Raw genomic sequence first — 60,948 nt, 5'->3', positions numbered from 1 at the left:
AAATTCCACCTAAACATTAGGAAGAACTTCCTGACAGTAAGAGCTGTTCGGCAGTGGAATTTGCTGCCAAGGAGTGTGGTGGAGTCTCCTTCTTTGGAGGTCTTTAAGCAGAGGCTTGACAGCCATCTGTCAGGAATGCTTTGATGGTGTTTCCTGCTTGGCAGGGGGTTGGACTGGATGGCCTTGTGGTCTCTTCCAACTCTATGATTCTATGATTCTATGATTCTATGTGCACTACATGTGGGCGAAGTGGTGCTGGAGTCAGCACGGGACAAGGTTTCCAGGGGCTTACTTTTGCAGGACATTCAGTTGTCTGATGCTGAGCTGGTGCTTAGTATTCACAATTCGAAAATGGACCAGCTGGGCAGAGGTGCCTTGATGAGGCTGCTTGCCACTAACAAACCTGGCCCTTGTCCGGTCAAAGATGTCAGGAGATATATCTCTCTTTGCCCGCCTGGGGATGGTCCCTTCCTGGTTCACGAGGATGGGTCATTGCTCAAGAGGCATCAGTTTGTTGCAGTAATGCGTAAAGCAATCGCAGCATGCGGCTATCGGCCGGTGAGTTTGCATCTCATTCATTTCACGGGAGGCAGTGCAAGGCAGGAGTGCCTGGCGTGCTATGGTCCATGGGGTCACGAAGAGTCGGACACGACTAAACGACTAAACAACAACAACAACATTTCGCATTGGGGCAGCCACTACTGCTGCACACCTAGGCCTGTCCGTTGACAGGATTAAGGATCTGGACCATTGGAAATTCGAAGCATACAGGGGTTATGTTTGGAAACGGCGCTGAGGTGCAGTTGCTAACATTATTTTGTTCATTCCTAGGTCCGCCTCCCATGCACATCTGGATAGTGGGACAAAGCATTGTCCACTGAGCCAGCAAGAGGGCGGCGGAGTCTGGATTTGGACGGAGGCTCAGGCTTCCCGGCCATGTGTGGCTGTCCTGGATATCCAGACAAGGAATGCTTTGGGAGGAGCTTCTTCCAACGGTGCGGGCAAAGATGTCTGCGGAAGGCACGCCTGCGGTAATGGTGCTCCAGCTGGGCGAGAATGAACTGCCGGAAGCTCCTGGCTTGTGCCTGCAGACCCACATGCAGGAGGACTTGGAAGAGTTGAAGGCAGCTCTTCCGGAACTCAAAATATTCTGGTCGCAACTTCTGCCGCAACGCGAATGGAGAGGGAGTCATTGCCCAGCTGCCACTGAGAGAGCCAGGAGGCGCGTCCAGAGCGCAGTGGCTAAGAAGGTTTTGGCTTTGGGGGGAGCGGTTATCCGTCACCCGGGCATCACCTCACGCAATGCGTCCCTTTACAGGCATGATGGGGTTCATCTGTCTGTGACTGGGAATGATTTGTGGCTGACCTCCGTGTCAGCGGGGTTAAGGGATTGGTTATAAGGGTGAGTGGTTGGCGGAGAGCGCTTGCACTCATGTGGCGGATAGGCTCTGGTTCAGGTGATAGGGGTGGCAGAACATTCTCGCCATCCCTATGCAATGGGTATTTTGCTAAAGGAATCCACGGACCCCTGTGAGGGGTTGTGCCCTGAGCTTGAGTCTAGGGGACATCTGGGTGGAGGACTAGCAGGGTTCCTGCTTTCCACTGTCCCAGGTGTTCACCCAAGGCTGACCTATGGTTGGCGCCCAGGGTCAGCGCTACCTGCAAGGGTGCAGGGAGCTAGTTGAACCAGAGTCTATGCAACCACTCACTTGACTGTAATCAATAAAGTTGTGGCCTAAATTCTGCCAAAAACCAAACCAAAATTTTGAGTCTTGTCTGAATTTATTTGGGGAAGGTTAAAGGGTTAAAGCGCTGTGGTTAACAGGTGGCGCTGTGGTTAAACCACTGAGCCTAGGGCTTGCTGATCAGAAGGTCAGCGGTTCGAATCCCTGTGACGGGGTGAGCTCCCGTTGCTTGGTCCCAGCTCCTGCCAACCTAGCAGTTCGAAAGCACGTCAAAATGCAAGTAGATAAATAGGAACCACTACAGCGGGAAGGTAAACGGCGTTTCCATGTGCTGCTCTGGTTTGCCAGAAGCGGCTTTGTCATGCTGGCCACATGACCTGGAAGCTATACGCCGGCTCCCTCGGCCAATAATGCGAGATGAGCGCGCAACCCCAGAGTCGGTCACGACTGGACCTAATGGTCAGGGGTCCCTTTACCTTTAAAGGGTCTACACATGCAAATACACAACACCATCTTCAGTTCCAATTAAATCACAGAGCTGCAATTTGTAGTGCTGTATTTCTTCAACATGCCATTCCTTTGACTCACAAATAGCAATAAAGCAGATGTGTTGGAATACTTCTCCAGTATACCTGAAGAAGTGTCTCCACCCACATCGTTCTGCCCGGACACTGAGGTCCAGGACCGAGGGCCTTCTGGTGGTTCCCTCATTGCAAGAAGCCAAGTTGCAGGGAACTAGACAGAGGGCCTTCTCGGTAGTGGCGCCCGCCCTGTGGAACGCCCTCCCATCAGATGTCAAAGAGAAAAACAGCTACCAGATTTTTAGAAGACATCTGAAGGCAGTACTGTTTAGGGATGCTTTTAATGTTTAATTGATTATTTTATTTTTCTGTTGGAAGCCGACCAGTGTGGCTGGGGAAACCCAGCCAGATGGGCGGGGTATAAATAATAAATTGTTGTTTTTGTTGTTATTCTCCCTTTAGTGTTTGGATGAGTTCATATCTGTACTGTATCCCATACATGCAATTCACATGCGCCATCAGCCCATACATGTTCTGTGTGGAATCGGCCTGGCCAAGTTGTGCTTTTGACACAAGCTGCTTTGGTAAAAAATAGAACTAATTTTCTAGCCATTTGGGTAAAACAATGTTAATCCAAAACTGGCAGCACATGTAGCTGCCATGTGGGAATGCTTATATTTGACTTCCATACAATCAAAACACACACACATTTCTGTATTGACCTTTCCAAAACATCAATAATTTTAAAGTCCAAATTACTTACCGGACCAGTTCAGAAGTGACGTTGTGTGCTAAGAGTGTCTATCAGGGACCAGTTCTCCACATCTGACACATTTTTTAATAAAAAGGAAGAACAACATCTGAGGGTACAGGAGAACACTGTATTTCAGAAGAGTATTTTTGCATTTGTGCTGAAGGAGGCACAATTTTTGCATGCTTCCATTTCTCTGAAATGCTTGCATTCCCAGGAGACATCTTATCAGGTGAGCATTGTTCTGCCCTCCCAGAACATGACAGATTACTATTAGATAAAGAAGAAGGTTAATAAAATAGAAATCAGGTTACAAGCAGTGTTTTAGTCTGAGGCATTCTACAAGTTCCTGGAATGGAAATAACAGAGTCAGCTGTAGGTAGTCACCGATAGCGGCACCATTTCTTGATGGCTACATTTTGAGGTTCTCCTACAGGCATGTGGGGGGAGAATTGTGCTGCTCCCCCCCCCGCTCCCCAAGACCCAGGAGGAGAAGAAGCAGCTTTGCACACCGTCCAACTGTGGGGTCTTCACATGACTGCTGCGTTAGAGCAAAGTGAAGTGTTTTTTTGGTACTCTGCCTCCCCCCCCCCGCTGTTCACATCAGCATGGCTTCCTTATTGTCAGTCAAGGGGCATTGGGGGAGGGCAGTGGCAGGGAGCCCTTTACCCTGTGCAGAATTAAGAAAAAAGCCAAGAGACTTCATAAATCAGGCTAAAAGCCAAAATGGCTTGATTTAATATTTTAAATCCAAGCAGCACATTCTCAGTATAGAAAACCATGGAGCATTGTAACTGTGTTATCCCCAGCGGCAGACAGGAATAAGTTTCACTGAGGCTCCCTCAATATGGAATAAAGTAATTAGAAATATGTGGAAGACTTTGTTGCTGTATCCATTTTTATGTGTTTCTAGGTTGCCATCGTTGAAGGAATTCCTTAATTCCCAAACACATTGTGCTTCATAAACCCTTTTGGCACCTTGGGAATTTGTGTTCTCTGGCTTTCTCCTCCTTCCTTTTTGGAACAGAACTGCAGCCAGCCTGGCCTCACTATGCAGGGCTCCCAGGGGGGAAGCGGACGAAAAGAGAGGAGAGAAAATGGCCTCCTTCTGCCTTCCATCCTTTCCCTCCCTGCTGAAACTTTCTCCACTGTGTTAAACAGCACTAATAAACGGCTCTGCTTCAGGGAAAATTAAATTGAAGGACAAAGAGCCTAGATATCCTAGGTAACATCTCTGGATGAACTAGTATCTATTTACTAAAAAGGCTTGGTAGGAATGACCCCACTCTGTAAATATGCACTCTCTCACCCTAGAAAAGGGATAAAGGAAGCTGTTATCACTTGGTGTCTGTAGAGGGTGAACCCTCAAGATCTATAAGTATGTATGAAATCTTTTTTCCCCAGGTGGTTTTATTGATGAGAAAAATGCAGCCATCTAAAAGAAACAAAAATACGGAGAGGAACAAAATAGTGAAGATCTGTTTCTTTAGGAGCATCTAAGCCAGGGGTATGCAACCTAAGGCCCGTGGGCCGGATGCGGCCCAATTGCCTTCTCAATCCGGCCCGCGCACGGTCCAGGAATTGGCATGTTTTTACACGAGTAGAATGTGCCCTTTTATTTAAAATGCACCTCTGGGTTATTTGTGGGGCCTGCCTGGTGTTTTTACATGAGTAGAATGTGTCCTTTTATCTAAAATGAACCTCTGGGTTATTTGTGGGGCATAGGAATTCGTTCATCCCCCACCCCCAAAAAAATATAGTCCGGCCCACCACATGGTCTGAGGGATGGTGGAATGGCCCATGGCTGAAAAAGGTTGCTGACCCCTGATCTAAGCGGATATCTGGGTTTGAGGCCCAAACTGTATGTTTCCCTCATTTTCAGAAGCTGCTCAATCACATGTTCATGACCATATTAAGCACCTGAAATTAAAAGATTGTCAGACTAGGCATGCAATAGAAAGTCATTCAGTTTGTGTTTTAATGTGAACTGATTCAGTTCATACTTCACAGACCAATAAGTGAACAGAAATACAGCTATTCTTCAAAATGTGCACTTCTCTGAATTTTGTGTTGCGGTTCTCCAACTAAAAGGTGGACAAAGATGCTATATTGAGAGCTTAGGTGAGAGAAGGAGGAAGAAAAGCAATGTGGGCCAGAAGTTGAGCACAGGGAGTTCTGTCACCGGGAAACGTCTGTGGAGGACGCAAGACCCATGGAGGACTGAAATGCTGGGAGCCCCTCCATCGTGGGCTCCTATGTGCCAATAAACTATATACCCTTAAAAGACCGTGGTCTCCGCCACACCTCATTTCCAAAAGGAAACATGGACTCTGGGTGAGAGCCTGGAACCCCTGGCCTCTCAGAGATTGGGGTGTCAGGCAACAATACTATGGGCACTATTGCAGCTACAACAAAGTACTTTTTGAATCACACGCGTTCTCACAGATTTCAATGGGATACATTTAAGCACATCTTTATCTCTCTCGCTGAATTCAGTGAGACTTTAAAGTTATCTTTATGGCTGAATTGCACCTTGAGTTTCTGCCATGGAAATGAAGTATTTAAATTACTGCCTGGGACTGCTTAAGGTCAATGGTGTAAATCCCCAAATCTTTGCTGCAAAACAATCTGTTACTATGCTCTTGCATGCTGTCCAGAGAGTTTCATGTAGTGTGCTTGTTTACAAATTAAGTGCTCTTAAAAAAACACCAAAAAACTTTTATTTTAAAAAACAAAGCTTTTTTATTAGGAATTGTAGGTACCAGATCCCAAAGGAGCAGGAAAGACTTTTTATGTCTGCAACAACAGCTGCATGGATCTTACTAGCCCAGAGATGGAAAGAATGACCGCTCCCCACATCAAATACCTTTTGCGTGGTCGCGCGCAGCCCCCCGGATCCTAGTGCGGCTCCCAGTAGTTCGGGCTGGCTTCACCCCCCCCCCCCAAGGCTGGATACCTGGAGGTCTCAGCCTACCTCAGCCAATCTCCCAATCCCACCTGGGGAGGCGTTGCCAGGGGTTCGGCCAGGTAAGAGGAGGGACTGCCTTGCTCACACAACAGAAGGTGAATCTTACCTGCAAAGCATCAGTTGGCTCTAGAGATATAAAATATGGATTACTGAATAATATGCAGTTGAAAAGGTTGACAATGGGACCCATGGAGGAGAAAGTGGAAAGTCCAGAGATTCAGAGAAATCTCTAAATATGGATATGTATTTTGTATTGTTATAATTCTATGCATGTAAAATCAAATAAAGATTATTTATTAAAAAAAGGATTCTCAAGAGTTATTGACACCTCTGAGATGACACCTGCAAATTCCTTTAATATTGTGGAATGCAACACTTCTGACCTACAAGACTTGAATTTATGTGGCCTAGATAGGCATTTGTGTATGGATACCTTTCTTGGCTGTAACTCCTTCCCTTCGCCATTGATCTCGTAGGCATACACACTGCATGGGCAAAGAATTCAAAATTCTTTGAATGGAGAAACTTGTTTGAGCAGGGGCGTAGCCAGGATCAAAACTAGGGGGGGGGCAAGCCATGGTCGTTCAGGGGCGGGGCCAAGGCACGGAAGGGGCCATGAAGTGGGAATGTGGGCGGGGCTACAGGGCCAGCGGGCCTGAGGACATTGTGGCAGCGGCGGCAGCGGCCACATTGCGCTTCTGGGGCTGGCAGCGTTGGCGGCTACCCTGCTTGGCTGGAGAGGACAGGAGGGTCAGGCAGGCGAGAGGGGGTGGCAGGGCGGGCGAGGGCGAGGCAAGGCACGGCCGCAGCCACGACGGCTCCGAGGCGTTGCTGCATATCAGCATAATATTTCAACCATGGTTCAAGCCCCACCTTAGGAAAAAATTCCTGCATTGCAGGGGGTTGGACTAGATGACCCTTGTGGTCCCTTCCGACTACAATTCTATGATTCTATTGATATATTACCATAGCATATGCATCATTCTGCTTTCTTGAATTGTCCTACTCCTAGGCATAGCAGCCAACTCCTAGAGGCCTAGGTGCCTCTCCCCCCCCCAATTACTGGTAAATACCATATTTGAAAGAATCACACCCCCATGTTGATGGGCTTTCTATGTGAGGCTTATCTGCCCCCCCCCCTGTATTTTATTAAGGATGGAAGAGGGAGGGAAGGAAGGAAGAAATAGAGAGAGGGATAACTCATATTTGTGGGTGCCTCTGGGTGACGCTGTGATGCTGGAACTCTGCATGTACAGGAGCCTTGTAAGCAGCTTTCTCTCTGCTTGATTTACAGCAGGCACGTCCAACAGGTAGATTGTGATCTACCAGTAGATCACTGGATGTCTGTGGTAGATCACTGGTAGGTCACTGGCACCCCTAAAAAAAGCTCACCCAAATTTTTCCTCCTCCCTAAAAAAAGTTGAACTCTGACCTGAAGTCCTAAACAAAAAATGGGCCTCCCTCCCTCCTAAAAGAAGCTCAACAAGTTTGACCTAAACCCTCAAAACAGGGCTTCCCTTCCTTAAAAAAACTCAACAGCTTTGACCTGAACCCCCCAAAAGGGGGTAGATCACTCCCAGTTTTTAACTCTGTGAGTAGATCAGAGTCTCTTGGGAGGTGGCCACCCCTGATTTACAGTATACAGATGCAGGAGGAGGGGCAGACTCTGGAACACCACTGCTTTTTATAAACATCACTGTGTCTGTCAAAGCTACAGCCCCCCCTTTCTTATTCACTTCTTTTTAGCCTTGCAGAGCCACCTTAGTCAAATTGAATCCTCTGAGTCTGCACCCTCATTAAATCGCCAATAGAACTCTTAATGCTCCTGAATGCTCATTAACAACTCCCACTTAAGAACAATAGGGTGAAATGGTCAGCTATCAAATCTTGCCTGGGGATATATGCTCCATTGTCTTAACTGCTTAACTACTGGTAGCCACTTTGCTTTATTTATTTGATGTTGTTTTGTTACAGCTGTGTGTGTCCCCCCCCCCAGCAAGCGGAGACTTAGCTGCTCTTGCTAAAGCAAAGCCCTTTCCACTTCAGTTTTTGGAGGGGAAAAGTGCTGGTTATGGTCTGTAAAATACATTAATTTTTTGCTTCTAGGGGGGGGGCAGCTGCCCCCTCCTGCCCCCCTGCCTACGCCCATGTGTTTGAAAGGTCTAGTGTGTTACACAATCTTAACCATTCAATCTGTTTTCTGCTAAGTCAAGCAGTTTCCCTTGTGGTAAAAGACAGAGGCAAAGAAGAGGTTGAATGGTTCTGTCATCTGCTTACATTTCTCCATCTTCTCCAGGTGTCCAGGAAAGAGCTTACTGACAATATGGAGTAATCTGTTCACCTCCTGTCATTCACTCCCATTTCCCGTCAATCTAAGGTTTAGCGATATTCAAAGCATGAGAATACATGACACTGAAGACCTTATCTTTTCAGAGTCGGATAGACTTTTCTGTATTCATAAATTGTTTCCAATTTATTCATAAAAGAATTTCCAAGGGGCTTAGAACTCTCTAATAACAACACAGCCGTGGCAAAGTTTTAATTACTGACAAAGTCTAGGCATAAACCAGCCAAGGTAAAATATTATTTAGTCCTCTTGAATTCAGCTGGAAATTTATCCTTTATCATTCTTTAAAAAAAATTACTGCTTGTGTTTATATCAGTCCTGTTAACTGTTTACAATTTGTTTTCATATGTTCTATAAATTTTCCCCATTCTGTCACGAAAGAGATCTGTCCTCTTGATCTCTTATTCTTTTGGTAAGTTTTGCCATCTCTGCATATTTCATCAGTTTTTATTGCCAGTCACCTCTTTTTGGAGCCAATTCCTCTTTCCAGTTTTGGACATATATCATTCAGGCAGCTGTGGTTGCAAACATAAATAGTTTTTTCTGGTCTTTTGGCACCTATTCTCTGAGTATAGCTAAAAGAAAAGCTTCTGGTGTTTAAACAAAATTTATTTTCAACATTTTTTCAATTCATTAAGAATCATTTCCAAGAAAGCTTTTGCAATCTCACACGAGCACCAAATATGAAAAAGGGACCTTCTTTCTCTTTACATTTCCAACAAATATTGGATTCAGACTTCTACATTTTAGCTAGCTTACTAGGCGACAAGTACCATCTGTACATCATCTTTATATAATTTTCTTTAAATGCATAGCAAGCTGTGAATTTTAAATCTCAATTCCAGAGTCTTTCTCATAGAATCATAGAGTTGGAAGAGACCACAAGGGCCATCCAGTCCAACCCCCTGCCAAGAAGGAAACACCATCAAAGCATTCTTGACAGATGGCTGTCAAGCCTCTGCTTAAAGACCTCCAAAGAAGGAGACTCCACCACACTCCTTGGCAGCAAATTCCACTGTCGAACAGCTCTTACTGTCAGGAAGTTCTTCCTAATGTTTAGGTGGAATCTTCTTTCTTGTAGTTTGAATCCATTGCTCCGTGTCCGCTTCTCTGGAGCAGCAGAAAACAATCTTTCTCCCTCCTCTATATGACATCCTTTTATATATTTGAACATGGCTATCATATCACCCCTTAACCTTCTCTTCTCCAGGCTAAACATGCCCAGCTCCCTAAGCTGTTCCTCATAAGGCATTGTTTCCAGGCCTTTGACCATTTTGGTTGCCCTCTTCTGGACACATTCCAGCTTGTCAGTATCCTTCTTGAACTGTGGTGCCCAGAACTGGACACAGTACTCCAGGTGAGGTCTGACCAGAGCAGAATACAGTGGTACTATTACTTCCCTAGATCTAGACGCTATACTCCTATTGATGCAGCCCAGAATCGCATTGGCTTTTTTAGCTGCTGCATCACACTGTTGACTCATGTCAAGTTTGTGGTCTACCAAGACTCCTAGATCCTTTTCACATGTACTGCTCTCAAGCCAGGTGTCACCCATCCTGTATTTATGCCTTTCATTTTTTTTTTTGCCCAAGTGTAGTACGTGACATTTCTCCCTGTTAAAATTCATCTTGTTTCTCATGCTGTCATGTCAATATTATGACGTACTGTATATGACGTACTGTATATCCATGTATCCTTTATGATCTAACCATGTTTTATTACTTCTGTTCTCAGTCAAATTGTTGTATTGGGCACACTTGCCTCTTGGCATCTCTGGTGGCAGTGAAAATAAAGAGGGTTAAGAAGCTGTGCCTCTTAACGTGGGAGAAGGCGGATGTGAGGGTGGTCCCAGACAACAGACCCAAACTGCTTCTCCCTCTTCAACCACCACTTTCCCTCCCACAGGCAGGATTCATGTTCTTTTTGGGGTGTGTGTGGCGTGACAAGGTCCCAGTACTGAAACTTGGAAAACTCCCCTTTCTGTGGCTCTGTCTGTCTGGAGCCCTGTCCATTTCTTCACGCTCTTTGCTTCCTGTTATGGAATGGATCCTGGCCCCAAAGGACTATGCTCTGCCTCCAGGGTCAGAAGCAGCCTGATTCTGAATGCCCCTTGGTGGGAAACTCAGGAGGGCACTGCGCTCAGGTCTTGAGGGCTTCCCATAAGGAGCATCTGGAGGAGAACAGGAGGCCGGATCCAGTACCAAATCCAACAGGCTCTTCTAACCTTCCATTCTCTGTACAGCCCCCCCCACTTCAGTCGGCCACCCCGCGATACCACAGTCAGTCAGGAAAGGGATGGCAACCGCCACATCTTCATATAAACTCACCATGTGGAAACATTTGGCACATAGGCTCCAGGGTCACCCGATAAAATGGATTCAGTAAAGCTGAGATGAAGTACTTCTTGACACACAGCATAATTGATTTATGGAATTCACTGCCACAAGGCAGAGTGGTTTCAGCAGACTTTGATAGCTTTAAAAAGGATTAGATGAATTCAGGAAGCTATTTATTGGTGGATCTTAGCTATGATATAAAGTTATATGCAACCTCTGTGTTCAAAGGCAGCGCACCTCCAAATACCAGAGACTGGGGACAACGAGGCTTTTGATTTGACGCCTCGCTTGTGGACTTGGAGGCACCTCAGGCGTCACTGTGAGAAACAGAACGCAGAACTGGATGGTCCATTGCATAGAGCTGGAAGGGACCACGAGGATCTAGTCTAACTCCCTGCAATGCAAGAATCTTTTTGCCCAATGTAGTGCTCGAACCCACAACCCTGACATTAGAAGTCTCAAGCTCTACCAACTGAGCAATCCCTTAGTTTGATCCACCCAGGCTCTTACATTCCCCACTGCAATGGCTTAACCAGCAGGTGGTCACAATTTCAACTGTGACAACAATACCTGGCTGGAAGTTGGCATATTACAGTAATGCTAGAAACCTGATGAATGGTGATCTACAGTTTATGTATGCAGATCTGAAGTTCTTAAATATTTTGACATTTATCAGAAAATGCCTTAGCCAACTGCGTGTGTGGCGTCATCAGTGTAAATGCAAAAATTAAGAGGGGGTTATAAGGACACAGATTTCCATCACTTTTTGCAGAGCTTGTGAAGAGCAACTGGGAGAAGTCAGTACTCCAAATTTCTGGCATTTGCCATCTATACTGTGTACACGTGTGTGAGTGTACCGATTTGTGAATATTGCATGTGTCAGATTTACATGTGTTGTGTGCTTCCGCAAACATACCACATTGTTCATTCATTTTACTAAAACACATTTATTTGGGCTGAAATTGGGGTGGGGAAAGCGCAAACACTAAAAAGCAAAGCCTTTGGAAGACGCCCCCTTTCTGGAGGGCCCTTATAATGTGGAGGAATTGTGGTTGGGTTCAGTCCACAGCCTCAGGGAATGGGTGGGAAAGGCCTCCAAGCCCAGCAGATCCTGGGAAGGAGACGGAAGCCACAGTGCGGCTTGCACCTCGCCTCCGTGCAGGCTTGGGATCCAACCCGCAAGCAGCTGCACCCACCTTGGCTGAGCGCGGCCGGGACCCGCTCAAGGGCAGCCCCAGGCGGCGCGCGCGGCAGCAGTCCAGCCGGAGCAAAGCGCGCCTTGGCATGGCTCGGAAGGCCCTGTCCAGCTTCCGACAGGCGGCCGCCCCACCGGCTTATCTCGGCGGCTCCCTCCGGGGCAGGTAGGCGGGGGTGCTGCGTGCTGGGGGCGAGAGGGGTCCCGGCCGGGCCAGCCCCCCATCCCCAGGCGAGGGAACCTCCCACTCCACCGCCCTCCGCGGATGCGCCTTGCGATGGCTGGGGGGGGGGCTGCTGCAGCCCCGCCCGTGAGGACGCTGGTGGGGGATCCGCGCAAGCTGGCGGGTGGGCGGGCGGGGAGCCGAGGGAAGCCCTGCCCTCTCTTTCTCTCTCTCCGTCCCTCCCTCCCTCCCTCGCTCCCCCCCCCCCTGACGAGCGCTTCTCCTCCGCGGTGCTGCAACTTGCTGCAGTGTTTGAACGGCGCGGGCGCGGGCGGGCGGGCGGGGGGCGCTGGGTCGGGGGCGCGCGCTTCGGGCGTGCACGCGGCAGGCGGATCCGGCGCGGAGCCCCGCGGAAGGTGCGCTGCGCTTGCCCGCTCGGCGGCCGGCAGCCTGGCTAGCGCGGGCTGGGGCGGAGGAGGATGCTGCGGCAGGCGATCCACAGAGGGCTCCGCTCGTCGTGCCACCAGCTGGGCTTGTTCGTCAGCCGCCACCCGGTCTTCTTCCTGACGGTGCCCGCAGTGCTGACGCTCATCTTCGGCTTCAGCGTCCTGCACCGCTTCCAGCCCGAGACGGACCTGGAGCGCCTGGTGGCGCCGAGCCACAGCCTGGCCAAGATCGAGCGCAGCCTGGCCAACAGCCTCTTCCCGCTGGACCGCTCCAAAAGCCAGCTCTACTCGGACTTGCACACCCCGGGGAGGTATGGCCGCCTGATCGCCCTCACCAAGCCCGGAGGCAATATTCTGCATCAGGCAGAAGGACTGCTGCGCATCCACCGAGCCGTGCTGGAAATGAAGGTGAACCACAAAGGCTATAATTATACTTTTTCCCATCTGTGTGTGTTGAGAAATCAGGATAAGAAATGCGTGCTGGATGATATAATTTCAGTGCTAGAGGATCTGAGGCAGGCTGCCCTCTCCAATAAGACAACAGCCAGGGTGCAAGTGAGCTATCCCAGCACTAAACTGAAGGTATGCTCTCAACTGCATGCTTTTGCCCATTCCAGAGGCAGCACTTCCTTCCTTGTCCTCAACAGCCAAGAGAAGCGCCTTGGTGGTCGTTTCTGGGGTAGTTTTCCAAAGACGGCACCCAATGACATCCTTCTATGAGGGAATTGGGGGAGGGGGGTAGATGTGGGGGTGGGTGGGAATGGTGTAGAATGGGAAATTGTCCCGTCTGTAAATAAACTGAGCATGTATATGGGAAATGTCACATTTTTTGCCCTCGTCATGAACTCCGCTTGGTATGGGAACAGACCTTTGATACGGTCCAGAAAAGGCTTCCCTCGGGTGTATTTTAGGAAACCTGTACTGTAGTGTGATGGTGGCAGAAGTATTGCAGTAGGCTAGTGATTCTAGGAATTGTGTTAATCAGCTGCATGCCTCGGGTGGCAAGTCCGATGGGCAACGTCCGCACGGCCAGCCTTGGCACTGGTTATGATCTGGCATATAGGATTGCACCATCAATGCAATGCATGAGTAAAGGCAAAATGGTGGGATGTGGAAAGTTTCTGCCCAGTTAACCCTAATATTTCATATCCCAAGGCAAACAAAGGTTCCCTACCTGAATCGAAAAAATGCGACCAGGGATACGAATGCTTGGCTCAACAATTTCTCCACTGGTAGAAATTTTATTCTAGGATTCTTCTTGCTGTGTTGCATGGCAGACAGAATTTCAGGTATAACCTGCAACCTTTTGTTATCACTGGGTGTGCAATTTAAGCCTTGCCACGTAGTTCAGACACCATATCTTATTGTTACCCCTGACACCCACCTTTAGCCCAAACATGCATTTGGAAACCCACAACAACTTCTTCTTTTTCTTCAGGGGAAAAAAGAAACAATCATTTTTATGGTTGTGACCTACATTAGTTCAGGCTGCAGCCCTAAGACTGGGTTCTCCTGATCTACTTGGAAGTTATGAATATGAGCAGAATGCAGCAAAACTTGGTCACAGCTAAGCACTATTGAGATTAAGAGGGCTTGTTTAGCACAATTAAGGTTGCAATCCTTGGCACACTTTCCTAGTACAGTACTGTAGTTAAGACCTATTGAAAGCGGGATACTTACTTCCAAGTAACCATGCTCAGTGCTGTGCTGCATGTCCCATCCCATTGTTGCCAGAAGAACTTTGCCAGCACTAACTTTTGCTGAATTATACCTTACATGTTTCTTTCAGCTATTTCTCTCTCTCTCTGTGAATGATAATGTCCTACATGGGAAAATAACCATACTGGGAAATGTGCATAAAGTCTACCATAAGCCTTAAGTGAAGTAAGAAAAACACACTACTGTAGTAGTGCATTTTCTTTCACTGAAATTATTTATTTTGTGTAGGAAATATATGACAGATGAAGTACATAACAACAGCAACAACAGCAGCAACAACAACAACAACATATTCAGATGCCATAATTTATTATTTATATGCCACCCATCTGACTGGGATTTTTTTCTGATTTCTATAACTGAGGAGCATTTTATGTTGTTTTTTCTGATTCATATACATGACTTTTCTTTGTTGGGCAGGAAAACGGCTTTGAGAACTAACAGTCAATGAATTAAACTTTGTTCCATGCCCTTAGTGAATCTTTCTCCGTGTTCAAAAATACCTAATAGATGTGCTGTAACTTTTTGCATTCTGAGAAGCCCCTCAATCTAGAACTGTGAGTCTGCCCCATTATGTGGAACTGCGGGAGTTTGCCATTGCCATCACACCACATCCTGGGGAGGTTTGGGCCTGCAGCTGCTGCTGTCCACCATAGGAAGAAGAGGTTGATTATTAAAATGGTCCCACCCTAAGGTTGATGGGATCTAAGGTGTTCCTTTCGACTCTCAGGGAAATTCTGGCTGACATGGTTGGTGCTCCTATGGAAGTCCATGTTGCTCTGTGGAATATGAAACTGCGCATTAACACCATAATTTATTTCCATGTCTCTGTGCTCAGCTATTAGGGAATGAAATCTTTAGGTTTAAAGGTTCTCTTCCATAGGCCCAAGATCAGTTAACATGGCCAAATACTGGTTAGCTGTTCTTTTCACTTGCTTTGTGTAGTTGTAAAGAACCTTGAGACTTAAGAGATGCAGCTATTTCTAGACATGTTAGAATGTTGTGTGTTATCTATTTCTAGAAGTGTTTGTTTTACCTTGTCTAGATGTTTCACTGTTCTAATTTTCTAACCAGAAAACCTATTGAGTTCAGTTTTAAAAAAGAGAGTTACATTGTGTTTATTCCTAAGCTTTAAAATATGTATGTTTCTGCATGTTGGCAGTTGCTTCTAACATTTTAACTTGTACCTTCAGTACTTTTTATTTCCTTGGTTGCACTTTGGCCTGCAGCTTCTTTCAGGGAGAGTGAGTTGACCCAAGGCTGGCCCTGGATTCCTCACCTATGAAACCTTGCCAGCTCTCTGCCCTTGTGTCCCGTGGACAGGCCAACCAAACAGAGCAGAGTCCGTGTTTTGGTGATGAAGGGGGAGATAGTGGTAGAGCCAGGGTAGCACCTTCCTTGGTTGAGTTCACTTTTGACCAACCACTGGGGAAGAGGCCAATTCTACCACATATATGACACCCACAAGCCAAGCAGGCCAAACAGAAAACATCCAAGTGCAAAAAAAGACTTCAATCAAGATTTCAACACCAGTTGCAAGATTTATTACCACCATTGCAGATTTGATGGATTAAAAAAATCTTGTGTTTAAAAAGGAATGTTATAACTTGTAACAATGACATGTATGCTAGTTTTTCTGTCTGTCTTTTCACTGCCCTGCCTACCGGCCCGGCGCCCTGACACCCCGCGCCACCGGGACTCTACCTAGAGCCGGCCCTGAGCAGAACGCTTTGGTTCTTCTCACAGCAGCCTGCCACATGTAGTTCTTTGTTGTCTATGGATCCCTTCTAAGTGCCCAAAGAGCAGACTGGGCAAGGCCCCTTTGTCAAGACTGCCACACATAACATCTGTGCATGATATACAGATACTTTTACCATAGAAATTTGTCTATAAAAAGCATATAATGTTTCTAATTTTGATTGCTCCTGCATATTTTAAAATTCCCCTCATACCACTAATTGAAAATACATAAGGAAATTGTAAGAAAATCCAAAAAAAGTTGCTAACCTGAAAAGAACAAAACAAAAACAAAACAAAAGCTGTTTTGGACTGTCGAGGAGGGCCTCTCCTTTATTTGGTAACCCATTTTGTGGGGGAGATGGTCCCAGAAGAGGAGCAGAACCAGGGCAGTCTCGAGCAGGTCGCGCGCCCTGGCACTGAGGGGCGGAGATCGCTCTGGCGCCCCCGCCCTCGCAGGGTGCAGCATGGCTTCTGTGCGGCTTCGCCGTGCAGCGCCCAGCCTACGGCCCGGCGCCCTGGCGCCCCATGCCACCGGGACTCTACCTAGAGCCGGCCCTGAGCAGAACGCTTTGGTTCTTCTCACACCAGCCTGCCACATGTAGTTCTTTGTTGTCTATGTATCCCTTCTAAGTGCCCAAAGAGCAGACTGGGCAAGGCCCATTTGTCATGCCTTTGGTGTGATCCGGCAGGGCTTAGCTTAAGGCACATGAGGCCACTGTGACCTTGCTGAAACTCCTGTGTCTGGTCAGTACCTGGATCCCACATATATACCAATCTGGGTTCCACGGAAAAAGAAAAATGAGATCGAAATTTAATATATAGACACACACAGATACGCTGATAGACATGGTTGTCATTCCCTTTTAACACTTTCAAAGTTGATGGCCATCGCTACATCTTGTGGTAGCAAATTACATCGTTTAGCTTTGCTTTGTCTGTGCCTCTTCCAACATTCAGCTTCCCCTGCAGGCCCTGGGTTCTGGTGTTACTTTTCCTACACCACACATAGCTTTCTACAGCACTATCACAGCCTCCCCCCTTACTTGTCTTTCCCCCCTAAACTAAAGAGCCCCCAATGTGGTAAGTAGCCCACAGAGGAGCTGCTCCAGCCCCTTCAACATGTTGGCCACCCCTTTCTGCCCCCTTTCCAGCTCTAGAATATCCTTTTTGGGGGGTGCACATGGGGTGTTAGGGGAGGGGCTCCAAGAAGCTGTCTGCATGCCCTGGGAACAGCTTTGACTGGCCAGTGAGTGTAGCTGATGGGTCTCAAACTCTCTGTGAGTTAGGGCTTCCCTGCATTCAAAGACAGGCTCTGGTGGATTGAGCAGATGAGACCAAGAGTGGGTCCAGCGGTCAAGGTTTCTGCACATGCTGTAGAGGGAAGTGAGATGGGGCTTGTCCCATCTAGCTCATCTAGGAAAAGGAAATCTCTGATCCTAAACCTCTGCTGCCTTGTGGGATATCTTTAGAAGAAGAAAAGGCTCAGGAGTAAACCCTTCACAAATCCAGAGTGGAGTCCCTAAGGTGGTTGGATGGCAGAGAGGGGGATTTTATCATCTGGGCAGCCCAGGTGACTTTGGTGCTGCTAATGCAGCGGTTTTGCTTCACCCCTGGAGATGCACTCCATTGTCTCTCAAGACAGATGGTGGCCAAGACCTCGCCAAGGCCAAGGCCAAACCAAACCCAAGACCCCCATGGCCAAAGTGGCCAATCCCAAGAAGAAGAGGCTCCCTGGACCCACTGCTTGCCCTCGGCACACGACCCCAAAGACTCTTTTAAGAGCCACCAGAAAAAGAAAGACAAATGCCAACAGTGGCCTTATTGAGTTGTGGTTACCAGAAATGTACACAATATTCTACACACAGCCACATTTATAAGCATTTTGATTTATGATATGAAGGCATTGTGATACAGTTTTATTTTCTATCCCTCCCGTTAAATTCACCTTTTTCATAACAGTTGCACACTAATTCAACTTTTTCATCAAGCTGTGACCCCTATATCTCTTTCTTGGTCAGTAACCACCAGAAACGTACGGTAGTGTAGTTGCCCCAATGTGTAACACTTTGCCCTTGCTTACATTGAACCACAACTTGTTGCAACCCCTTTTGTCTTTTACCAACCTGAATAATTTGGTGTCATCTGCAAACCTGACCACTTCACTGCTCAACACTAACTCCAGGTCATTCCTTCATCAACAAATTAAAAAGCATTAGTTCCAGCTGATCCAACTTTTTGCATCACCATGTGCTTAATGACACACTAAAAGAACTCTTAAAAAATTATTTAGACAGGTCTTACCTTTTCAGAAGCTGTGCTGACTTTTCCTGTGCTTGGTAATTTTCTCTTAATCATGTTTTCCCAGAACAGATACAAAGCCAACTAACGTATAATTTCTTGGACCCTTTTAAAAAATAAGCTGCATATGTTTATTATTATGATGTGAACCACCCTGAGATCTATGGATGAAGGATAGTATACTACTACTACTAATTTCTTAGAGGACCAGAAATTTCACATTTGAGTTCTTTAAGAACTTTTGGATAGATGCCACCTGATTTTTAATTTGGAAGGGGGCGTCTTCTGCAGCTGTTGCCAAAAACTCCACTCCCACATACCAGTTAGATTTTTAAAGAAACTTCATATTGGGTCTAAGTCTGTTTCTTTCCTACATACTGCAGAAAATTTGTCATAGGAGCAGTTGAATTAGATAAAAAAAATTCTCTCTTTTTTTCTGGTAGAGGAATGGCATAGACTTTTAAGGAGCATAGCTGGCAAGTTACAAATCAGTCTGGAAACTGATTTGCAGAAAGCCTTGGTTCTCTACTATAGAAACCAACACATTGGCAAGCTGAACTTCAAAATGTTAGGTAGGGCAGAAACAAGAGTCAGACTTGATTGCAACATGTTGCCCAGTCAGGAAGCAAGGTAAGAAATTCAAGATAGGCTGGATCGCCATCAGGCAGAAATGCTGTAGTTGCATCCTGCACAGAGCGGCGGTTTGGACTAGGTGACATCCAAGGTCCATTCCAGTTCTATGATTCTACTCTCTGGGACACTGGGGCAGGAGTATAACAAAATAACACATTCACACGCTTGTGCACATTTTACACAAATTTACACATTTGTGCACAATTTAATCCCTGACTCCTCAATGTCCATGACTGTGGTCAACATGTGTTATGGATTATTAACTATGGAGAAATGTTGTGAATGCTCCCTTGTTTTAGGCTTAGGCTAATGTTCTGGATGTTAATGCCCTAAGATGCTATTAGTGTTTAGTGCAGTGGACTTTACCATCAAAAACCAGTATTTTTGACATTCTGTGGTTATTGAGAACTTTAAAATGTACAAAGGTGAAAAAGACAGGAGATGCCATAGCTCTGCAGCGTTTTCTTTGTGATGAAGCTGCCACATGCACTTATTTTATACAGTACAGTATCCAACTCTCACATGTCGTTCCAAGTGCCATTCAAATGTCCTTCATGGTGGGCCTAACACACTACAGCTCTGAACTCGCTTCACCATTGCAGGGACAGGAATCCCGCAGCATGCATTTATGCTAGATGATTTCTTCCGCAGCTGCCCTGGGACCACTCTATGAAATCTAACTTCCATATTTATGGGAAGAGGGAATTATCCCCCACAGAAGGAAGAGAAATTAAAAGTCAGGTTACTGCAAAACATATTGCCTGACTTTGGCAGCTTGTAAAATCGGGGCTGCTGTGACATTACGGAGTGAATCTCATGGGAATCAATGCACATTCCAGCATTTACTGAGTGCCATTAGCCAAGCATGTATATAGACTTCATCGGGTGCTTCTAAAATGACCTTTAATAGCTTACAACAAGGCCAGATGTCCTGCCAAACTCATATTCCCCAGAAATAGAACAAAATCAAACAAATGAACTGAAGATTAATACAGATAAGACTGTGACACTGTTTGTGGGTGGCTCCCTAGACTGGATAGGTGGAGCGCCACCTACTGTGGATGGGATGAAACTCCCTCTTGAGGAGCAGCTACGTAGCTTGCAGGTATTTCTGGATGCCTTGCTGTTGCTTGAGGATCAGGTGGCCTCCGTGGTGCAGCAGCCCTGCTATGCCCCAGTCTGGACAGGGATAGCTCCCCTTCTGTTGTCTGTGCTCTGGTCACCTCTGGGTTAGATGGCTGCATTTGGAAACTGCAGCTGACCAGGGCTGCTGCTTCTTCTTCTTCTTCTTCTTCTTCTTCTTCTTCTTCTTCTTCTTCTTCTTCTTCTTCTTCTTCTTCTTATCACTCGTATCCAAGTAAGATTGTCTTCCATAACACGGTTTTAACAATGGGTCTGTAAGTGACTGTGGAGGCCAATTCTGGATCCACATGTCCTTCCACAGTGGGGACATTGGTTTCCAGGCGGGAGTTGATCACGGTGTGGATTTGCCAAGCGTGCCTTCCTCTTAGCATGTTTCTCCCTCGCGTCCTGAGCGAGTTTCTTCAAAGCCCATGACATCTTTGGTAAAGGCTGTTCTCCAACTGGAGCACTCGCAGGTCAGTGTTTCCCAGGTGTTGGTGTTTATACTACATTTTTAAAGATTTGCCTTGAGACAGTCTTTAAACCTCTTTTGTTGAACACCAGCATTATGCTTTCCATTTTTAAGTTCGGAATAGAGTAGTTGCTTTGGAAGATGATCATCAGGCATCCGCACAACATGACCAGACCAACGAAGTTGATGTTGAAGAATCATTGCTTCAACACTGGTGATCTTTGCCTCTTCCAGTACACTGGTATTAGTTCACCTGTCTTCCCAAGTGATGTGTAAAAATTTTCAGAGACATCGTTGATGGAATCTTTCAAGGAGTTGGAGATGGCGTTTATAAGTGGTCCATGTTTCACAAGCATATAGTAAGGTTGGTAGTACAATAGCTTTGTAAACAAGCATTTTGGTTTCCCTGCGAATGTCCCAGTCCTCAAACACTCTGCACTTCAATCGAGAGAAAGCCGCACTTGCAGAGCTCAGGCGATGCTGGATTTCGGCATCAATGTTGGCCCTTGTGGAAAGGTAACTGCCTAGGTAGGAGAAGTGATCAACATTTTCCAACATTACACCACTGAGTTGGATTTGTGGCGCTGCAGAGGGGTTATTTTGTACTTGTTGGTGCAGCACTTTGGTTTTTGGGATGTTGAGTGATAGGCCAAGCTTTTCATAAGCTTCTGCAAAGATATCTAGAACGATCTTTGCTGACCAGGGCAGGACAGTCTGAACATTTAGCACCTATCCTGGCTCGACTGCACTGGCTATCACTTAGTCTGCAGTGCTGGTTTTGACCTACAACCCATGATACAGCCTTGATATATAAAGTCTCAGGACTCCAATGCCTCCAGGGCTGCCTCTGCCCAACCTGGACACTGCACCCGCCATCAGAGGTCCTCCTTCATGTGCCCTCTCTGAAGGAAGTGTTAAAGATGGTGGCATGCGAATGGGACTTTTCGGTGGTGGCTCCCCCCTGCGAAAGGCTCTTTCCAAGGAAGCACATCTGGGACCATTGCTGCGTAAGCTTATTTATCCAAACTTAATTTGGAGGGTCACTGAAAGGGTGGGTAGGACTCGTTCCCTTTAAATATATTGTCAGATGAGTATTTTAGTTTTTATTGCTGTTTGCATCTGATTTTTATGACTTTGTCATTTTATTTTTGCTTCCCTTAATTGCAAAAATGACTAAAAATATAATATATAATAATAAATATAGAAAACCTCATATCAGTGCTCTAGTATCTTCTCTTCATCAAAACTATGTGCCCCTTACTTAGCTCCCTATCAGGATATAAAAATAAAAGCCAGCCCTTAGGTGTTTTCAGTCTGCTCTAGGTCACTTGGCTAAATGAGATTTCTCTTTAATACTTTTGCTTTTTTATGCACGACCTACTTAGCTTATAAGCAAAAATAACTGAAAATGTTAGGTTGACTGAGAACAGCACTGTTGTAGAAGTTTTTCCTCATTCACTTTTAAAATGCAACCTCCTTAACTCTGAAGTAAAAACATTTCTGGTATCGAATATAATTTGTATTTCTTATAAAATACCTCTTCGTCACACCCTAGCATGGCCAAGAAACACAATGTGGACATTCCAAGGACATAAGAGACCTTTGAACATGATGCAGTGCACATGTGTACTAATGTTCTCACTGGTGTACATTCATACAAATGCAGCGCTAAGAAAATTAGCTTCTGAGTGACAGTGAAAGGAACATGTAATTGCTATAGAGAACTACCAAATGAAAAGTATGCATGCTATCCAATTTTCTTTTATTTTGTTGGTGTAAGCTCGCATTGTTTCATATAAGAGGGCTTCACTATACCTTGTCGATAGCTCCCCTAAAATACAGGGGTGTGCCTACAAGGCAGGAAACATGAAGCAGCAGGTCCTTCAGTCAGGCAACTGTAGCAAACTCCTGCTTAGCTCAGGGTGGAGAATGGGGGAAAGCAATGAAGGTGTCCTCCGGGCAACTATAGCTCCTGTTTTAAGCACAAATGCTTGTTTTCTGGGGTGCATCCTACCAACCCTAGCTGTGCAAATTTAATCAAGGAAGCAATTTTGGATTAGCTGTCGCAAAATAAAAATGTCCAATTGTGCATGCAAGTTCTGTGATGGTTTAAAAAAAAGGTTAAGTGGTCACGACCCTTCCTAATTCAGTTCAAGACTGACAGCTCCTAAGTGGCTCTTCACTGGCTGTGTGTAAAGAAGTGAATTAGTACATCTAGTTTCTTACCTCACAGAGCAGGAATGATGAGGCGAGCACACCTGCCAAGTTTCTCCTCACTCCTAAAGACACAAGAGTCACCTCTGGGCCAGAGAGCTAAATCTCCAAATAGGAACACATTTGTCTTTCTTTGTATGCCATCGATTTAAAGGGTTCTCACCAGGTTTCCTCAGAGGTCTGTCCCCCTGGTTCCACTGGGCTGCTTCCCATCTGCTTCTCACCAAGACCCCTAGATCCTTTTCACGTGTACTGCTAGTAAGCCAGGTGTCCCCCATCCTATATCCGTGCATCTGCTTCTTCCTTCCTAAGAGAAGAACCTTACATTTGTCCCTATTGAAATTCATTTTGTTAGCTTGTGCCCAGTTCTTCAGTCTGTTAAGGTCATATTGATTCCTGATTCTGTCTTCTGCGGCATTAGCTACCCCTCCCAGTTTGGTGTCATCTGCAAATTGGATGAGCATCCCCTCAATTCCTTCATCCAAGTTGTTTATGAAGACATTGAAGAACATGACAGAACCCTGCGGCACCCCACTAGTCGCTTTTTATAGGATGATGAGGAAGTATTAGTGGTCACCCTTTCGGTTCGGTCAGTCACCCAGCTACAAATCTACCTAACAGTTACCTTGTTTAACCCACATTTTATCAGCTTTCTCACAAGAATATTGTGGGGAACTTTGTCAAAAGCCTTACTGAAATCAAGATACACTATGACCCCCCAAGCTTGTATCTACCCCATCAATTACAATGTCTGGAGCTGCTTTAAGGAGTGTGATCTGGAAGGGATCCAGCATTAAGGAAACCCTGAGGACTTTCCATAGCCTATGAGTGGAATATTTCAACACATAGGGATGGACAATAGCTCATTGGCTGAACACATGCTTTTCATGCAGAACTTCCCATGTTCCGTCCCTGGCCCCTGCAGCCAAAATGATCCAGTGGCAGGTGCCGCAAACGCTTCTCTCTTGAGAGCCTGGGAAACTACTTTCCACTAGAAAAACCACCCTAAATGGGCAATTAGTATGGCCTGGTATGTGACAGACTGGATCTTTCCACAGTCTGTTCCTTAACAGAGCCATAAAAACTGCAGTTTGTCTGGTAAAGCTTGCAAATATGGTGAGAACCCCAGAAGACAAGACAGCTTTGTAGAAAAATGGAGTCTCTTTGTAACCTGCTGCTCTAGCAAGGTTCAAGGCAATATTATATAAACCCATTTATTAAACTCAGAACTTTATTTTGATTTTTGAAACCCCTGGTTTTAGGCTCATTATTTGTTCTGGGTGCTGTTTTTACTGCTATTCTGCTCAGACATGTCAATTATATATTTTTAGAATTTTCTAGATAATTTTTAATTTTCTTCATAGGTGGGACAGAATTAAGTTCTAAAAAGTTTATTTAGATTTTTAAATAAGCTTACTCCCAGGTACTGTATCTTATTATTTTGTTATTTACTGGCAGCTGTCCAATCCTTTACTACTGTAGTTTTTGTTCTGCTTCTGAAAGTGCAAAACATTATTGTTCAGACTTTCTGTAGTTAATATCCAGTCCTGCAATAATCCCATATTCATTAGTCAATCTAACTGTCTCAGGTAGTGAGTGTTCAGACATTGAGAGGGAAAAGATTGTATTGTCTGCTAAAAGTCCACACTTAACATTGTTGACCATGAAAAGAAAAACTTTTGATTGGGTTATTACGGTATATATTATATGGGCCAAAGGTTCAGTGGAGGAGGTTTGTAGAAGAAGAGATAAGGAACAACAGTGTTTGGTACCCCACTCCAGATTGAAAAAAGTCTGATGTTGTTTACTCTAAAACTGGCTTTATTGTTTTTGAGACATTTAATGAAAGAGTAAGATAAGGAATGTTGTTGTTGTTGTTGTTGTTGTTGTTGTTGTTGTTGTTGTTGTTGTTGTTGTTGTTACATAGTACATCAGATTCAATGTTTTGCATATAGGAGCCTCAATATGCTTAATTTTGACATCCTTCCCTTCAGTATATCTGGCAGCCATTCTACGTAAGCATTCTGCCAAGAGGCTTGTAAATAACTTGGCACATCAAACTTATAGAATCAGCTGAATCAGCATCTCCTTTGGTTTTAAAATCACAATTATTTTAGGCATCTCTGAAGTTTGTCCTTCCATCATTTCCCCTAGCAACCAAGGTGCTTTTTTCCCAGGGTGGGTTTGTCTAAGATCAGGTACTCCCTAGAAGTTATTTTCTGCAACTTCTTCTACTCAGTAAATGTAAGTGTATGTTAAAGAACCCCCCTCTCCCCAAAAGCCAAATGTGAACATTTTGCAAAGAGGCTTAAGTAGGTCTCCTGCTGTGCAGCAGTTAAGGGCCAAGTGCTCACTAAAAATTCACTTGCTAAATAGTAAAACTGTGCTTGATGTGGCAACCTGGACTCTGGTTCAGAGTCAGCATTGGGGAAAATCAGGTTTTGTGCTTTAACAGCTGTATGGCAGACAGAAATAAAACAGGCACCCCCAAACTTCGGCCCTCCAGATGTTTGGGACTACAATTCCCATCATCCCTGACCACTGGTCCTCTGCGCTAGGGATCATAGGAGTTGTAGGCCAAAACATCTGGAGGGCCACAGTTTGGGGATGCCTGGGTTAAACCTTCTATAGTATGAAAATACATTATGGGGAAAGCTTCACCATGCTTTTCCTCTCTCTTACTTTGTGTTTTGCCATGCCCCTGCTTGACACCCATGTTTTTTTATGACATGCCCCCATGGCAGCCATTTTGTGACTGGCACCCGCAGCACTCTCTCAAAATTCAAAATGATTTGGCCTGAAACACTTTGGAAGCTACCTGATTTGCTTCAAGTCAAAATCTGAATCCCAATTAGAAAGTAAAAACAAAGCATTATATTCAGTGTTGATTATTGTAATGGATCTGGTCAGAGTATGAGTAGATCATACCCATTTCCTCTGCTTAGGCAGCCATGGCCAAACTTGGCCCTCCAGCTGTTTTGGGACTACAATTCCCACCATCCCTGACCGCTGGTCCTGCTAGCTAGAGATGATGGGAGTTGTAGTCCCAAAACAGCTGGAGGGCCAAATTTGGCCATGCCTGGCTTAGAGCAGGCTTCCTCAAACTCAGCCCTCCAGATGTTTTGAGACTACAATTCCCGGAAGCTGAGGAAGCCTGGCTTAGAAACTCAAAAGAGCTCTCCCTCCCCTCTCCTTTTCCCACCCTGGCATTTCTTCCTTGTTTATATGACAAGTTTGGGAGACAAATGTTTCCATTTTTGCAGACACACTTTCTGCATGGTTTTCAAATGCCCAAATCACGCAGGAACCCCTTCTTTGGTTAGGGGGGCTGGTTCAAACAGGCAACCCCCTTCAGATTGCAATTTGTCCGAATCCCCTGCTTACCCTCATTGCAGTGCTTTGCTTAGCAAACTGACACATTTGGGGAATGTTCTGAAAGAAAGAGGGCTTCTCTGAATACTCTGAAACTCATTAAAAAGTGGAAACTGTCAGATCTGAAGACTAAAGCAGTGGGAAGCTTTGAGGATGTTACTCCTTTTACAATTGTTTATAAAATGGACCCTTCGCCCAGTGTGTCTGCTGTCACTGGTGGGGAACAATTCAAGTTTCATACCATTTTGATGGAATGTGCTGTAATGAATGCAAGAATGAAAAACAAATGGAAAAGGAAACTAAAAATTTCAGGTATGGATTGCTGTATTCAGAGTGATGGGGAAAATACAATTGATTAGAAAATGAAAATCATTTCATTCAGCAATGGCTAAATTTCATGGTGTTAAGTTTTTACAGGCAACATCTGGGAGAAAATATTCATGAAAAATAAATATCCACATTCTATTTTAGGTCTTAAACATTTGAATTTTGAATAAATACTCTTTAAGTCTGTTAACTGAATCACAGAATTGCAAACTGTACACTTAATTATTTCAACTTCAATTTATTAAAATAAAATGCAGTGGGGAATAGCAGCTCTGTCGGCAGCCAGTTGTAGCAATGGCAAAGAGTAATTCACATGCAAGAAGAAAATGAAAGAGACCTCATTCCTAAACTTTATTCCCTGTCCTGGGTCAACAGGGTTTTCTAGTGAGCTCCTCCCTTCCTGCTTTAAAAGCCTGACCCATTTCTGCTACATTGAGCCACCAAGGCTGCAATCCGCTATGCACTTACCTTGTAGTAAGCCCAGTTGAACTCAGTGGGATTTATTTTTAAATATCCATGTATAGGATTACACTGCAAAAGGATGATAAGGAGAAGGACACATTGTGCAAATGTATCAGATCAGCACAAAGATGTCAGAGCCAGGGAAAGTTCCATCCCAGGAAAGTTTCTTTAAATGATTGATAGCATATAGACACAAGTGTTTCTTGGTGAGTTTTGCGGACCTCCTTGGAGGCTGGCTCCCTATGGTTGTGGCTGCACTACAGACTTCAAGCTTTAATCAAATTGTCTACATGTTTCGGGAAACTAGAAAGGTTGTAAGACCCAACACATTTACAACTGTTGGGCTTTTCTAAAGTGGGGAGTTTTAAGGTTTGGGTTAATGGGAGGAAAGTGCAGAATTCTAACCAACTTCTAGTGATGCTTCTGAAACTTGACATTGAGCACTTTGTAAGTCAAATCTAGTACTATATGCTTACAGTTCTTGAAAGTATGGCAAGCTCTTATTTTAATCCAATAATCCAAGCAATAATTCAGATTATGTGTTAATTGATATGTTATGTGTCTGCATTGTTTGCATGTGTGAGAGTCGGTGGTGGGGCTTCTCAATAAACTTGCAATAATACAAAGTGGCCCAAGGGCTCTTCCGCCATTTTCTTCTTTCTTTTTGCCTCTCTGCCTTGTGCACAAGTGGCAGCAGCTTCACTTCCTGTCCTCTCTGAGAGGCTTTTACCTCTAAGGAAGAAAATGGTTTAACAGCCCCCCGACAACCTCATATTATTAAAACAGAAGATACTTTGAACTCTCACAACAATGGGACTTTTAACATAATTCATGGCATGAGTAAAATGCAAATTACTGTTGGGTTGGTTCCCTTACCACTTCTTTTGCTTTTTAAAATACTTTCTTTTTCAGGACGGAAGAAGCAGTTTCATCGGCCATCAGCTTGGTGGGGTCATGGAATTGCCAGGCAGCAAGGACCAAAGGGTGAAGTCGGCCAGAGCCATCCAAATCACTTACTACCTCCAAACCTACCATTCTGCAGTACAGGACCACATTGGTGAAAAATGGGAGAATGAATTTTGCAAACTGATACCCAAACTGCAGCTGCACCACGAGGATCTGCAGCTGTATGCTCTGGCCTCCTTCAGCCTGTGGAGGGACTTTCACAAGACCAGCATCCTGGCCAGAGGCAAGATTTTGGTGAGCTTAATGCTGATTCTGCTGGCTGCCATCCTCTCAAGTTCCATGAAAGACTGCCTGCGCAGCAAGCCCTTCCTTGGCCTCTTGGGAGCGCTCACGATCTGTATCTCCAGTGTCACTGCGGCAGGGATATTTTTCATTACTGATGGAAAATATAATTCAACTCTGTTGGGAATTCCTTTCTTCGCAATGGGTAATTATTTATCTTCATAATAATAGGATTAGCATGGCTTAATGACAGGATTGTAGAATGTGTCCGGAGCTACAAAGATGCAGTGTTTAATTTATTTATTCACCTTCAACTTTTTTAGCCTGTTAAATTGTTCCATCCACTTACAAAGGGGAGGGGGGATCTCCAAACAAAGGAAAAGGGTAAAATGACTGCGTTTGTAACCTTGGCCAATATGAGAGATGTGTTTTATTGATCCAGGTTACAAAACGAAGGAGAAATTGTTATTGAAAACTAGTCAAGTCAGCAGAGAAAATGAAGAGTTGCTGAAAAGACTTTGATGCAGGACTGGGGAGAAGGACCAAAAAAGCGAAACAGAAAGACTTGGAAGGGGGCTTTTTTTTAAAGGGGAAATGTACCCAGCATCCTGTCTGGCATTCCTGTCCCCCCCCCCCCAATTTACATAGAGGGAGAATAATGTAATTTGGAGAAGAAATCAACTTTCTGTTCCTGTAAAGGTAGATGTGGAAGATAGTTGTTCCGAGTTCGGTAGGATTTACTCCTTGACAGTATTATCATGTTCATGTTTACACAGAAGCAAATTCCCCAACACTCCAAGGTGAAGTTACAGGTAGGTGTTGGTCTGGTTTAGTTGAAAGAAAATAAAAAAAAAATTTACTTCTTCCAGTAGCACCTTAGAGACCATCTAAGTTTGTCATTGGTATGAGCTTTTGTGTGCATGCACATTCAGTGTATCTGAAGAAGTGTGCATGCACACGAAAGCTCATACCAATGACAAACGTAGTTGGTCTCTAAGGTGCTACTGGAAGAATTTTATTTTATTTTTTGCACCAAAGTGAGTGTGGGCAGGATTGAGACCAAAGCCAGCAGTCCTAATGACCCCTACCTAAGCTAAGACCATTAGCTCTGCTCTGAAGAGAACTTGCTTGACTGCCACCCACTGAAATGAGTGACGCTTCCTTTGGAGTGAATGGGCCATAAATGCCAAATGTTTGCAAGAATGTAAACAAAGGGACGTTACAAACCCTGCCCTAATATTTGCAAGAGACTGCAGTGTGGTGCCATTCATTCCACCTAAATAGCAAGCATGATCTTTTTGATAAAGTGAAATTGATTTGGGTGAGTTTTCTTTTGTATTATTTAAACTAATTGATCACAAGAAGTAACTAAAGAAAATGTTGATTCTAATCAGAAGAGTGGGTTTTCTAGATCCTTATCCTTATTTTCAGATGTGAATGAGGTACGTTTGTATCCCAGAGGCAAAACATGTACACTGGGCTTCAGAAGAGGAAGGTTTAGGCTAAACTTAAGCTGTCATGTGTCCCATAAATGCAATCCAATCTTCCTCCTATGAAAGTTACTCAACCCCCTTAATTAGTTTGGTTGTCCTTTTGTGAACCTTTTCCAATATCTACAATATCCTTGTAGGGAGGTGGCCAGAATTTTGCACCGTACTTCAAGTGTGGTCTCCTCATAGGCAGTGTTAGAAACTGAGAATGCTAGGAGCTAAATGGCACTTTAAACCAAGGTTATGGGCACAACAACGGAATGTCTAGGCACACTTTTTATAACAAGAATACAATGAATGAACTGCAGCTAAAATACTATGTTCATTTTTCGCATGGACTAGTCCTTCCCCTGCCCACCCCCCTGATATTCTTAAGAGGGTCTCTTCTCCAGTCTCCAGAGAGTAGCTGGAAGTGAGGAGGCAGAAAAAGGTCCTTTCTTTCCACTCTGCAGTTTTAATTTGAAATCTTGGACGCACTAGTGTACCCAGAGCTCAAAAACTGCTCACACTGAAGAAATTCCCTGTCGCAAAATGTGCCTACCGGTAGAACAATGGGAGTTTCGAAGTCTGCCCAGAGGTTTCTATTAACAAGCCTTCAGTTAGCATTTGTATTTCCCTAATGATCCCAAGAATGGAACTTGGCCTTTTCTCAGCTGCCACCTGCTGGGTCAGCATTTCCACTGTGCTTTCCACTGTGGCCACAAGGTGTCATTTCTGGCCATGTCAGACTCTGTGGACGTATTCATGAAATTGAGATATTTTTTGCCCTGACATGCATCACTTTATTCTTGTTTGTAATGAATTGCAGTTACCATTTTACTGCCTCTTCATTCCGTTTGAAAAGATCTCTTTAGAGTTCTTCACAATCTCTTTTTGTTTTAACCACCCTGATCAACTGGGTATCATCAGCAACCCGACACTTGAAATATTTTATGAGCAAGTTAAAATGGCCCTCTTTCCTTGCAGCTACTATATTCACACATGAGAAAATGGAATACTGGTGCCTTTGTGTAGTATTGTGGGAACACAGGATGCAGGCAGTTGCTGATAGGAATAGGATTATCTAGACTGGAAATACATAGCCTTGGAAATACACTGGGATATTTTTTTTGTAGCATTATTTTGTACATAGCAGTTTGCAAGCACACTCAATTTCACACAACAATATAATCTAAAACACAAGTGGACATGCTTTCAGATTAGTGCACAACGTGTTATTCATTCCCCTCCCCTCACATACTGTCTCATCAGACCTTTTAAAGAAACAGAAAACATTTTTTGCAGCCTTGTGGTTGCTTTTTGCTTGTGCCTCTCTCTCTCTAGTGCTGCTCTGTGTTTAAACCAAATCTAGGAGCCTACCTGATTTCAAAGATTCCCAAAAGAAAGTTAGAGGGTTCCTGGTGACAGAAATTAGAATGAACTGTATTTGTTGTGTTCAGATATACTCAAAGTCTGGTCTTATTTTTGCACTTTCAGAAATGGTGTGTATTCCAGCATCATCAATGACATTACATTGATAGAGTGCTGTGAGCAGAGCTTGATCCTGTCTCAGATAGTCCTCTAAAAGTGGGATCCGCTAACAACATGAATGGAGGCAGAATGCTTTTTACTTTATTTATTTTAGCGATTTGTATCAACAACTTTCTCATGGCAGTCATGCAACTAATCAAATAAGTATAGAGACCAAACATTTCTGATTTTGGCATTCCTTGTGTGCTCAATTTGTACAGCGGTCAAAACACTATATTGCATTGTGTTTTGAGAGGTAGATGTACTTTGCTCTGCACACACATCTCACTGTTACTTGGGATGTTCAGAGTTATGAGAATAGGATGTTGTCCTTGCTTTTCTCTAACCTAGGCTAAGGAATCTTGCTTGATCTGTTTTCTTTAAGTAGCTGTCCCAGATCAGCCACTACTCTGGGATTGGTTTAATTTATGAAAATTGTCACCCTTGTATTTAAAATGTAGCAGTGCATATCATATTAAGCACAAATTTATTTAGGCTGAAAGGAGCATGCTTCACAAGAAGGATGATATACTGGTAGTAAGTATTGTATGCACAGCATCCTTTGTAGGAGACTGCCAGAGTTTAGCCACGAACTCTGCCAAAAGCTAGCAATTCTGCAGCAGATCTTCAGGACACCAGAAGGGCCTTGCTGCATCGGCCAGAGTCATTCCACTCTCACCATGGCCAACCAAGATACCTATGGGAAGCCGATAAGCTTTCTTACGGTGGCAAAAACAGTTGCAATAAGAGGATGAAGAGAAGCCTCTGCTGTTCATTACAAATGAAGTCCTCCTACACTGAAATTGGAAATGTTTTGCCAGCCCACAAAAAACAGTGGCTGCCACCATCTGCTTTCTGTTCCCTTCCTCTACATCAGGGGTCAGCAAACTTTTTCCAGCAGGAGTTCGGTCCACTGTCCCTCGGACCTTGTGGGAGGCCCGTCTAGACATTATTATTTTTTGCGGGGGGGGGGGGATGAACTGATTCCTATGCCCCACAAATAACGCAGAGATGCACTTTAAATAAAAGGGCACATTGACAGTTCTGCAAATGGAGAGAAATAGAAAGTGAATCCTCCCAAAGAACAGTATTGGGTGACTTAGCTGGTCTAGCCGGGAAACTGCTTCTTGCTGTTCTGCTGCCTGGTCCTGCTGGAGCCGCTTGTAGTGGCCATCACATACTTTTCTCTCGCAGGAGCCAGGCTGAAAGAAGAGGGCTGAGAAAATGCCTCTTTAGCCTGAGCCAGTCCAGCTGTTCAGGAGGTGAATAAAGGCTACACAACTGAGGAGCAGAGGTCCAAGAGGAAAATATCTCATTGCTTCTGTGCATGAACCATAAGAACAAAATACTTGAGAATGATTTCCACAGACCCATTTCCAAAGAATTTGTGGAAGTTGTTTATTAATCTTTTGAAAATAGTAAGTTTCAGGAGTAGGAACCTATGGCACTCTCATTGTTCACTGGATTGCTGCCCTGTGACAGTTTTAATGTTCCTGTTATTATAATCCGATGAGATCCAAATTATACAGAAGAACACTGCAAGCTCATCATTTAATGAAGACAGCTGGTTGCCAACTATATACTCAGCCCAAAATTGTGATCAACATTTAAAACAAACCCATTCTAAAATTAAAACAAAGTTTGTACACTTGTGGAAGCTTACTGCCTGTCATACATTTCACCTATTCAATCAGAATGAAATACTTCTTTCCCATCCCTTTTTTCTCATTGATCCTTAGCTATATATTAGCATTCATTTTCCAATAGAATAATGGCCTGCTATGGAACACTGCCAGAAAGCTTCAAGATGTTTCCAACTTAATTTTGTTAATATGCCATGGATTGATGCCAGCAGAGCCACCATATTGCCGTCAACTTCTGTGGTTTGTGTCCAACTCAGCTGTCAGCAAAGCTTCCATCAGTGAGATGGGAAAGAAAGCAATTTCTGGCAGTTCCTCTTTCGCTTTCAGCCTCTGCCTCCTCCCCATATATACCGTGCTTCTCCGAAAATAAGACACCGTCTTAGATTTATTTTTCTTCCAAAAAACACACCATGGCTTATTTTCAGGGGATGTCTTATTTTTTTTTTAATCAACCATGCATAAATATTGTACTTTTGCACCAAGCACCCTGGGGGTGAAAGCAATTGCATGCAATTAAAGCTTGCATCAACCGGGGCTCGGCACGGCGCGCGCTGCGGCTCTTGCCGGATCCCGCCAGGTCGGGGCTCCACGTGGTGCACGCTGCTGGCCGTTTTGGCGGGGCAGCAGCTTCCAGTTCCAGGCGCCAACAGTCATCCTCCTCTTCCATGGCGCCATCCAGACCTGCTCCCACCACTACAGCTTATTTCTGGGGTATGTCTTATATTTGTCAACGCGTGAAAATCCTGCCATGGCTTATTTTATAGGTACGTCTTATTTTATGGGAAACACGGTAACCAACGTGCTTAAGTCTAATTTGGTAATGCATGAAGGGATTAATATCATATAGTAAGCTATCCTGCCAGGCTTAGTGAGGTCACTTCCCCTTACTTTGGGAGGAATGGGTAATCAAGCCTTTTGGCCAACCTCTAGTCTACCTGCGAAATGTGGCATGCAAAGAGGTTTGACCTTGTTGCTCCACCTCAGACTGCCTGGCTCTCACAAGCTACTCTTGAGTTCCTACACCAATAATTTAGGGGCTTTTCACTTTGTAACTAAGCCAGGTTTTACTGCCTGTGAAAATTTTTCTGAATGCTCTATGGAAAATGCAAACAATGCCTACCGTAGGTGACACCATCACACTCAGGGCTGGCCCAAGACATTTGGGCACCCGAAGTGGCCCCCCAAATGGCTTCTTCCTCCCTGCTAAGGAAGAAGGGTGAGAGAAGATCTACATCAGGAAAAAGGAGGGAGAGAGATTGATTGATATCGGGATCTGCTGCCCCAGTGTATCCTGCTGCCTGAGGTGGTCCCCTCACCTGCCTCATAGGTGGGCTGGCCCTGATTACACCTTTGAAGGAACCTTTGATTCCAAGACAAGCCAGTCTTAGCAAATTAACTCCACAATCCCCAAACTTGCAATAATTGCAGTATGTCCAATACAGTTCAGAGAATTTCCTTCACAGGCTACATTTCCATTTTACCTCAGTTTAGTCTATCAGTATTATTATTATTATTATTATTAGCAATAAATCAATTGATCATTCAGACATTTCGTTAGCCCTTATATTCATTGTTAGGCTACAAACAATTCTTAAGTGTACATGCATTTTATTGAACTAATATGTGCAAATGGGAAGTAACTAAGGCATCATCATCATCATCATCATCAATAAATTTATACCCTGCATTTTCCCCTGATGGGATTCAAGGCAGTTTACAGGTAAAAAGAAGGATCATTACAAGCAGTAGGCAAAAAAGAAGAAGGGTGGGAGCTGGTTAAGGAGGCGAACCTGTGGGACACATCTTTGCATACAAATGCTGGGAATGACAAGGAAGGGTATCTTGGAGGTGATGTCACCATATACGTGAAAGATGACAGAGTCAAACCAGCTTGAAATCCCAGAGGGGCAGACTATATTAGGGAATAAGATAATGTGCAGGAGAAGCAAATGTGTTATAAACCAGAAAGGGAAGTTGGGGGAAGTCGTGGGGTGGGGGGGTATTTTGAAACTTAGTTTGTGATTATATTATCAGTAGTGATTATGTTAAAATTTGTTGTAATCTACAGTGGTGCCTCGCTAGACGAATTTAATTTGTTCCACAGGTCTTTTCTTATAACGAAAAATTCGTCTAGCGAATCCCATAGGAATGCATTGGAAAAAAAATGAATTTTTTTTTTGCCCATAGGAACGCATTAATTGAATTTCAATGCATTCCTATGGGAAACCACAATTCGCTAGACGAATTTTTCATAAAACGGATTCATCTAGCGAGGCAACCTCCGCTCAAAAAATCCTTTTGTTAAGCGGAAATTTCGTTAAGCAGGGCATTCGTTAAGCGAGGCACCACTGTATTTATTAAGTTTTCCAATACAAATCACATCAAATCGCATCCAAATTATTTATACAATTCCAAATTCAAACGAAAAACAGTCCAATTATGCCAAATTATTATAATAAATCATGTTAAAATTTGTTGTAAAACCTAATAAAAATATTTAAAAAAAAAAAAAGAAATCCCAGAGGGGCAGAATCCAGCACATAATATTTGGTGGCAATAGCCATTTCGAGAATATACTATCACCCCCCCGATCCAAATCCCCAGAGACAATCCTGAGATGGAGAATAAAGTTAGAGGCATCCAAAAGAGAAGAGTTGTTGCAGAAGCTGAGTTCAGCTACCCTCACCTTGACTGGGTGTTCCTGTTATGATAAAGGGGTAAAACTTACAATCTAAATGACCATGCCCCAGAACAGTGGTTCCCAACTGGTGGTCCGCGGACCCCCAGGGGTCCGCGAGCTATGCCAGAGGGGTCCTCAAGATGCTACCGGTATTAGATGCCAAGCCTCTGGCCCGGCGGTGCGCGGGCGCCAAGCGAGCCCGGTGGATCAACCGGGGAGCCGCTGAAGGCCCCCCGGCGACCCCACCGGACCGAGGCTGAGTGCGCCCGGCCGGAGACTCGGTGGAACCCCTGGGCCTAGAGGCCCGAAACCGCCTTCCAGGCCGCGGACCCCGCGGCGACCATGTGGGCGTCGGAAACGTCTGGCGGAGCAAGCGAGGAGCCGCTGAGGCCGCCTGCAGGCCCGTCGGGCCGAAGCCAAGGGCGCCCGGCCGATGGCCGAGCGGAGCTCCGTGGCCCGAGACCTCCAACCGCGCTACGATCCTGGGGGGCCTGCCTCGCGACTGCAGTCACCATCACCCCTAGCTGCCCAAGAGGGGGAAGGGCCCTGATCCCGCAGCTCCTGCGCGCCACATGGGGAGCCTCATTGGGACCCAAAGAACAAAGGCCGCACCGAACCTGCTGGCGCTGGCGCTGCTACCACCGCAAATACAGCCACCCCCAGAGGAGGAGAAAAGAAGAGGGGACGACAGGGAAGAGAGGGCACCACCACCACCCTCAACCCAGGTGAAAGGGTAGAAACCCCCCCCTCCAGAGGGAAACCCCCGACCCCCGGACGGCCATCACACCGCCACCGCCACCACCACACCAACACCCCCCCAAGAAGGATAAAGAAAAGAGGAAAACAACTGAGAAATAAATAAAACCACTTTTTAATTTTAGGATTAGGAATTAATGGGGGTCCTTGTCACAATAGCGGCTCGATGAGGGGTCCTCGAGAAAATTTTGTTGGGAACCCCTGCCCCAGAAGATCTGCTCCTGGAACCTACCAGAGGAGAAGTGAGCCTAGAAGTGGATCTGGTGCAAGATGCAAGTATTTGTGGAACTGATTTGGAACCTTGAACCTATTCAGCATGTATGTCAGAGGACAATTGACAGCAAACACAGTCACATTTGACTCCCGAAGAGAAAAATTCTGGAAAAAAACGAGGCTATTGACAAAAAAGGAAGTTGAAAAGGAAAGTCAAATCTCTCCAAGCCCCAAGAGGATGCCAGCCCAGGTAACAAGCAAAGTCAAGGATGTTCTTAGGAGGCAAGAAGGCAGCTGTCAGAAAATGGAAATCTTGGCCGAGTGAGCAAAACAGAACAGAACACAAACCTTGGCAAAAGAAATGCTTGCAGACAATAAGAGATGCTAAAAATAAAATACTGAGAGTCATGTACAATGAAGCAAGTCCAAAAAAACCCCAAAAACCCCTTTAAATATTTTGGGGTTAGGACAGGGAAAGCTCTCCTGCCCAGGTAGTGATTGAAGTTGGAAATGAGTATGTAGAAGTTTATTCCCCCCTTGTGGGAGGCTCCTGAGAAACCTGGGAGTTTGGATTGCAAGCCAGGCTCAGGTGAAGTGCTGGTGCATCTCTAGCAAGGTTTAAACTCTTCAAGCGTTGCTAGGAATATAAGTAAAAAAACCTACTCCTTTTCCCTTATGGGGTACCCAAGAGCCCACATAGAGTCCTTTTGTAGGTTCTCTACTGGTAGGATAAAATAAAAGAGACCAACCAGAGAATATTGAGAAGCAAAGCAGCTAGTAAGCCTGATCTTGATTGACTCTTGCAACAGGGTGCTCCCCCACACGCAGGAGAGAGGAGGAGGACCTCGAAGAATGGTGCGCAAGCCCTTATATATCCATTTTGCAAATCCCTGCCCTGGAGCTCCAGACCACCCCTCCATGCATCATACATACATCACAGAAAAGGCGGTCTACAACAGAAATTGGAATGTTGTCCCCCCCCCCCCCGTCTGCCAGGTTATCTGATAATGCCTTATCTGATTGCCTTTCCTGGTAGCCTGGCCATTCCTTTGAGATGGTAATTACTTAATTCCTGAGACAATGAGAAGGATTTTTTCCATTTCCTCCCTCCTTGCAGAGAAATATTTGGTCAGTGTGAGAGTTAAAATGGTTTCAGGGCTGCCCTCCTGTGCTGCCTCAGACATGTGGTCCATATATCTATGTACGTGTTTGCTTGGTACATCCATGAACACTTATTATACAGTCATACCTCGGGTTAAGTACGCTTCAGGTTGAGTACTTTCAGGTTAAGTACTCCGTAAACACTTCCGGGTTCCGCCGCGATCTGCCGGGCATATGCAGAAGCGTTCTGCGCACTTTGTGCAGAGTCACCCTATTGGCGCTTCGCGCACGCGCACTATCACTGCTTGGGTTAAGTACTTTTCGGGGTGCAAATGGCACCCCGGAACCAATTAAGTACTTAACCCAAGGTACCACTGTAAATGTTAATTTTTTTCATCTACAATACTGTCTTATTTATTTTATAGTACAGTACATTGATTATTGCCTTTAATTTATGGATCAATTGTCTCATTAGACAGTAAAATTTGTGTTAAATCGCTGTTTTAGGGGGTGTTTTTCATCATCTGGAATGGATTAATCCACTGTCCATTACTTTCGATGGGACAGTTCGCTTCAGGTTAAGTACGCTTCAGGTTAAGTATGGACTTCCGGAACCAATTAAGTACTTAACCTGAGGTAAAGGTAAAGGGGACCCCTGACCATTAGGTCCAGTCGTGACCGACTCTGGGGTTGCATGCTCATCTCGCGTTATTAGCTGAGGGAGCAAGCGTACAGCTTCCAGGTCAAGTGGCCAGCATGACAAAGGCGCTTCTGGCGAACCAGAGCAGCACATGGAAACGCTGTTTACCTTCCCGCTGTAGCGGTATCTATTTATCTACTTGCACTTTGACGTGCTTTCAAACTGCTAGGTTGGCAGGAGCAGAGACCAAGCAACGGGAGCTCACCCCGTTGCAGGGATTCGAACCGCCGACCTTCTGATCGGCAAGCCCTAGGCTCTGTGGTTTAACCCACAGCGCCACCCGCGTCCCGGTTTAACCTGAGGTACCACTGTATATGTAAGACCTTAAAATTCTTATAACACTAGCAAAATGATGTTACTCTCACTTTTAAAGGTTGTAACTCTTTGTAGGCATGTTGGCTCAATTCTAATCTCTTTTCAGGACACAAGTGTTGGTGCTGACCTTTAAAGCCCTAAATGGCCTCAGTCCAGTATACCTGAACACTGGACACTGAGGTCCAGCTCAGAGGGCCTTCTGGCGGTTCCCTCGCTGCAAGAAGCCAAGTTACAGGGAACCAGGCAGAGGGCCTTCTCGGTAGTGGCACCCACCCTGTGGAATGCCCTCCCACCAGAAGTTAAAGAGAAAAACAACTACCAGACTTTTAGGAGACATCTGAAGGCAGCCCTGTTTAGGGAAGTTTTTAATGTTTAATAGATTATTGTATTTTAATGTTTTGTTGGAAGCCGCCCAGAGTGGCTGGGGAAACCCAGCCAGATAGGCAGGGTATAAATAATATATTATTATTATTATTATTATTATATTATTATTATTATTATTATTATTATTATTATTATTATTATTATTATACATTTTTGTATCTGTGTGTGTGCGTGTGTGTGTGTGTGTGTGTGTAGTATCTCCTGCAAACCTCTCCTTGCCATCTGTTCCTGTGTAGATAATTCCTGTTAAGGTGACACTGTAGAATCATAATCCGGAGTCCCTTTTTTACCTCTTTGTGTTTGCTAATCCTGTTCCTCAAACAGTCAAAACACAAATAATCTTCTAACTGATAACTAAGGCCTCACAGCTATTCCCAAAGGGAAAGCTGCAAATGTTGCATCTGGCACACAGCCCACAGGAGTTTGCTGCATTTGATGTGGAAAAGGGAAGCAGGAGGGGTGTGTGTTTGTGTGTGTGTGTGTGTGTGTGTGTGAGAGAGAGAGAGAGAGAAAGAGAGAGAGAACATGACCCTACTCTTCTTTTGAATGCCTAGCAATAATAATCATAATCATAATCATAAAACAGTTAGGTAAGGGGCAAAAGAAAATGAGCTCTGAGTATTCAGAATGGACCCTTCAGGCTCCACAGAAGATAGCACAGCAGTTGCAAGAGCAGCCCTAGAACTAGAGGAGTGGAGCAGGGTATACATTTCAGGCTGGAGGTGCCCCATTCAAGTCCTGAAAAGCGTTTTCAGAACCCACACTATCAGAAGACGCAGTGCATAGGCCAATAGCCCAGTTCCTTTGTGGACCCTCCAACTCTTTTGGCACACTCATACCCCTGGCAACCCACATGATTCCCCTGTTAGGCCAGTCCTTCTGGTTAGCATCCAGGTTTAGCATCCAGGTGACCTCAAAACCTCTTCTCCTCTTTCTGCCACTCACATGGCCCGGCTCTAGGTGTAGTTCTGGTGGCGCGGGGCGCCGGGGTGGCAGGAGGGGCGCTGCGCGACGAAGCTGCGCGGAAACCGTGCTGCGAGGGTGGGGGCGCCTCAGCGCCAGGGCGCCCGACCTGCTTGAGACGGTCCTGCCACTCACCATCCTTTTATACCTTGGCAGCATACCTTAAGGATGGCCTCTCCCCATACGGAGTGACCCAGACCCTGTGCTTGTTGCCCAAGGCCCTTCCCGAGGGGGGGGGGAGTCACATGAGAAGAGAATGGGCCCGTCTGTAAAATGCTCTCCCTAGAGAGGCTCGCTTGGCGCCTTCATTACATGTCTTTAGGCACCAGATGAAAACATTCCTCTTTACCCAGATCTTCGGTTGTTAAACAACTGGTGGCCTTTTAAAAGGGGGGGGGGCTGTTATGATTTTTTTCTGCGATTGTTTCATCATCATCATCATAGGTCATAGCACCCACCCCACTTGGAAGCTCTGGGGTGCCTGCCAGCTTGGCCCTAAACTCATCAAGCCAAGCCCAGCCCAGCCCAGCCCACCCCACGGCCTGGTGTTTCCAGCTTGTTCTATTCAATGGCTTTATTGAACAGCCTCTGAGATGGAGGTAATCCTGAAAGGAAAAGAGCTCATAAAAAGCTATTCATGATGCTTTATTATTGGGTAACTGCAGATATTTCTCATTTACATTAATACGCTTTTGTCTTAATGTATTGCAGATGAGAATTGGTAGCATTTTTAAAATAATCTTGTGTTTTATTGAGGAGATGCTGTAAATTTAGTTTTAATCATGATTAAATCAGGAACACCCTAAATCAATATAATCCAATTTGCAAAGCTCAAGGATACAGATAGAGTCTACTCCACATGCACTTTGCATTTGAGAGTGTTTGAAAGCTACTTTCTTTTCTAAAATATCTCTCAATAATATTGTAGCCCCTGACCAGCATGAAAGAATTAATGAATTCTTCAAGAGCTCATCAAATGTGAAGGATTTTTTTTAAAAAAAATGTTGTAACAAAGGAGAGCCTTTACAGTAGAATAACAGATCCACTATAGTCCTCAAAGCCAACTTCCTCCAGAACTAATTAAGTGGATCTAAGCCAGAGAAGATGGTCAGGGCCAATGAATTTTGCAGTTTAGCATAATGCTGTAAGTTTAGGGCACTTCATTTTTGGTAGACTTACTCTGAATTTTCACAAGATGAATCGTAATCCTTATTTCTTTTGCACCAATCCTTCCTTTTTTGTTGAGAACCTGCTTTGCCTAATAAATTTCCTGTTTGCCTTGAGGGTACAAACAACAAATGTTCTGAGGTTCTTTAATTGTTTAAATTATGTGTTTTCCTCTGCATAGAATTCCTGTTTGGGAACTCCTTAGTGCATCAGGCGGGGGCTAGAAGAAGAAGCAGCTTCCTTCGGCACAATTCAACTCAAGGGAAAAGATGCTCCATTTATAGTTGTTGTTTTCCTTTCTTTCCAAGGAGGCAGTCTGTATTCAGAGTACTTCCTCCAGCACTTTGTATACAAACGATTCCTGCAGAGGAGAAACTGCTCTACTTTTGTGAGCATCTCTTAATCTGCTTCCTGTATGGACAATCAAATGATCGCTGGTTGCATGGAGCCTCTTCTTTGAACTTCGACAGGTCATAGAATCATAGAATCATAGAGTTGGAAGAGACCTGAGATGGTATGTTGGATGTTGTTGGGGCCAGTAATGGTGTTGTCCTGGTGTATGTGGCAGCAAAGTTGGCATCTGGGTTTATTGCAGGCTCTGGTACCAGTGTCCACATGGAATAAACCCAGATGCCAACTTTGCTGCCACATACACCCGGACAACATCTCAGGACTATTTAATTGCTCATCTTCTAACATTGTGTATGCCATCAAATGCCAACAGTGCCCTTCAGCTCTCTATATTGGACAAACAGGCCAAACCCTACGCCAAAGGATAAATGGACATAAATCTGACATCAGGAATCACAAGACAGAGAAACCAGTAGGGGAACACTTCAATCTCCCAGGACATTCTATACAAGATCTCAAAGCAGCTGTTTTATTACAGAAAATTTTCAGAAACAGACTGGAAAGAGAAGTTGCTGAATTGCAACTCATTAGCAAGCTTAAACCATGGAGCCACCTGGAATGAACAGAGACATAGGATTCTTATCTCATTATACATGATCAAGCTTTCCTTAGCACCTCAGCCCTTGCTCCCCCCCCCCGCAAGACCAATTGCAGTCATTAACAGTCGTTAACAGTCATCAACAGGTTTACCACTCCTATCAGCCCATCACCCATTCCCATCACCCCCACCCCCCACCCTCTGAATATACATAAGGGTCTAGTGACTTCTGTTTCAGTGTATCTGAAGAAGTGTGCATGCACACGAAAGCTCATACCAAAATAAAAACTTAGTTGGTCTTTAAGGTGCTACTAAAGGATTTTTTTTATTCTGAATGAAAGTTAATAATGATGTTATGCACGTTTCATATTGCTCTTCTCCTTGACACCTGCAATTAATAATATCTTTCTGCTATATTTTTAGCGCTAAGAATATAATGAAAGGACGTCATAAGAGCCTTCTTGGATTTGACCAAAGGCCCATCATGCACAAGGGTGTTCTTTTCACAGTGGGAAGCCCACAAGCCAAACCTCTGAGCCACAACGCAATTCCTGCTTAGGGTTCCCAGTCAATGGTGTTCAGTCCCCCCTCAGCCCGGTAGCTCACTGTGTGGCCCAAGGCCAGTCACTGCCTCTTAGCCTAGGCCGCCTCACACTGTTGTAGTGAGGATAAAATGGGGATGTGGAGCCCTTTGAGCCCCTTGGAGGAAACCAATCAATCAGCATCATGACTAGCAGCTGTAGATAGCTTTGTCCTCAAGGAATTTGTCTAGTCCTCTTTGAAGGCCATCCAGGTTGGTGGTCACCCCTAAATCTTAAGTAGTTGAACTATGAGCTTTGAGAAGAAGGAGTTGTATCTGCTACCTGCATCTGGCTCTTGACGTCCCTTTCCTCCCCTCCACCCCCCCCCCTGCAGTTTGGCTGCAAAGCCTTTCTTGAGCCTAATAACAGAGCGGGGGCTGGGCTGAGGGATTTCACTCTTCAGGAAAAGTGCATCAGAGGAAGGCAATGTTACCCTCTAGCAAGGTTGTTGCAGCCTCAGACATCCATCACTCTTTTGCTTCTGGACACAGTGGGATGTTGGCTCTCCAAGGAGATGCCATTTATAAACACAGCAGTTTTTGTGTGATCAATCATTAGGTGACCATTTTTGCTGTCTCATGAGATGGCCTAGATCAGGCATCCCCAAACTTCGGCCCTCCGGATGTTTTGGACTACAATTCCCATCATCCCTGACCACTGGTCCTGTTAGCTAGGGATCATGGGAGTTGTAGCCCAAAACATCTGGAGGGCCACAGTTTGGGGATGCCTGGCCTAGACTCTTGCATGAAGGGCCACAGGAGTGTACCTTGCAGCAATACCTCCACTGCCCTGCCTCCTGCCAGGTGGCACAATGGGTCGTGCATCTGGCTGTGAACCAGAAGGTTGGTGGTTTGAGCCTCCCTAGGGACAGCTTGCAGGGGGTTGGACTAGATGGCCCTTGGGATCCCTTCCAATCAATCAATCAATTGAAAAGCCAGTCAAGGAGGCTGGGCTAGGCATGCAGAATTTGCAGGTGCTTTATAGGTTGAAAAGTAACAGCCTTCTCTTAGGCACATAACCAATCGCTTTGTTTGTACCCACTCCTCTCATTCCTTCTTTTTGGCAAGTATAACGCACAGCCTCCTTTTCATTTCCTGCTGTTCTCCTGCTGCGCCTGTTGGCCTGGCAAAAAGTTAATTAGTCCACCTCCCCGGGCACAATGGGAACTGCATTTAGACAGAAAGCAGGAAAACGGAATGCTGCAGGCTTGGGCCTCCTGCCCTATTCCTGTAGACATCAAGAGCAAAGCTCCTTTGACAAAAGATTGCAGCCCTCTGTGTGTAGCAGCACAGAGATGGCCAGTAGCTTAAAATACAGTTTCACATGTTCCTTGGTAAATACAGTGGTACTTCGGGTTAAGAACTTCATTCGTTCCAGAGGTCCGTTCTTAACCTGAAACTGTTCTTAACCTGAAGCACCACTTTAGCTAATGGGGCCTCCTGCTGCCGCTGCGCCGCTGCTGCGCGATTTCTGTTCTCATCCTGAGAAAAAGTTCTTAACCCGAGGTACTATTTCTGGGTTAGCGGAGTCTGTAACCTGAAGCGTCTGTAACGTGAGGTACCACTGTAGACTAGAAATATTTAGTTCTTTGATAGTCATCAAACAGTCTACTTTGCTGTGCCTTGTGCAAGTTCTGTTTAAAATAGTTTGCTTTTATTTGTTTTATTTCATGTTTTAATTCAGAGTTATTGCCTGATGTTTCCTTTCTGATTTTTAGAGGGAAGGGGCGGAGAGCTCAAATACAACATTTAAATTATACAATATTTATATTTTTAGTATAAAAGCCAACATTTAGGGAAGTATTATTTTGGCCAGTAAGTTGACCACTTTAAATTCCTCAGCCAATACATTTAATTTTTTTAAAAAAATAAAGCATTGATTATATTTCCCCCCAACATCCAGTCCTTTCCTACCTTTCAACATTATTTTTTTTTTTGCATGAGTTCTTATAGGCTAATCTACTTTGATTCACTTCCACATGCTAAATCACTGAAACTCTCTGCCAATATTCTATTCAAGTTGGCCCCCCTTCCCCTGCTGTTTAACATCTACACGAAACCAAAGTGGGGTCATCCAGAGTTTTGGAGTGCAGTGACAGCAATGTGTAGTTCTATTTCTCCTTTACATATGCAGGGTTTGCCGTGGATGTGCAGTCCACGGTCATGGACTGGATGAAAGCCAACTAACTGAAGCTTAATCCAGATAAAGAGTGAGACACTGTTAGTGAGTAGTTCCCTAGATCAGATGGGTGCAGAGATGGACTTTGATAATCTTTCATAATACAGCATCCTGTGTGAGTCTAAAATTTGGTGTCCCCAAACGGATCTTCTCCATTTTGCATCCTCTCTGATCAGCACCCTTGATGGGGAACCACCTGTACTGCCCTAAATCTGGTGCTGGATGGGTGGAGCCTAACCTGGTGCGGAAGGGGTTCACTGCCTCTTAAGGAGCAGCTGTGTATAGCCTGGACCCACTATTGTCACTTGAGACAAGTGGCCTCAGTGGTGGTCCTGCTATGCCCCTATCTGCACAGGGGTAGTCTAACTCCTGTTGTCTATTATGCTCTGGAGCTCAAGATTAGATTTCGGCAATGTCTTCTGCAATATAATAAATCTAAATAAAGATATTATGTGTGACATTTTGTATCAGTTATATGTAGAGATATCAAGATCATTCATAAGCACAGTTAGAGAAAGAAATGTGATAATCAATTAAAAGTAATTAATAGATGTCCCTGTTGTCATTGCTATAGGTCATGGAACAAAAGGAGTGTTTGAACTTCTGTCAGGATGGCGCCGGACCAGAGAAAGCCTGCCGTTCAAAGACAGGGTTGCCGACGCCTACTCAGATGTGATGGTCTCCTACACCATGACAAGCTCCTTGTACTTCATCGCCTTTGGCATGGGTGCTAGTCCTTTCACCAACATTGAGGCTGTGAAAGTCTTCTGCCAGAATATGTGCATCTCCATCCTGTTGAACTACTTCTACATCTTCTCCTTCTTTGGTTCCTGCCTGGTCTTTGCTGGACAGTTGGAGCAGAATCGGTACCACAGCATCTTCTGCTGTAAAATCCCCTCAGCAGAATACCTGGAAAGGAAGCCTATTTGGTTCCAAACCATGATGAGTGATGGCTACCACCACTCTTCTCACCACGAAACTGATCCATACCAGAACCACTTTATTCAACATTTCCTGCGGGAGCATTACAATGAATGGATTACTAATATCTATGTTAAGCCGTTTGTGGTGATACTGTATCTCATTTATGCTTCCTTTTCCTTTATGGGCTGCTTACAGATCAATGATGGAGCCAATATTATCAATCTTCTCTCCAGCGATTCTCCAAGTGTCTCCTATGCTGTCGTTCAACAGAAGTACTTTAGCAACTACAGCCCAGTGATAGGGTTCTATATCTACGAGCCCCTTGAGTACTGGAACAGCACCGTCCAAGATGACTTAAAGAAGCTGACTGAAGGTTTCAACACCCTGTCCTGGATTCAACAGTATTACCAATATCTGAAAGCTGGGAATATTAGTGCCACCAACAAAAGCTACTTCCATAGCATCCTGCAAAGCTCCTTTCTAAGAAAGCCAGAATTCCAGCACTTCAAAAATGACATCATTTTTTCCAAGGCTGGAAATGTTAATAGCATAGTTGCATCCCGCATGTACCTCGTGGCTAGGACTAGTGAAAGAACACAGAGAGATGTTATAGAGTTACTGGAGAAGCTGAGACCCCTGTCTCTGAAGCAGAGCATCAAGTTCATCGTGTTCAACCCCACCTTTGTTTTCATGGACCAGTACAGCCTCTCTGTAACCATGCCGGTCTTGATTTCAAGCTTTGGCATCTTACTAGTGTTGCTGCTGACCTTCTTCCTGGTTATCCATCCTCTAGGGAACTTCTGGTTAATTCTCACTGTCACCTCAATAGAGTTGGGTGTTCTCGGCTTGATGACTTTGTGGAATGTTGACATGGATTGCATTTCCACACTGTGCCTTATTTACACTTTGAATTTTTCCATGGATCACTGTGCACCCCTGCTTTACACATTTGTACTAGCAACTGAGCACACCCGAACTCAGTGTATCAAAAGCTCCCTCCAAGAACACGGAACAGCAATTTTGCAAAACGTTACTTCTTTTCTTATTGGGTTGGTCCCCCTCCTTTTCGTGCCTTCAAACTTGACCTTCACACTGTTCAAATGCTTGCTGCTCACCGGCAGTTGCACACTTCTGCACTGTTTTGTAATCTTACCTGTCTTCCTAACCTTTTTCCCACCCTCCAAAAAGCACCACAAGAAAAAGAAACGAGCCAAACGAAAGGAGCGGGAAGAGATTGAGTGCATAGAAGTCCAAGAGAATCCCGATCACGTGACAGCAGTCTGAGTCACGCAGAACTACATGGTTTTTAATTGTGAAAAGAGATGCTTCACTGAGCTGGAGGGAAAGTAGAGCAAAGATCTCCGCTGCTTGCGCTGACCCACATGAAACAAGTCTAAGGAAGTCCCAAAAAGGAGTATTTGTGGCACATGGAGGTGAAAGTGTTGTTAAATAATAACCAGAGGTGTTTTCCTCCCTTTTAATGGGAGAGGAGGAAAACAAGCCCCAAACTTCCCCTATGAACCTCTCAATTCACTGAGGGAAATGTTCAACAATACCCTATAATACAAATGGAAGTTGCTGGGTAATATCTGTTGGTGTCCCTCTGCTGCTGGAAGGCACCCCTCAGTGGAATGGGAAGAGAGGCCATCTGGGGCCATTTCCCCTCCCCTGCAGCCTTTCCTAAAACTGCTGTGTAGGGTTGTGGGGCTCTCTAGAACAGATGCAGGGGCTGGGCAAGGGGCTGAAGGGGGAGGCAGAAGAATGGACTAGAACCCCACTCTCCCACTGATTGATGTCGTTCAACAGCACAGAGACCCCACTGGGCACCACTCCATATTGCCAAGTTCCATTACCAATAATAGAAAGGGGACGAGAGTTTCAAACCAGAAAAGGTAACAAAAATAGAGGGGAAGTAGTTATGGTCATAATATGGAGCATGTTTATCTAAGTAAAACCTATGCAGTTGGAAAGTAAATGTTCAGTAAATCAAAGCCAAAGGACTTCCCTATGTGCCACCATGAAAAACTGTGCCATTTGTTCAGAGAGTAAACCTATGCTCCCCTAAAATTAAAAATACTGTATGTATTGGAGATAAATTGGCTAAGCCGGCCTTTGGCAATACTCCCAGGGCAGTTGAGACCTTCGTATGTCAACCTAAATTCTGCGCCATGGCTGCACCACCTGTAATTTTTGCAGTGCTGTCCTTTGGCTTCCTACACATTCTCTGTACCAACATTAGACCAGAATACTAATGAGGCAGATGTGTCCTCCGTCACAATAGCTCAGGCTCCAAAGACACAGCATGGAGATCACTTTGTGCCTGAATCAAAAGTATTGAGCACAGAGCAAAGGGAAGCTCCACGTGTGAAGTTCAAAGTGAAATACCATTTCCCTGCCCTGAAATATTCTCTAAACTGTGCATCTTGTGTTTCACATCTTGGCAAACTGATCAGTTGATGATGCTTTTTGCCACAAAATATAACAATAATGAGAGTTATTAAACATAAAGGCACCGGCTGCTTGGGAAATTGGTTTTTTATGCAGCATTACTATAAAATGCCTGATAGAATGTCTGAGGCAAAGCAAAGCTTTATGGCTGTTGAGAATTATAGATGAACGCAGTAAATTTGTCTCTTACTGCATGAGATTAGAGTTATACAAAAGGGTAGTCTCTGCTTTACAAAGTATACAAGCTTAGAAGTGCAAGAGAAGGAATGGAAAGAGAGTGAGCCAATAATACTCAGATAGGGCGATATTTTGCCCTGAGTTAAGCCACGTATTTCTCTCTTCCTAAAAGCATTTTAGAAAGGGTTTGCTTCCTGCATTCTTGAATGCAATCTAGCCTTGCATAAACTATGTCTTCCTGCAATATATTCCATATGTTACAATCACTGTTTAAAACAAATGTCAAAGAGAGTGTGAGGAGGGGTTTCATTCCTTTCGAAGGAGGTTCAGACAGACCACCCAGTCCTTCCATGCATGTGGCTGTGTTTGTAAGAGGGGACTGACACACCACTCAGTGGAGTCCTCCCCTCCTTCCCCAGCTGCCCCTTAAATCAGGTGGGGTGAATAAATCCTAAGCAAAATCCTGGGGATGAGGTGGACATGCTCACAATTCTCCCAATGAAAGTAATGACAAGTCCAAATATTGGCAATCCAGGGGAGAAAGCGGGCTTCCATGGTTCACGTGCAGCCACGTCCCATGTTCTTGGTTGTAGCTTCTAACTTCCATGACACCAATGCTGTAAACAGATTCTGATTAGCAAATTTGTCTGATCCAAAGCCATATTCTCTCTCTCTCTCTCTCTGTGTGTGTGTGTGTGTGTGTGTGTGTGTGTCATACTGAGTCAGACCATCTAATTCTTATTCTGACTGGTGGTAGCAATTTAAGGTTGCAGGCAGAGTTCCTTTTAACTGGAGATGCCGGGGATTTAATCTGGGATGTTCTACATGCAGAGAATGCATTCTAGCAAAGCACTGTTATGTATCCACTTCTAAAGTGTTGGGGATAACTATTACCCTGCTTATACATTTTCCTTCTCCATTGATTTTATTTTATGAAAAGCATATCCTAAAAACTGTAACCGCTCTCAAAATCCCCATAAATGCCATCTGCTGCCACAAGATGCTAACATTTTTCACTTATTTTCTCTGTTGTCAACATCAGCACCTGAAATATTTAAATCCAAATGGAAAAGTTTAACTCAGTGTGGAATCTGTCTGCTCATAATCTGGACATTCACCATTTGGTTGAAATATTCTCATTGGCAGGTCTTGTCTACAGCATTTGAAGACTCAAGTATTCTCATCTGGTAAATCAGCATTTTAAATTATGAGCAACACCTTTGGTCCATCAAATCTTTTGAAGCTTGATTTTGTAACAGGCTGCATTTTAAAATCTTGTCATGCCAAAATCAGGGATGGGTGGGAAGAAGATGGGCATTGCAGCATGTGTCGAGGACTCACATACTCATTCATCACATCTCTTGTCTTTCTGAACCCATTCAGATGACAACAGATGAGGTCCAAGCATGGTGAGAGGGGAAGAGAGGATACTTTGCCTGAGGCTGGCCGGGGGGGGGGGGGGCTGCCTGGGGTACCTGCAGAAAAGACCGATGCTACTGATTGCCCATCTGATTGCCCTGTATCTATAGCCCTATGGAAATGATCAAAGTTATGTGTTAGAGGCATTAGGTGGCACCTCTCCTGTTCCATCCCCACCGTCAGGCCTCAGTGCCCTTCACCTGTTGGAGGTTGAAGGTGTGCGGCAAAGAACCCAGTAAACTTGTGCCGTCTTCCTGCATGATTTAGATGATTGACTCTGCGGGGTTCTTGAGCACTTGGAGGCTTCAATTGGGCCAAGTGACAAGGATGCAGCTCATGGCTAGCAAGAGCATCCCTGCTTTGCCTCTCTTTGTGCAAGGACAAGGACAATTGGACAGAGTTTATATTTCTCTATATCTTTACGGTGACACTTCCTAACAAACAGAAGTAGTGTTAGAATGTGTGTGTGTGCGCGCATGCAGATAGATAGGTAATGTGCTTGCTTGTGCAGGAAACTCTAGGAACTGTAGTTGGAAAAAGTGGTATAACTTTCCATCTCTCTCTTGTGACATAATCTGTCAAGCACTAAAAGAGATCCTTTGTTCTTCATTCATTTCCTACATTCATAGGCAGGAGGAGACTTACAAGGTATGGTAGTAGGAATGAAGGACTAGCACCATAAGAATCTGGTAGACGGAGGGCCAAACTACAAGTGGTCACACTTAAATCGTGTGAGTATATTTTACAGTTACAAATAGCAGCTTCCCAGGCAGAACAGGGTTAAGGCCATTGTGTCAGGGGGAAGGAACACAGAGCTACAACCACAGTCCCAAAGAAAATCTCCCCTGAAGCTGCTGCTTGAAATACAGTAGTAGGGATCCCACTACTACCAAAGGGTGCTTTCCTCCCAATGCAAACAGCAGCTTGGGGGGGAGAGTGTTTGCATGAGGACCATGGCATGGGAGGACTGGATTAACTCCCCTGCTACATGCCATGGCCCTAGTCATAGTTGCAACTATGGTACTGTTTGCAGAAAGGTTATCTTGCAAGTTCTAAAAATCCAGGTCTTCTCTCTCCTTCTCCCCTACCTGTTTATCTCTGTTACGGTGTTGTTGTTTTTTACTGAGCTCATAGAAATGAGCTTGAGCACTTCATGCAGAAAGAGGCAGACACTTCCTACATTGCAAATCATTCATTATACAAAGAATATGCCCGTTCTCACCTGTTTCCAGGCAGGCTCCTTCCACTGTGACTTGAAGGCAGGGGCGTAGGAAGGGGGGGTGGACCGCCCCAGATGTCATCCCAGAGGGGGGAGACAAAATCCCCCCAGGGCAGATCGCCACAGTGCCAATCACCGCCCTGAGCGGATCGCCCTGCCCCAGGTGCACGGCATATGAGCTGCTCTGGGGGCGCGAGCGTCTAGCTCTGCCGCTGTTTGAAGGTGGTTTCTTTTCTTATGCCATGTGATAAAGGAACAGCAATATCCATTATGTTTTCTTTCAGCTCTTCCTTGAGGGTTTTCAAGGAAGTACAAATCAGGGATGGGGGCCTCCATCTATTTTATCAATGGACTGCTTCCACTAGTGAGTGCAGAGATGTTTTCATCCATGCTGCGTACATTTCTCAGAGAGCCACCCATCCCATCTCTGCTGCTTTGAAGGATGTCAATTTTGTAAGTACATTATGAATCATATTGGCATGGGACATCCATGAATTTTTTTGCCCAGCATCACAGATGTGTCTACATCAATATCATATCCATCTTCTGGGGAAATCGCTGTGCTTAGTCTGTTTCACAGGACTATATTTCCACTGGAATGTAGCTTCATGAAGATTTTTCTGTGTGCAGTCAACTGAAAGGTTCTGAAGAATATTTGTCCATTGCAAAATAAATAAATAAATCTTTGCAGAATGGGATGCACGGTGACTGTGTCAGTCTTCCTGGGCTGGATTGCCTACAAAATTGTGTTGCAGCACTTGCTAGTGGGCTCATCCATGCTTCAACTTGTCTGTCCTGCTGCTTCACCCCACCCCACCCCACCCCTCCCCCTGGGAAAGCAGCTCTTTAGTGCTCATGCAGAGCAATCGGCAATTGGGGTTTTCTCTGGATTGCCATTTGCTCCAATTTAGAACTAAAGAATGAATTTCCCATTGCATGGGAAAAGAGTGAGGCAAGGGGGAAACTGCTTGGTCCCCTGCTTTCTAGGCATGGGAGAAGCAGCAGTGTGGACAAAGCTCTCAGAGTTTCATATCACTGTTTCACTCAACCCAACTTGCCTTTACGGGTGCCATCTTGATAACAACCTCTCTCCCGTGATACCTTGTGCCTGCTGATGTGCTCTGATATACTGCCTGTATGCATGCTCAAGGTGTTTAGGCTTCTCTGATATGGCATAAAACCTATGCATGGGCACTAGGACTTTCTATAAGACTGCCTTCTTATCTCTGTTGGTACATAGGATCCTTTTGGATATTAACATTTTAGCAGAAACAAATAATAGCTGTTCTGCTTTACACTCTAAGTGGAATAGTAGCTCTGCTCCCATGCTTCATACACTCTGCAGCCCTGTGGACGGTCCTCCCTTCCCTTTGGCCGATCAGGATTTCCCCATCAACCATGATAGGCCAACTACTCTTGTGGAAATTGTGCAGCTAGCTGAGGTCTGAAAAATAACAGGAAGTGAGGTGTTTTCTTCAAAATGAGTGACAGAACAAAGAATGTGCCTGCCCAGGAAGCAGACATTGTGCGCAGTCAATATCCAGCCTTGAAACGTCTTTGTCTGGCTCATATTCATCCAAGTCAAGTGTATGGAGGCCATTGATTTGCAATTTATAAAGAAATGTTACAAAAACATGGGACCCCACTCCCCCCCCCCCAATCAACCAAGCGGGATAGCTCAGTTGAATAGAGCATGAGACTGTTAATCTCAGGGCTGTGGGTTTGAACCCCACGTTGGGCAAAAGGATTCCTGCATTGCAGGGGGTAGGACTAGATGACCCTTGTGGTGCCTTCCAATTCTACAGTTCTATGATTCTAAGGCTAAACTAAAGTGATCAAGCATAAATGCATATCATCCCGTGTAAGGGAGAGATTGACAGCTGTTCTGAATGTCCACCTCACACCACTGCACTGCAGATGCCAAAGCATTGCAAGCAGACATCTTCAAGAAATCCCTACTGCAGCATTGGAACCCCCACATGGAACCAATTATTCCATGACTAGCAGAATTGCTGCCTCAGAAAACGTATCAATAAAGGTGCGATCCCCGCAGACTGTTCTGTTTTGCTTGCCAGATTGGCAGCTCTGCCTGTAGGGTCTGGGGGTGAGCTCCCACCTGGCTATGCAGCAACATCTGCGATGCCCTTGGAAGTGGGGGCGGAAGAGGCCCCTTTCTCATGATGCCACCTGAGGATGTGCCTGATCATCCACATGGCAAAGCAGGTGAGGACGCTCATCCACAACCAGTTTCTTGGGCTGCGTCTGCACTGCCATAGTTTCTTCTATGTGTATGTAAAATATATTTTGTATCTGTGTGTGTGAATGAATGAATGAATGAATAATTTATTACAGTCAGAGACCAGCTTTTGGAACACATTTGAGGGAATGCTCCCAAAGGACAAAACATACATAGAAAACTTTATACAACGATAAAAATTAATGTTTAAAAATGCAGTGAACGTAAAGGTACTAAAACTTTAAAATAAGCTGCCGCAGAGATCTGGCCCTGGGTCACTCGGGGGCCGGGTTTAAGGACTTTCAAACGAACTAGTTTGGCTCAGGAGAAGGTCTATGCCTGCAGACCTGTATCCGTGTGTGTATTCAACCCAGCTATCATTTTGGGCCCAAGTTGTTCCTTTCGGTATCTAAATCCTTGAACGCCATTTATTGATTCACCTGGCCCATTCTTTGGCATTCTTTCTGTGAACATGGATACATGATAACTCATGAAAAGGTTTATGTGGGAATCTGGTTTTGGTAGCCAAACAGGTTTGGGGGCTTCTTTAAAGCCAAGATGCTTTGAAAAATAACACTAGCTACTGTTACCATAGCGAATGTGCTGGCATAGGGGCAGCAATAAAAAGACCCCAAGAAACCTGGAACCAGTGCTGTTATTTCATAATGTCTTTCCCCTTCCCCAAATATACATTTTGAAACACACACACACAAACATCAAATCAGCATGAAAACATTCAGGAAATATGGAAGCTGGTGGCTAGCTAAGCAGCTTTAGTCCATGAGGCGACCCTCAAGTCAGGTCATGGCCTTTTGGGCTAGGATTGCACATTTGAGCAGTCCAGAAATCATTGCCTTGGAGTTTGTTCTACACTGTTTTCTTGCCCCCGTGAGAGCAGCACACAACCAAATTAAATTGCCTATGCAGCATCACATTCAGTGCAACCCCTATGGGCTGCGAGAAAGAAGCCCTGGCCAGGGAAAATGTCATGGAGCAGCATTAGCAGATACATTGATGAGTAGCAAGTGGTCCCTTCCTCCCTCCTGACCCCCCCCCCCAAAAAAGTGAACGGTTTCTTATTTGAAGAAAAGCATTTATTCCTTGCTCCCACTTCCAAAACCTGGAAGTCAAAGTCCTACTTGAAGTTAAAACTGGTTCCAGTAAGTAGCATAAGAGACAGGAGGCAGGGAGATGGTTTTCTATTTGAAGGCTGCCTTTCCAGTTTAATGTTATCAAGGACAGTAATAGCCCATCCCAATAAGTGTCAGAGCATCTGAGGGGTTCAAAGGCAATCCCCACGTAGAAGAATAGAGAATGTCAGGAGCTGCATGGGTAGACCTGGTCCCAAGCAGGAAGTGGGGAAGAAGCACATTCAAGTTGACTTACACAATGTTAGGGGCTGGAGGAAGGAGAAGCTACTCACTTCACTATTTGACGTTCCAAAATCAGGAAATGGCCTCAGAGGAGCAGGTGGCAGTGATGTGGCCCCCCAGCCCTCTGGCCCAGTTAGTTAGTCAGTTACATTCATGGGGACTGGACCCTCACAATAACTCCTACACTGAACAACAAGAAAACTCCACATTGTACGCAAAGATTGTGGAAAGTGGATTGCTAAATTTAGGTTCCTAAAAAATTCATTTAAGGCTGAATTATTTAGGCGTAGAAATGTGACCTGAATTTCAGAAGTGTTCAGCATCCTGCAGGTCTTTCTGACTATTTACACATTGCTTGAGTAGATATATATATATGGAGGGGGAAATAGGATGAGGGAAGTTAAGCAGAGAGAGACAGAGGCAGAGACCGAGACAGAGAGTGACAGCTTCCTCCATTCTTCTGACCAACAGCTCCCATCAGCTTCTGTACAAGGGAGGTGGAATCTCTTGAGGGCTTGTGAGAAAGGCTGGCAATATGTTGGTTAATATGTTTGTGGGATAGGTTTTTAATAGCTGTGGGTTAAATTCAATACAGCTGTAAAACCGCCATCACTGATAAATTCTCATAAACTATTATTGTTGTTGTTGTTGTTATTATTATTATTATTATTATTATTATTATTATTATTATTATTATTATTACCATCAATTCATAATTGTAGGGAGTAATAGTTTTTGTTGGATTGGAGGTTTGCAGAAAAAGGACACTTGAGTTTGGAAACAATAAGCCCCACCTTCCATTTTAAAAATATGGGTTAGAGAAAAAAGAACACCCAAAGGAGCGTCGTTAAGTCCCACATTAGCATAATCTGCATAAGTTTGTAGCCAACTAACTTTTACTCAGAGTAGGCCCAACTGTTTACATCCAGTTGTTCTTTCAAAACCTCAAGGTGGTGAACATGATTCTCCTCTTCCCCAGTTTATATTCACAATAACCCTGTGAGGTAGGGTTGGGTTAAGAGACAATAACTGGCCCAGGGTCAACCCGTGTGAGTTTCATGGCTTAGTCGGGATTTGAACCCTGGTCTCCTGGGTTCTACTGAGGGACTTAAAAATATTTATTGACATGGGATGTGCAGCAGTGATCTTCTGCAAAAAATAAGATCCTAAAAATCCCACTGCCTAACTATAAACCTTCAGACATATTTCAATGTATAGCTATGCTGTTATTTTAAGAAGACACGATTCATGTGATTTTCCATCAGTTGAAAGGAAGCTGAGGTGAAGGCCATATTACTCATTTAGGGAACAACTGAAAGTACCTATAGGTTGAATCTATTGGAGCATCACAACGTAGGGAACCCACAAAGCTTGGACCTGAGGGATTCAGCACCTTCTCATTCCTCCATCTCTTGCCAACCCAGAGACATAGTGGAACGAGCTTTTCTCCTATTGTTTCCTAAACTTGATCTTGGATTGAGAAGAGATCCTCCCATTGTTTCCAGTGGTACAGAAATCACCCACTTAAAAGCCTGGAGAAAGAGAGCTGAGCTAGAGGGCAAACCTGGCTGGGTGTTGGATGTGGTTTGGCTGACTTCCCTTCTTTCCCTTGAGGACGGCAGACAAATTAGAAACGTTCATTTAATCCTCACTCTGCTCTTAACAAAAAGGTATCAAATATGCTATGCAAAATAAAATGCGAACTTTACATTCCATGTTGTTATTTCAGTGCTGTTGTTTATTTTACGGAAACAAAGTAGAGATTTAAACTTCCTCAGACTTTTATTTAATGCTTCGGGTTTTACCACCGAAACTGTGATCCTGGGAAGCCCTTTCTAAGTTGCTTAAGGAAGTCATACGCCTTTTGCATTCCTTGCCATTTGGAGAGCTGCCATCACAACCAAGCCATAAACTCCACCATCTGCACTGGGGAAGTGCTGGTCTTGGGGGTGGTTGTGTGGTGCTGAATGTGAGGAGATGCAAAATATTGTGTGTTTATCAAAGATAGCAATGAGTATTCAGACCAGTTAATGGGAGACGCTACTGTAGGCTTCAATATTGCCATCTGTTTCATGGAGCATTTAAGTATATTCTAATACACCTGATCCATCAATAACTTATTGCATTCATCACAGTGGGATTTGGAGGGGAGAGCTGCAGGTTCCATAAGAAAATGAGAACTCTGGAACAGCAGATCATTTTAGGGACTGAAAGAGAGCCCACTCCGATATTTGTGTGAAGGTTGTATTTCACCAATTTGCATGCTCTTCACGTTATAGCACAGCATAACATACCAGTACAAAATTACAGAATGGGCCATATGAGTTATAGTGTTGATTAACTGTGCTGATTGGCACATATTTACATTATTTTACAGGGTTCATTGTATTAGGATTGCTTATACAGCTTTATTATTTCATTGTAACCATTAGCTGTTTGGCTCACTGAAAATTGTCAAGGAATCCAGATTATTAGTATTGTCCTATATGCAGTTATTCGTAGGGTGGTGACTAATATACATTTTCTATTAGAAGTGTAGATTGGGCGATGATAACCTGATGAATACTCTCAATTATTCTGAAGTTTTGTTATGTTTATCTTCTGGGGGAGGGCACTATTCTCAGTATCTTGCCAAAATTTACCAGCTTGTGTAATTTTGTATCAAACGAGAAAACTGATTTTTAATTAAACTTCTATAAAAATAACAAAATGTGTTACTTTTTATTTCTATTAAACAAATGCAACATATCATAGCTCATCTATGTGTTTCATACAAGATATCAGGGGCCCCAAGAGTGTGGGGTGGAGGCAGGAGACCAGGAGTGACCCAGGAGAGGAGACCAGTGATTTGGGGGGAGGTGTTGGTGCTGCCCAACACAGGAGGACAGGCAGGATGTGGAAGAAGAAGGGGTGATATGATAGCCATGTTCAAATATATAAAAGGATGTCATATAGAGGAGGGTGAAAGTTGTTTTCTGCTGCTCCAGAGAAGCGGACATGGAGCAATGGATTCAAACTACAAGAAAGAAGATTCCACCTAAACATTAGGAAGAACTTCCTGAAAGTAAGAGCTGTTCAGCAATGGAATTTGCTACCAAGGAATGTGGTGGAGTCTCCTTCTTTGGAGGTCTTTAAGCAGAGGCTTGACAGCCATATGTCAAGAATGCTTTGATGGTGTTTTGATGGTGTTTCCTGCTTGGCAGGGGGTTGGACTGGATGGCCCTTGTGGTCTCTTCCAACTCTATGAGAAGAAGAAGAAGAAGAAGAAGAAGAAGAAGAAGAAGAAGAAGAAGAAGAAGAAGAAGAAGAAGAAGAAGAAGAAGAAGAAGAAGAAGAAGAAGAAGAAGGAGGAGGAGGAAAGGGTATCTCAAGTTTTGCTAATATTTCACTGCTTAGCGCAGATGTTCATGGGAAGCTGCTGAGTCTAAGAAAACATTCGTCAAACGTGTTCTAATTTCTATGAGGACCTGTTTTCTTAAATGAAAGTTTTGACAAAGATGGCAATAAAATAACCTTCCCACATCTGTAGTTAAACCTGGTGAATGCTTTAACATTTAGTTACCTTTTCAAAGAAAGCCATCTAATCATACCATTTTAACACTACCTGCACCATGGTGCTGTGGTCTCAGCAATCTACATACCTAGAGCAGGAGGCAATCAATATTGCTACAGATCTAAAGTGGGACATGGTTTTGAGAAGGAACTATGAAATGATGGATCCTTAGCCCCCAATCCAGCACCCTTTCTGATGTGCAGCCCCGCTTGCATGGCGCACAGCCCAGAAGTTCCATGGGACTAAATGGCCATCCCATCAGCAGCACTTTAGTGCACAAAGAGACCTCTTTTCCTGAACTAGAGAAAAGTACTTGCTGCAGAAGGCATGGGAAGAGGCACACAACAAACAATTTTGAACCACGACTTCTACTCATATCTGGAAAATGTTGCATTGCAATTTTCTTTTTGTTCTGCAAATACCTTTCCATAGGTATTATATATTTTCTATGGCAAATGAAGACTATGACTATGTACACACCACCATCTTAAAATGCAGTGAAGTTTGACCTTTTCCCCCCTTTGCTGTGTCTCTAATCTCATGTGCATGTCATTTTACACATCAATAAGGTGGAGTGCAGCACTCCCAAGCTGCCCACTGTCTGTTCACGTCAGAGGGAACATAGGTGTCCTTTTCAAATTGGATCAAAGGTGGTAGGACACATAAAAACACAGTATTTCTCAAGGAACTACCAGTTAGAAGTGGACCAGTTAGATTGAGCACAGCAATACAAATTACTGGTGGGAGCAACTGGATGCCCAGTAAGTGGGAGTGAGCAAACAGCCCACATGGAGAGAGACCCATTACTCTTGCAATTCTGTTTAACAATTTTCAACTCAATAAGAAACACACATCGTAAACAATCTTTCTGCTGGGGTTGACCTTCAGTCATTGGCCCAATGAAGTCTGCAGCTGACCAGACTGAATATATTTTAATGAATGAAAGCAGAGCAGAACAGATGCCAACCTTGTCAATGGCAAGCACATTGCAAGAATGAAGCTTGTGTTTAAATTCTTATAACATACACAAACAAAACAATTATGTTTTTCTTGGGGGGGGGATCTTTCACTGGCATGGAAAAATGCATGCAAACAAAAACACAGCAAGATAGAGCTAAATTAATGTTAAACATTGTAAAGGAAGCAATTAAGAAAAGAGTGCTTGGTAGGTTAAAATTACTGTTTATAGGGTTTCTTCGCTGCCCAGTTGAGTTTCATTAATTACTTCAGAATTGTTATCTGCAGATATTGTATATGGCCTATGGGAAGAAATAAAATAATGCTGTATTACATTGATGTCATATTAATCTTGATTTATATTAAATAATAAATAAGGTGTTCACCCAGACATTTCCTCCCCCTTTAGATTGCACAACTGAATCCCAAGTAATATCTGAGTACAACCAAGGAAAATGCGTGTGTATTTATCAAATGGCCCACAAAACTGCTATCTTGAGACACCTAAAATCTGAATAAATGTTAAAACAACTAAAATACAGGAGTATCTCAGGTAAAGACACTTTCCTTCCTAGTAAATATCTTTCCTTTTAGCTGAATAGCAGCATTTCCATATGTTAAAACACAGAAATCAAACAGAATTGGGTAAGAAATTAATGCAGAATACAAAACCCTCCTGCCCATAAGATTAACTTACTTTCTACAGCTTTTGCTGTTGTTGTTAAGCACTTTTCCTCCTCCACTGATCCTGATACCAGAAGTATTTTCAGCTGGATGAATAGTGTTTGGGGTGGAGGAAGGGATGTGTTGGGGTGTGTGTATATATCTGCATTCCTCAAATGCTAATCCTCACCCTCAATATATGAATTATTGGGCCTTCCAACACTTCAGGTTTGGTCCCCTGGCTCATATTGTTGTCATGTTACATCCCCATGTATTTTCAGAAATGGATTTTAATACCACAAGTCCTACATGTCTTTGGAAAAGTCCTGTTTCATGCCACCCCAGTCTCTGAGCGGTGAGAGATTCCAGGGGTCCTAGGCCTTTGCCCAGGAATTGGCTTCCTTGGAAGGAGGAGCGGTGAAGACTGTAGCATCTTTATGCCATTTGGGTTATTCCCACATATATACAACCCTTACTGGATCCAGAACCCCATAATCTAGAAGGGTCTCAGGTGTCCAACAGACTGACCCCCCCCCCCAACTCACACCAGTACTCTGACAACAGCATGCAGAAATTGGCCACTTCTGAAAAACATACTGGGATCTCTTTAAGGAGGTTTTCTTCTGCAGTGGCTTGAGAGAACAGGGCCGGCAACAGGCAGATCTGCAGTCAATGACTTGGTAAATGACAGGGTTGTACATAGCGGCAGACTTTGCAAGTAAGGTTGGGATCACAGAAACTTTGATGGGAACTGAATCTGGCCGTCCAAACGCCGACCATACTGAGACGACAGCATAGGGTATCCAAGCAATTAGGAATCCTGCACAGATCAACATCGCCACCTGGTGAAAAGATTCATTTCATGAAATGATGAGGATAAAACCCCACTTAGTATAATAGGCATATGAATATACTTTATATTGTGAGCTGTATAACAAAAGGCAGTTACTGTGAAGCAAGCAGATTTTGGTTTTTTTCACATTGAGAAAACCAGCACACATTTAAGTTTTGACATTTATATTCAGATCTATTTCCACTTGGTATAAAACAGACATTCTTTTAGCAGGCATGTATGCTTAAGGTTAAGAATAAGATTTTTTAAAAAAATTATAACAGAGGCAAAAATTAGAATGGAAGGACTCCACTGAAAGTTAGGGCTAATTCATACAATACTGCAGCAGCCTCTGTCTTCTTCCATGATGCTCCAATAATAGGCAGGCGAATCACATGGATGTGGCAGATTGTATGATATTTTCCCATCCACCCATCACCCTCTATGGGGTACAGATGGGAGGGAGACATACCATTCACCCCATGAATAGTGAATCCACCAGTCATGCTTGGAGAAGGGCCTCTGGAATCCCTGGACAAGGCTAGCCCAAGTCGAGTGA

The 60,948-nt window shown here is 44.4% G+C and overlaps 2 protein-coding genes across 5 annotated transcripts in view; one reads left to right on the top strand and one right to left on the bottom strand.

Annotated features, from left to right (window-relative positions):
* Window positions 1–12,317: 12,317 nt before the first annotated feature.
* PTCHD4 (patched domain containing 4) lies at window positions 12,318–54,063 on the top strand. The gene is made up of 3 exons (XM_035110724.3): window positions 12,318–12,820; window positions 27,684–28,164; window positions 45,163–54,063. Exons 1-3 carry the CDS (start codon window positions 12,446–12,448, stop codon window positions 46,794–46,796), a joined length of 2,490 nt encoding a protein of 829 aa, XP_034966615.1. The 5' UTR covers window positions 12,318–12,445; the 3' UTR covers window positions 46,797–54,063.
* A 4,739-nt stretch (window positions 54,064–58,802) lies between these two features.
* OPN5 (opsin 5) overlaps window positions 58,803–60,948 on the bottom strand; it is a 15,298-nt gene continuing 13,152 nt past the window's right edge. For 3 of the 4 annotated variants that reach the window (XM_035110630.3, XM_088667105.1, XM_088667106.1), the window contains 2 exons: window positions 60,155–60,399; window positions 58,803–59,196 (listed from right to left, as the gene is read on the bottom strand). In XM_035110630.3, the coding sequence (XP_034966521.1) occupies window positions 59,121–59,196; window positions 60,155–60,399 (321 nt within the window). In that variant the 3' untranslated portion in view covers window positions 58,803–59,120. Of the gene's footprint in view, window positions 59,197–59,591; window positions 60,400–60,948 lie in introns of all 4 variants that reach the window. The other variant, XR_015949278.1, reaches the window with a different exon arrangement.

The sequence above is a fragment of the Zootoca vivipara genome, chromosome 3 (assembly GCF_965207765.1).
Source record: "Zootoca vivipara chromosome 3, rZooViv2.hap1.1, whole genome shotgun sequence".
Classification (NCBI taxonomy): Eukaryota; Metazoa; Chordata; class Lepidosauria; order Squamata; family Lacertidae; genus Zootoca; species Zootoca vivipara.
The sequence above is the reverse complement of the archived record's forward strand: the minus strand, read 5'-3'. Positions and strand labels throughout refer to the sequence as shown.

Bases quoted from the DNA above. Each gene is read 5' to 3' on its own strand.
- PTCHD4 (XM_035110724.3), top strand. From the start codon at position 12,446: ATGCTGCGGCAGGCGATCCACAGAGGGCTCCGCTCGTCGTGCCACCAG. The intron at 12,821-27,683 runs GTGAACCACAAA...TTTCTTTTTCAG, and splicing joins GAGCCGTGCTGGAAATGAAG to GACGGAAGAAGCAGTTTCAT. The intron at 28,165-45,162 runs GTAATTATTTAT...TCATTGCTATAG, and splicing joins AATTCCTTTCTTCGCAATGG to GTCATGGAACAAAAGGAGTG.